Below are 59810 nucleotides of genomic sequence, written 5' to 3'. Positions count from 1 at the left end.
CAAAATGATATGAAAAATGTTTTGAGGAAAATTAATTTAATTTTGACTGATGCTTTCATAACTCAGCTAATTCTACCAACCACAGACATGAGATATTTTTAGAGGAAAGTTTGCATCAAAATATCAAAAATGATATTATCCAAAGAAATCTTCCAGTTTTATATTAGATTTGTATTGAATCAGAACTTCTATCTCGCAAAGTGAAATTTAATTTTACCTCCCATAAATTACATTTTATTTAAATGTTTTTATCGTTTGTTAATTGACTTTCACTTTGATTCGTTTTTGCATTCCACAGGTACAAATCATTAATTGTATTCTTAAACATTAAGTTAGTAAGCCCAAGACACATTTGTACAGGAAATCTATAGGGTGTTGTTAAATGTTACTGACATGTTTTGAGATGAAATTAGATAACATAATTTCCCTGACATGTCTTTCAGTTTTTGACGTGATAGATATTAGAGGTGATAAAGAGATATGTGATATGACGAGTCCAGACTCAAAGGAGTCCACAGGGCATGCAGCTGGTAGCCTTGCATCTCTCTCTCTCTCTCTCTCTCACTCTCTCTCTCTTTCTCCCCCATACACACACATGCACACACACATACACACAATCTTACTTAATTTGCTATATAATACATTTACATCTGCATCAATTCCTCCTACATGAAAAATATATAGGTTAATGTGTGTGTGAAAGAATGAACTGTTCCCAGCCACCACACCACTGAATACTGATATTCCATTAATGTTCATATCCCAGGAGTGTGATCATGCTGATGAACTAAATGGCTCCAATGGGACGCACAGGCAGATTTTCACCACCAGATGCCCAAACACATCAGCTCCATTACTGACCAGATAAATGATACCAATCACATCAGTACTGCACAACACAGAAACGATCCAGCAATGAGCGTTAATGACCAGGACTAACTGGTGGTTTTCTTTCTGTCTCTACAGCATTGAGGGGATCTATTCATCTGTTCACTAGTTTCAAGTAGGACAGACAGCGTGCATGTGACACTCTGGGATGTCATCCTGTTCCATGTTTTCTTAGGCTCAAGCACTCCGTCCAGTGAACATGAGCTCTTAGAGCACATGAGGTGTCACATGCATTTTTAAAGAAGCTCTAAAACACCAATAAAAACCCATCTCTAACAGGTTTCACTTGCATCCCTGCCACTTGCACCTTTCAACCACAAACACTTCTGTCCACTGTCATAAGAAATCTAGAGCCGTAATCACATATGGACTCTGGACAATGTCTAGAGAATCAAGTCCAGACATTGTCCGGAGTTGTGCCCTTTCACACTCGATCACACAACTAGGCTACATTTTCCATTTTTAAATCACATCATTTGAAGTTACGCTGTCGATACATTTGTTCCTGTGGAGGGGCTGAACGAGGACTAAATGCAAAGGGTGACAACTATCTCTTTTGGAGTGATCTCATTGATCTGCCTATACAGTTACAGACACACATTACATCACTGCTTACTGAACTTTCCCTCACCCTCTGCTAGGCTCTTGTAAGACTTCAACTCCAAGAAAAAAAATACACAGATGTGCAAGTGTCTGTTTGAGGGAACTGGAAAGGACAGGTTTCTGGAGCTGTGCCTCCCTGAAACAAAAGATTGCTGTAGTAGGGCACGCTCTTGTATTTTGACGACCGTGGTCAGAATAGGCAGCATCAGGTCTGGTGTGTGGTGCGGTGATACAACAATGCTTTTGGTAAAATAAAGAGTGTCCATGCAACAAACAAGACTTTTATGACTTCTGTGTACTTAGAGTAGACTAGCTTGAGATGATACATAGGTAAGCCTGGAGAGGTAAGCAGAGTAGACTCGTTCCACCCTGCAGCAATGGTATATGATACAGTTTGCTGTTAATTTCGGTAATAAATAACATCCCCTCTCTGACAAATGATGCTAATAACCCACACCTCTCTGTCAATCACCCACTCAGACTTTATAACCCAAGGGAGAAAGATAAATCAAAGCATACTGACTCCAAAGCTTCACAGAAGCCCAGGGGCTGATGGTTGTGCTTCAAGACCCTGTAGCTAGACCACACACACACACGCACACACATTTAACTGCAAAGTAGTTGGTCCTTAAACCCATGCTAACTATAGTGGTTACAATCATGCTCAGTTTTTTATGTCTATTTTCCATCCCTAGGGGGGAATGTTCATAGGCACTCAAAAGGGCAGATTCAGTAAAGCAGTCGGTGCTGTATCACTGGGCTAATCTGGGGAGGAGGGAGAAGCTTGCATTTCAGTCCAACAGTTCTCCTTGGCTTTGTAAAGTAATTCCAAAAGTCGTGTTCCCCTTCTGAGTCGGCACACGGTGGGCGCGATTATCCCAGGCAGAATCGCCACCCTGTGAAATCACACAGGCGAGGCTGCACTCCCCTGGGCGCCTGCCTGTCGCTCGCCAGTAAGCCAATCCCTGGAGTCTTAAGAAGTGCACAGATACACATCTTTGTCTTTCTGACACACACACTTTACCCCGCACTCGGCTGACTGTGTCTCCCATTCCCCATCACACCAAGCGTACAACAAAGAGGTACCTGTTCAGGCTTCTCCTCTGCCTGATTTTCACCGTAATGTGTCAGTATCCACCACTCAGAAAGGAAGTTTGGAAACCATCTTGCATGTTACTGATGTGAATGTGCTCTACACTTCAGTCAAATGTCTTGTGACCACTGGGGCATGGTTACACGAGATATAGGTTAGAAATCAGAGTTTGGTTGCAGACAGATTCATTTAATTATTGAGAATACTGGGCATGACATTTTGTACATAAAAAAATTCTAACTGACTAAACTTTGGCCACAGCCACATAAAATGCAGATTAGTATAAAATGGTAACGTTGTCAATATGAACATGTTTTACAGTAGGCTACAGTCATATAATTTAGTTTATAGCTCAAAAACACATTTAAATGTACAGTGCCTCTTTATTAGAGGCAAAAAGGAATGCATAAAGCATGTTTGTGACACTCTCCCAGATTAAAATGTTTCATGAAAAACAAAATTACTAAAGTGAAAGAGTGATTTGTCTGCCCAATATTCAACGTTAGGCATATTTCAAAATTGGCATAAGGCTACAATTAACAGTAAAATAGAGATGCAAAAATCTGCATGATGCCACTCAGTTACCAGCATGGCCTAAACAATGCACCCCGTTACATTTTTAATTTTATAAATGTTGATGAAATTGAACATTGAATTATTGCATTACACATTTGCAAAAAACATATTTCTCGAATTGACCGCAACCCGGAAACGCTTTCTCTTTGGCGCAAATGTTAACCCGGAAGTATACATTTGCACACGGTCTGCGTTGAATGAACGTGAAGGAGTACAATTAACTGAAATACTTCAGCCGCTAACGCTAAGAAAGCACCGTGAAACTTTGTTATTTTCAAATTACTGAAGAGAGTAACGACAAAATGTAAGTTATCTGCATGGCTTCGTAAAACATGTATTTACGGTGTAACAGTATTGAAGGTGAAACATATAACATACCGAATGGCGAGTGCAGCTAGCAAGCTAAAGCTACACGATAGTCAGTGTAACTACCAGGCCCCTTTATGTCTCAAAGACATTCTGAGCGTGTGGGTTTCCCAATACACTAACTCTCTCTCCCGTTCAGTGTGTATACAATCGTTGTTTCTGTAATTTGTTCTGTGTGGTAGCCATGGGTTAATTGTGTTCTTTGTATAGATGGCTAATTTCATCCTTAAAAAGCGCTGTTAATGTGGTTAGCTATTTGCCAATGTTACTGTGGGTTTTCGAGCTAGTTTACTGAGCTGCTCAGTACCAATCTGCCCATAGTGATGTCTTTTTGTAAGAATCTATCTTAACTTACCAAGAGCTAACTCATGCTGACGTGTAGAGTATGTAATACATCTAGTTAACCATCTTAGTGGTTAAATACTTGTGATATGCTTTAAAGGTACTACTTTCTAACCAAGTTACCTACGATAGCTTGCTAGTTAGATCGTTAAAAATGGTTAGGGTTTATATGCAAGTACCTTATCGGACGTTACATAGTACAAAAAAATACCGTATAATACCGAGCGTGCCCACAAGGTTAACATTTGTAGGGTTTGTTCAGGTTGTTCAACTGTTCAGACTTGTTGAGTTAAAGGTGGTAGCCATCAGTGAACACGTCTTTATGGTAGCATGTTTATATAAGTATTAACAACCCGCACAGGTTTCTCGCGCTTTAGTCACAGATACCTTAAAAGCAGAGACAATATTTTGTTCTTTGTTTATTTTATGTGAAAGTAGAGAAATATTTCAGCATTGTGTCGCATTTATTTTGCTCAGGAGTCTTCTAAACAAGCCCAAGTCGGAGATGACTCCGGAGGAGCTCCAGAAACGTGAGGAGGAGGAATTCAACACTGGGCCCCTGTCTGTGCTTACACAGTCAGTGAAGAACAACACTCAGGTCCTTATTAATTGTAGAAACAACAAGAAGCTTCTTGGGCGAGTCAAGGCATTTGACAGGTATGTTCACCAGAAGGACTTCATAAACTGAAGCTGATGTCACATGTATTTTGAAGTTCACTTTTATAAGTGAAATGTATAGCCTTTATTGGCAGGCTGACTGTTATGGACAATTATGGTCCACACACCAATTACTTGATGTCTGCTCCACACTTTGGAATGAAAGTGGTCAATGTCTACCGTGCAATAAATATCTGTCAGAACTTAACAAAATATTAGCATCTATAAATGTCTCAAAAATCCTATGCCTTGATATCAAAAAGTGATTTCTGCTATTTGTGTTTGAACAGGCATTGTAACATGGTTCTGGAAAATGTGAAGGAGATGTGGACAGAGGTACCAAAGAGTGGGAAGGGCAAGAAAAAGTCAAAGCCTGTGAATAAGGATCGTTATATCTCCAAAATGTTCCTGAGAGGTGATTCTGTCATCGTTGTGCTGAGGAATCCTCTCATCACAGGCAAATAGACTGTCAGAGCAACATGCCAATTTTGGCCGTATGAGTGCAAGTCTTGGTCTGGACAGCGGCACCAACCAGCTGTTCTAGAGAATCATTGTATCTGTTGATGTATTTGATTGGGATTGGGGTTTTTGTTCTTATTGATTTACTTTAGAAGCAACTTTAGTTTACTACTTTTATAAAATAAACATTGTGACCATAGACTTGACTGCTTCTTTTTTCAGAGAATTAGCTTTTAGTTTTCATCTTCTATTTGGATAATATTTCTTTATAAAGGAATTGAGCAGAAACATGTTCACTTGTCCTTTTTACTGGTACCCCTTTTCCTTCCTCCTTCCCTTTCTCCTTCTTTCTCTCTCCCTCCCTCCTTCCCTGCCTAAGCTCCACAGGCTGTTTCCCCTGGCAGAGGTTTAGGTGTCAGTGTTGATTTCAGCAGGCGGTGCTCAATCTGTGACAAACTGCCGTTTAAATGGCCCTGCATTATTAATTAGACCAGATGTGCTGACTGTCACTTCACACCCTCTGTTCTCCTCTACATAAACACACACACACACACACACACATACATAGTCACTCAACATTGTTCATCAAAGATGGGATATTTTTGCATCTTATGCGTTCCTAGTCATCAGGCGGGGGTTTAGAAGAGCATGGTTATGACCAAGATTTCTTTCCTTCAAGATTTCAGTAGATGGTGGTGGCTTAAAATATCAGTGTTTTACTCCTATACAATGTCAAGTTAGACACCTCTGAAATTGTATTAGGTTTTGAAGGGTGCAGTGCACACGGTGCGTCTTGCATCAAGGTACTTAATCGTACTTGACCTCTGGAGCTCTTTTCCAACCACCACAACCCTACACCTCACTTAAAGTCACTTAACTTTTATGTGAAGCTCAATTCCACAACCAAACTAAACACATATTCTAAGTGATAATCCAGTCCCACATTTGTGCACAACATTTTTTTTTTCTCAGTTAAACTGATACAATTTGAAATTAGTGGAGATGCTTTGGGGAGCACTGCAACGAATGAACTTTAAGCAGAACCCTCCATTTTTAGTTCCCCTCAAGACTAAGACCTACCTCTCCAACAAGAATGTTCATGCAGGAGAATGAGGGGAGAAAAAAAAACTGCTCCATCCTACATATACTCTCAAACCTCTTCCCAGGATTCTGCACCTGTGGGGTCTGCAGTCCTGAGGGGCCTGCAAACCTATGATTTATGTTCCAGGTGAGGCACTGCAAGAGAGGTGCTGCATTCAAGTTTCAAGGCCTACTGCAGAAGTGTTAACGTATGTTTGAGATGATCAGTGAGATCATGTCTGACCTCTTCCACTGTTTCACCTGTTTGCTGCAGAGTTGTATCGGAGTTTGTTTCCTACTGGTCAGAGTTAATCTGTGAAGTGTGCTATCAGATAGATAGATGGATACTTTATTAATCCAGAGGGAAAGTTTAGGACATCCAGTAGTTTATACAATTTACACAACTCACAGACACATAGGGATAACATGTTCAAAAGGAGTGGGGTGATCACCACATCACTTATCTAAATGTCACATCACTCACCTTGCCTATTGTAAATCTAAGCCAGTGCTGTTTCAGTTGCCAAGAAACCGGTTCCTTAATCCTAGTGGTAAAATCCAAAACAGAGGCCTGTGTTATTAGTAATAATCTCATTTTTGCTTACTCTGTTGGCATACAAACAGGATTAGCCGGCGTCCTTTCATTTCATGCCTCATCTGTATAGGCCTATGCTTTGTTTATTAAAGCAGACAGAAAATAATATTTGGTCCACAATCCTGGAAGGGTTTATCAGAGGCAGGATGAGGGTATATTTAATTCAAAAGGCAGTCGGGCACGGTGGTGCGATAAGAGGGGAAGTGTGATTATGATAGCGATCGGTCATGCGTCAATTCTCTGCTTTCCTCGCGCAACCAAACACCATCGCCCCTTGCGAGGCTGCACCCGCCATCGATCGTCCGAAGAAATCCGAGCTGCCGCAGTTTGTTTCCAAGCAGGTTCGCAATTGGGGTGTCAGCGCCGCTAGGGTATGTGCGGAGAGAATGACAGAGGGCATGGATAACAGCTTTGTACCGTACACACACACACACACACACCGAAAGAGAGTGGTTCTGGCGCACACATACACAATTGGGAGGTTACCTTATTGTTGCTATCGTTGCCATTGCCATCAGAGAACAGTGCAAGTGGAATGGTGCTAAAAACATTCATTCACATGACAGATAAATGTTACATTATACCATTCTTTAAAGAAATAAAGTCTACAACCTCTTAAACTATTCATACATATTCTATTTTTAAAGTAAGTTTCCACAATAACATTATGATTCGTTTTGTTAATTAGATATATCCAAGAGCATCACAGTGTACGGCAGAAAAATATGAAAACACATATGACTTCGAAATTAGATTCGATTAAAATGCAACATTCCATAAACTAATAATACATAAACTATAATCACTTTTCTTGAATTTCTGGAAATTCTAGGCATAAGATAATGCTTAAAAAATGTAACATTAATGTCCTATTGACCAGAGGCATGACCTAAGAATGCTGTTGCCAGAAGTCCCTGATGTGGCGTTTGTGTTTGCTTTTTCTCTCCCTTTATTTGGTAAGTTGGTAAATTGTGTGTCTCACACCAGAACAGGGAGACCAACATTAAAACATGGAATTGTGTGTTTCTTCATCAGTAATACTAATTTAATTTTTTGCAGCGGTCTTATCTCTTCTCTCATCATCCTGTTGTCTTTTTTCTGTATATCTTCTCTCTCCCCCACCTTATGCCCTCTGCAGGTTTTCTGTAATTCTTTTATTTCAGTTTAGGGTAGAGGCCTAATGATCGGTAAATGATTGGGGAAAGCACAAATAATGTTCTGATTATTTTCACATGGTCATTATATTCACATTGTCTTTGTACTTTATTCAGGCCTCTTATAGTTAGTCCATTAGCAGGTAAATTTTATCCATCGTAGGTATTGGATCACACACATCGCTTCCTTTTTTTAACCTTAAAAAACCTTGCTTTCAACAAATTAAGGATTGAAGAAGAAGAATTAAACATTTGGTTGAGTGAGAAAAATAAATAGGCTACATGGTAACAGCTCTGCTGCTGAGTCTTAAACTCAGAAATCAAATCATGCATCAGATGGTAGTGAACTCAAGAATAGATCCCAACCTAATCTGACTACTCCTCTCAGCATCAAGTCTAGATCCATAGAATCAACATCAATGAGGGTGAGGTCAAAATGTGTGTCTTTTAACAGTCTCTTACCTGCTTCTTTTGAATATTTTGAGTGGTATAGTGCTTGCATGAGAGTAATGGTAGAACGATTGCATAGGGTACATTCTAATGTGTGATTTAAGCCTATTGGTCAAAGATTTGACTCAAAAAGAGGTATTACTCAGCAGACGCAAAAACATTCAAAGGACACATGGGCACAAGATCAACAAATTAATAATTAAAACTATTATGTGAACACATAAGGCCCGCCCTTATGTGCCGTGGTTCTGCTTAAGGTTCTGCTTAAGGTTTTCCTTAATCCTGTCGCCATTGTGCATGCTCTAAGGGGTTTCAGGCCCTGGGCTCTGTTGGGCGCTTTGAGCCTATTTTATTGTTTTGCCGCTAAATAAATAAAATTGAATCGAATGCTGCTTGTTCCAATACCTACCGCTTGTTCATGGGTTCTTTGTGGGGCAAAGTCTGAAGAACCATTTTTAATTAAATTTATTTAATATTGACAGGGTTCTCAGACATTTCAAAAGAACTAAGAAAGTGTTCTAAACTCTTTTTTCTTTCTTTCTTTCTTTCTTTTGCTGCTAGATTCCCTGTAGAACAACTGTTTTGGATGTCTATAGGGTTTTGGAACTGGAGGAGTGCATGGGTATTTATCCTCATTTTCTTTGTCAGATTCTCTTATCCTTGACAAGGTAAGCTACATTTTCTCTGTCAGTGTTGTCTTTTTATATGATTATAAATGCCTGAGAAATAATTGAAGTTAGTTTAATTGATTTACATCAATTTATGAGTTGTCCGCTGTTAAATATTTTGGAAAGATGATATAGATATAAGGGTTGTCCTTATTGTTATTGATCCTGTTCTTAATTCCTATAATGAATATGAATAAAATGAAAATATAGGAAGAAAATTCTGAGAACTTTATTGTGATCATTGGACGCCATCTTGTGGTGAGCAAAGCATGTGCATGCCCTTCAGAAGGCCAGTAGAGGGCAGACTTTCATAATGCACAGGATTTATCCCCTTTGCACTGTCACTCAAAAACGGTGTAGTATCTTTGTTTTTTATTTGTCCACGACTACTAATATTTTCAGAAATCATAAAGATATCTCAGTTCTGCATTGCTTGTTGAACTGTTAATAAACTAACTTGTCTCAATGCCCTGGCATGAGATCGCCCCTCTCATTTTGCTTCAAAAGGGGTCAGGGAGCCACGGTCCCTGTGAGCTCCTTTGGGCTCTATTCAAAATTCCTTGAAGATTCTCCAGTGTTGGCGACCAGCCCAGAACTATCTGAACTGCATCCTCTCTTCCTTTCTCCCTGGTTCATTCTCCCATACAGTCAGATTCTCTCTCTCGCCCTCTCAGTATTCCCACTCCATTTCCAATTCCATCTTCCTCTCACCTCATGTTAACTCTTTCACAAAAATACTCCCCAAAAGAATGAACCACGGATTGACCACATAACTAAGATGAATGAATAAACACAACTTTCCTGTCAACCCGTTTCTCACACAACAAGACCCATAAATCTCCCCGAGGTCTCTCCTCAGAATAACTCAATGCCATCTCAACAGGTCCTGTCTGAGAAAAGTGTGCCAATCGCACACAGACAAGACAGGAGTGGAGGCCTCACTCTGATTTGCTTTAAGCACAGCCATTTTTTCCCAACTATTTACTTCAGAAGATTAAGCAGTGTGTTTAATGAACACACAGTAGGCCTACAAACAAGCAGAAATAAACTGGTGCCCTTTGCATCTAATCCCATTCGCCCTCTAATTTGTCTTGATATGATATGTTTGGTTGAGAGAAAATCTGATTATATAATTAACATTATATAATTGCTACAAATTGTTTACCTTTGTTTTAACAGTTGAATGCTGCAGTAGCCTACTCATATCTGGTCAGCGTGGTGGTAGTGTGTGAGGAGATAATTTTTCTCTTATGAAATAAATGTAGGCCTGATTTAGCCTATTAGCCTGTTTCTGTAAGATGTGTTTTATTCTGATATTGCATTGTGATAGCTATATATCCAATGAAGAAATAAAACTACAGTTGTATGAATGGGGAAATTGCTAGCCTATGGGCTAGTCTGCTTAGTTTAAACAGGCCCCAAAGGGCTTTTCTATATCCATCACCATTGACCAAAACCACAAAAACTTTAAAGATTAAATATCTTACGAGACGTTTTTTTATAAAATATTGTAGACTACAAATGGACCAATAAGGACTAGCAACATTCCAAATAGTTAAAAGTATACACTTCAAATGCTCCTATTCAATAGATTGTACCATTCATTGCCGTTTTAAATACGTCCCCACCGCCATGGCGTTACCGTTTTAAACAAGGATAGGAATTATGGCCTTCAGCCGCTAGGGAAAGGCTGAGTGGATTTTTTTTCTTCGTCCAGGGAGGGAGGGGAGAGCTGGTTGAATTGAAAGCTTGAGTTAGAGGAGCAGGTTGGGCTACAGTCGCGAACGAAAATTAGACCGGCGACCGACGGCTGTTCCTTTGGAAATTTGTCGGGAATCAACCGTTTAACAATGTTAATGTGAAGGAAAAAAGATGAAGTAGTCAGGCCTAGACATTTTGTCGGCTTCTCTCTCGTTTAGGGTATTTAGAAAGGAGAGAGTTGAGTCCGGGATACTGATTGGAGTTGACAAGCCCGCTCCACTACTAGATCCACTCTTCTTCCACCCCCCCACCTCTTTCCCAAACCAGGAAATCGCCGAGGTGTGCTTCGCTCCTTCTCCCTAGATAATAATTACCCCTTAGTGGGTAGATAGATGTGTATCTTCTCAATATCGTCGTTTTTATTTTCTTTTTTGCTTTGTAACTCCGTGCTCTCATCTGAAGCCAAAACCCCAGCGGCCGAGAGGATCTCCATTCTCGCCTAACAATGAGGTAAAGCAGGTCAAATCTGATTTGTCTACGCTTTGTGTTCATTTTGTTTTTGGACTTGGCTACAGTAGCACACGTTCACCCGTAGCCTATTTGTTAAGTTGTATTATGCCCAAAGCAGACTACTTTGTTCCAACTGAAAACGTCTGTTATAGTACAGGGAAAGTTTCTCCTATTCAAGTTGTCGTTCAGGTTTGCACATGCTTTGTGTGGTTGTATTATGGCTGCTTCTTGACTCATTTGGCTACTGTATTTGGGGCTGTAAATCGACTGGGTGCCAAAATCGGCCGCCCTACTGCAGTGATGGCAGCACAGGACCCTGTGAAGTGTTTTAATCGCGCCGGGAAGCTCTTTCAGGGAATAGAAACGAAGTCTGTAGTCCGCGCTGTCTGGCTGTAGGCAGTTACTGTCAGTCCTTAACTTTTCTCGCCCTACTGTTGCTCCTGCTGCTCACATCACCAGTCGGCCTCTGCAGGGGAGGGGGTCGCCTGTCTCATCGTTTGTTCTTTATTGGTGCTGTCTATGTGCGACTAACTTGGACACCTTGATGGCAACTTTCCCTCGCAATTTATGCTTAATTTGTTTTTTTAGTAGGACCTCCCATAAGCTTCCACGAATTGACCTCCACGGGACAATTGAGGGAGTAGCCTAAGATATCCATGTGCTTGAGTGAAGTTGACGATATCTATCGATGGTTGCAGCGATTAGGCCTCCCTTTTATTTGTAACTATGCCACCTGCCTATGGGATTTATTTTGTTAGTTTATTTGACCTGGTAGGTTAGCTACCTGTGCATAGCCTTGTGTGTAATGCATTTCGCGTTAGGCAAGCTGTCATTTCATGGCAGGTCTAGCCTACCTGGCACTTTGCACCACGTAGCCTCCCTCTTTTAGATCCCTCCTCTTTTCTTTCTTCTCTGGGAGTTGGCAGAGGCTGTTCCCGGAACCAAAATGCCCCTTGTATGGAACTCGCGCCGTCGAATTCCACATCCTGTTGCAGCCTGTATTTGGCAATTACACGCTTTGAAATCACCGCTGTTCGAACGGACTTTTCTGGAATGTTATTTTTCTCATATTCCAACATAATGGCCGCGGTGGCTTCACATTTAAAGCACAGTCTACGGTTATAGAGCTGAGATGGGAATTCAGTTTAGCAACCAGTCCTGTCCTCTTGCGCCTTTGAGCCTTAAACAACCAGTGCAACAAGTTTTTCTTTATCTATTGTTTATCTTTCGGTGCAATTCTGGACGAAAATCAAATCAAGTTGGTGCCATTCAAAGTGTCTAGTATCTGACCAGACTGGCCCAGTGCTTTTTCAAACGATCTTAGGCCTATAACAAACAAACAAACCGGTTATTTCCTCAAATAGAAATGAATGGGTAAATAGTTTTTTATGTAGAGAGAAAAACTGTCATTCAGTCAGTAACTCAGTCAGTGACCCCCCTCTCCCCAGAGAGGGTTCACCCCATTTGTCGTGCCTACATAATGGGTGAGGGATGGAATGTTGTCACATTTACAAGTTCATTGTCCCAGGGTGTTTGTGAAATGTCAACGTGGGAGCGTGGTCGATTGGTCAGAAGTTCAGTTTGATTTGGGCTTACCAACCCAATACAACAATGGCATACTGAACTAACCTGTTCGCATAGGAAGTTTAGCTACTACGTTCTGTAATGTAAGTACATTTGATCTTGAGTGACATTACAGTTCAGGGGAAAAAAAATTAGGCAAAGATCCAGCACAGCGTGGCACACATTCGGCCCATGTCGTTAACTAGCTGTGTCTACTAAGTTAAGCCTTGTTTATGAATATCTGTCTGACTCAGCTTAATGAATTGTAGCCAAATCATGATTCAGTGTTAGTGGGCTACCCCTCCACACTGTCTGAGGCCAAATGTACGCTTGTGGAGTGACCATAAGAAGCATTATTACACCACAGGGGTAATGACTTAACAAAAGAACATCAGCTTTTAAGATGTATTCTGTCGATATAAAGAGAGCAAGGACATCAGCAATGTTTTTTTTTTATCCTGGAGTTTGATAAGTGAAGAAACAACGCTGTGTATCTCATTCACTCATTCCTTAATTTCTTCACTCATTCATTAATTTAAGCCAGTGGCCAGTTTTGTAGTGAGAAATCCCCCAGCAGTGGCTCATTTCTTGAAATAAATAGAGGAAGTGTGCTCGCTTGGTTGGACTGATGATACCCTGGGTGGAAAACAGGCATCCCACCATGACAGTTTGTTGGTGATTCACAGATTCTCTGCGTAGCTTTGAGGCCAGGCCCATCTGACTGGACACCCACAAACCCACAAGAAATGCTTGCTAGCCTTGTTACCCATTTGTCATACCTTAGGTTTGGGTTTAGAGCCAGGTCTCAGCTGACCAAGTTTCAGCTGGGTATGGGATGTTGGTGTTTATGATATGGTATTAGTTCACAGTGTTGTGGGTGTTGCGTGTTTGTTAGAGGAGACTCATGATTCATTCATGAGTATCCCTCTTAATATGGCCACTGAATTTGAATTAGGTTGTTGTAAGGTCATGTTAAATTTCCTGGAATTGCTTAATGATTGCTTCATTGCCATGTGGAAAATGAACCGTCGCACAAAACAGGAAGAAGGAAAAACAAAAATCCCCTTTGATACACCTATTGAGTGACATATATGAAGTGTTACTACCAAACTTCTTGTGTTCCTTCATTTCACATACATCTTCGATTCAACTTGAAACATGATTATATTAGTGGTACTAAGCACACAGATGGAAGGAAAAACATCTAAATCCCAAAAATGTGGGATGAGCAATTTTGAAACAATTTGTTTACATTTGTGGTAAACACATTTCTTTTGAATATGGAAGATTTTTTTTAAGCATCCGTACCTGGATGAAAAAAAGGTGTTGGGCAGGATTTAAAAACTTGTGGGATTGTATGGGAGATACGTACAGCAATGTCTGATTTTCCTCAAATTGAATCATTTCAGCCTTAAGGGCAGAGTTGCATTTGTACCCTTTCATATGATCTTAAGTGATCTAAAAAGATGGATCATGCTAGTCATTTCTATTCACTTTTCTCTGGAAAACAGCAAGGTCACCTCCAGACATTCAGATTGTGTGACAGATCTGACAGTTATCAAATGTGGATCAGCCTGTGCTTGCGCAGTCATGTCTTATGTGATCTATAGTGCCTCATGGACTTGCAAACATGGCATTACATCAATCCCGAAGCAGCAAAACATGCTTTCATACCTTCATCCTTTCACATTTAAACGCACAAATTGCTTTATGTCTGACAGTGCAGTATTTTCATTGTGCTCTCACTAGTGGCGAGTCCGTGATCATTCCTCGTGCATTTGATCTCCGTGGTTGTTGATGCTTGTGAGCAGGAAGCTGCTCCGTTGAATATGATGATGTCATTGTAAAGAAAACTGTTGCATGTCCCTCTCTGATTCTCGAGCAGATGGCATCTTAGGACTGGAGATATTAAGCACCAGCCGTGTTCGCCTTCATCCTGACAGGGTGGGAGGGGGAGTGGAGGACTCTAACATTCGAATCCCTCATCCTGTTTCTGCACCAAATCCAGTGCGCCCGTGTGTACTGGGTACCGAAATGAGACTAGCTACAAGTTCAATATCCATGGTCATACTAAAGCCATGGTTATGGGTTCAGTTATCTAAGCCAAGATCCCTTTACAAATGTCTACCATCTCTGTACTGTGAGCAGACATTGAATGAAAGTCTCTGCTGTTTGTTTGTTTGTTGCTTAAAGACTTTGTCAGTTTGGATCTACAAATGGAAGTAACATGTGTAGTAGTACAGTCTGATGCAAACTTGACCAGACCTGTGCAAAGTCTGTGACCAGCTCATCTGCTATCTCAAAACTGCACAGCACAGAAGAGCTGACCTGTCGTGTCATCTTACAGGTGACGTGAGTGAGTGTGTGTGTGTGTGTATGAATGTACCACACCTTTCTGTGGTGGTCTACGGCCCATGAATAGACCTTACCACAGGCCTGCAGAGGATTAGAAATGATGGCACTAAAGTTGCTCAGTCTGCTAAACCCCCCATTGCATAAGTCCTCTGAAATCCAGTTGGGCGAGTTTTTTTGTTGTTGTTGTTGTTATCAAATATCCTTGGATTTATTTAACATGATGATGTGACTAGTCTTTCAAGTATCTGTTTTGAGGCATTGTTGGCCATGGAACGCAGATGCATTTTGAATCGGCACACACTGAAGCTGTGTTGTTGGCTATGCAGATTTTTACAGTGGTTCTGGAAGATTCCTATGGAATGGGTCCCTATAGTTGGCATTCCAGAATGGTAGTGATAAACAGGAAGCTGCACTGGCGTATGTGGGCACTGACCAACCAGTCACACCCAGAGCCCCCCCCCCCCCCCCTAATAAATAACCGCTTTTAAATCTTCATCCGTTTTCCAACCCAATACACATGCACACTCAGAACATAGGAAGTGAACCCGATACAAACATGAACGCACTACATAAAAAGTTCTAAATCCATGTTGAAAGCATAAGCAAAACTACACTTAAATGTAGCTAGTGACTGTCAAGGCCCGTCTTTCGGACCAACATTAGACACATTCCCTTTTAGGTATGCCTTTTCAGTAATTAGACGTCATTAAGCAATTAGTAACCGCCTCCGTCAAATCAAATTCCCCCCAGTCTGCTCAGTGTAGCACGTTAGCGGGAGGCCAGCAAGAGACGCAGCAGGTATGTCTGAAAAAAGAGCTGAGTAAGCGGTGACTCAGCCCAGCTGAGCTAATGGCAGCAAAACCTCCCTCCTCCAAGGCAGCCGACTGAAAGGCTCACGCCACTGTAGACCATGGGGACGGCACTTGGTCGGGCCATTACCTAGGTTAATGGAGCCGCCGGTAAAGGCCTGGGATAAATCTGGCCGCCATGAGAGGACTTTCCCCGCGGAGCCCCTGCCCAGGCCAGGATAAAGAGCATCGATCTGCATTAGACGCCACATGACCACGCAGAAGCTTAGTCAATACAGACGAGGGCCGAGGCTAGCGTGCTGTGCACCTAGACAAGACAAGTGATCTCAGAACGGCACAGCTGGGAATTGAGTTCATCTTTAAGTGCAAGGCTTGATGTGAATGATCAGCTGTGATTACAATCCAAGTTTTATGACACAGATTCATCAGATGTCTGTTTTGTCTGTTTTTAGTGTGGGGTTTGTGGGCTCTGAGGGGAGTCATAGAGACCCTCTATGCTGCATGTTCAAAAGTGAAAACTCTCAGGTCTGTGTTCGCAGGCCTTGATGCTGGCACCAGAGGAAGCAGATCTGCTGGTGATCTTCTCTGTGTGTTCCTGCCAGAGGCTGCTCAGTTGGAGACATGGGCTTCTCATAAAGAGAAGCATTAGGCCAATTTAGAGCTGCAGAGGAATTTTCATATTTCATTTTTATTACACACCCCAGCCCCAAACCCCTCTTTGATGAAACCAAGGTGCCCCTGGTGAAAACTTTTTTTTTCAGAGAGAGCTGGAGAACATGAAGTAAAAAGCAAGAGGAAAAGAATGAACATGAAGGGAAAGAGTGGGCAAGGCAGACAGAAAAGCAACACGTTAAGGCAGAGATCCGGGAGATCCGCTGTGTCATCATTGCTATCCCACCTACCCCCTTGGCTCTGCCCCCCCCTTTCCCCCCACCCCCTACCCTCCATCCAGGAGAGCTCAGTGCAGAGGCTCAGTCTGTGGGGATGGGCTCTAGCCTGTAAAAGGAATTAAAACCAGAAAGAAGCGGTTTGAATCCACCGGCCAAATAAGGCCCTGGTGGGTACCGTTCCAGCCACATTCACAGAAGAACGTGGAATGCTCCCTGTGTTCGCGCTTCGTCTTAAGTGATCAGGCCTGCTGAGAAGGAAGGTCATGCTCCCAAGCTTGGGTAGTAGCCAGCATTGTGGAGATATTCAGAAATGATGTCACCTAAAAAAATCTTGGGAATGGTCGGCCACGGTCAGCAGAGAACTTGGCTGTGAGAGAGAGTGTGTGTGTGTGTAAGGGAGGGAGGCAGCAGGTGAGAGAATGTGTAGAACAGAGAGAGGTTTAACAGTCCTTTATTAAACCATTGCCTTTCTTTGTCACATGCTTACACCAATAAAACATATAAAACCTTAAAAATCCCCCCACACAAAACCCACATACTTGTATAAAAATAAAAAATACTACCCTCCCTGTAGTGCACGCGCACCAGACGGTAAGAAAAGTCACCAGAGAGAAAGAGTGTGTGTTGAAAATAGAGAAGAGATGCAGACTGAGAGCAGCTGACTGCCAGCATGCCTGGTGTTGTCCCTCTGACAGCGAGAGATTGAAAGCAGTAGCCCCAAGCAGGTCCCACTGCATGCCATGGCCTGTGTGTGTGTGTGTGTGTGTGTGTGTGTGTGTGTGTGTTTATGTGTTTGCGTTTGAGTGAGTGTGAGTGAGTGAAGACAGGAAAGGAAGGAAAGTTACCAGCACCAGTGATGAAGCTCACTGCTTCTCTTTTTGTCGGTTCTTCAAGCCAAACACCACCGGCTGCAGTACATACTTGAAATACTTGACTTGCTGATTGTGGAAATTTCGGGGTAAAACATTTCCCCCGGCTGAAAGTCAATGATGTTGTACGCTGACATGTTTATATTAACATTCTTCCGTCGCTCGGGCATTGTGGTTGCGTTTAACCTTGACAGCGGCTCGAGTGTGTTTCTGTTTCTGATATGTCAGCCCTTATTTAGGCTAATCTTATTTCCACACTGATGTTATTTTTTTATGAACTTTGTTACTATTCCCAGTGTGGATGCCTGCTGTTTATCCCCTCCCTCTACTCTGTAGCAAATAAGAAATAAAGGAACAGATTTAGTTAAAAGGCTAAAATAAAAGAACACGCTCCTGCTCCTCCCCGGGGCGTGCGGCCACCATGTAAGAAGCCGGTCTCCCTGTCAGCCATGCTTCCTGGAGGGATGTCAGAGTGCTAGTTTTCGTTCCAGTGCCTTTCCATAATACCAGTTTGTGTTCACCGCAAAGCCACTCCGATCTGGAGCAGGGAGGGACGGAGAGCATATGTGCAGCCCTCCAGGAATTTAGGCTAAACCTCACACCGCTGATATAGAATAGCAGACTGTTTTTTTACGTAATGGGTGAGAGTGTTGGTTACATCACTTCCTTTATTACTCTAACCATGCTGTTAACAGCCAACCAGAGTGCCATTTCAGATCCTCTCGTGTATTATGGAAGAACACCACCACCACTGCTACTACACCCTGCCCCCAACCCTGCATTTCATGGCATGGCATGAGGAATTGAAAAGAAAATGGAACTTTGCTTTCTGAAATAGCATTTCTGCAGTCAAGGGGCCTAGTGCCATAAAGCTGTATTGCAGCTCAGTGTAAGCATGGAATGACTGGATGTAAATTTGGAAAACTCAGTTTCAGGGCATGTATGGTTTACAGACCCAGAGGCCCCTTGTCTGAAGTTCGACATTCTTTATGTCCCGTTTCCACATGTTGTATCCGCCTGCGTTGTCTCACATCAGTACCTTTGGAAAAACTACTTAGTTGAATAGAAACTTGCTACTAACTGAAGCGAGAGTCTGTTTACGTCATGAGGGAGAAACTCGTTTCAGTGTAAGCTGTTTGTGAGTGTCCAGTGGGCAGTAGCCTTTACACAAGGAGAGTTGGGCAAGGGGAGTTTGAGAAGAAGAAAAAGACAATTAGCGTGCGTAAGAGGGAGAGATTACTGGGCCTGACTCTACTTGTCAGTGCATTTGAGGCAGCTGTGTGCACACAGCCTTATACAGACATTTCTTCAAGCGTGCCTCGGCCCCACACGGCAGTTTCCTGTTAACCCCTCCTTGGCTGTGAAACTGGACTACCATTCTGGCTCTCGAGGACTAATCTCACGCAGGTCTACTTGGATAGCTGAATGCCCTGTTTTTTTTTGTTTTTTTTTGCGATCAGACTGGTTTCGGTTCCTGTGCTTGTTTACTCTCTCTAAGGCGTTAACCTCCTGATAATGAACATCAGTTATCAGCTGCTATAACAAAAGTATCCACAGACGTGATTTGTCACAGTGTTAGCATACAGCCTTATCAGAAACCTAACTAGGTGACAAACAGAAAAAGGCTCTGGAGTTCAGTCATAAAGCTCAAGCTAAGCGCTCAGCATAGAGTGGTCATCTTAGCACACATCATGGAGACTGTGCTATGGTACTGACCAGTATAGTTTGCTATTTATGATGCCAGTGCATCGTCTGGCCATAGGACATACTTCGCACAGTTGTTATTGGGTAGAGGAGAGTGATCCTCTGGCCTACCAGCAGACCATGTCAGTGTAGGATGTCACTCAGAGTTTTTGACATCTCAATCAGTGGGGCGCGCGGAGTCAATCGTGTTGGCTGCTATTTATGTGGGATCTATTGTTGTATTGGCCCTGAGCTCTTGTGTATATGAGTTGATTGTATGTTTGTGTGTGTGTGTGTGTGTGTGTGTGTGTGTGGTCCATGTTGGTCGAGTCATTAATTATTCACCATCCACTCTGGGTTCCCCTCCCAGGCTCAGCTCTCAGTCTCACCATTAAAAATACATCTGAATCCCAGTAACACTCCCCTTGTCCTGCGCCACAACACTCTTCATCTCTCTCTCTCTCTCTCCTCCTCCTCCTCCATACCGGCTCTCTGCCCCTCTCTTTCCTCTTCCAGTCTTCCTACCTCCCCACATCTGCATCCATCTCCTCTTTCATAAATCGTCACTCACTGCCCTATTTCCTCTTTCCAAAGTCTCAAACATGTGGGCCAGCGTACTTAAGTAATGAGTAAGTGTGTGTGTTTGTGCATCTGTGAGTGTGCGCGCTTGTGGTTCTATCCATGAGCAGACAGAAAGCGAATGGCACAGCCAGCCCTTATTAGGCATTGCTGAGAGCAGGAAGAAGGTTGGAGTCTCTATGCAGTGTCACAGGAAGTGGGAGATCGTATCACCGTCTAGGCTGGAGGAGGGTGGGAGAGAGTGATGAGGAGGAGAAAGAGACGAGGAGGTGGAGCAGGAGAGAAGAAGGATGAACGGAACGAGAAGTGGAGGAGTAAAGGATGTGACGGGGCAGGCTCTTTTTCCTTCATAGTTTGAATCTTTCTTTTTTTCCTTTTCTTTTTTTTTTTTTTCCTTCTCTCAACATTCCAACTCTCCGGCTCCTTCGTGTTTCTGGCCTCTTCGGGCTGGTTTTGTGACAGACCGGCTGAGCGTTGAGTGTTAAGAAACCATGAACGCCATAAGTGGATATAAAACAAATCTTATCCTGCTTTTTTATGGGTCAGGAATGTAAACATTATCTGAGTGCAGGATGGATTTGTTGTTTGGTTATGTAAGCGCCTCTTGTTTCGAATGCCATTCTCTAGAGATGCCTAATGCCAATCTGGCCAAAAACGTTGAGACACATGGCACCTTAAGACGCCAAGATGACATCTTTGCCTGTGTTTGTGTCTCTGTTTATCCGCACAAATACAGATAAAAAAGTGTTTGCGTCCTTATTGTTGTGTACATCATTATTAAAAATTCAGGTTTAAAGATTAGGATTTGTGTGTGGGTGTTGTGTGTGTGTGTGTGTGTGTGTGTGTGTGATGTTGACAAGATGTGTGTGTGTTTAGGGGCAGAAAGGGAACAGTTATTTACATTTGCTTTGGTGTTGATGAAGAGAATGCAGGTGGAAGCTTTATAGAAGCTGCAGTCTCGCCAGCTTGTTTTTCTCTAAGTGATGGAACGCATGAGAGCTTCCTGTCTTTGTGTGGCTCCATTGTTCTTGCGTGTTGACTTGGCGTCAGATTAAACTCCTTTCTACTCCTCCGATTCCACTTTTCCTCTTCTTTCACGCCAGACAGCCGTCCCCCTGTCAACTACCTGCTACTTCTCACCCCCTGGAGACACTGGCGATTTTTATTTGGCCATTTGGTCAGCAGGAGAAAGCTGACTTTGGTGTGAATCCAACACCATTATAGGTAGTCTGGGTGAAGAAGACAAAGTGAAAAAGAAGGTGACGATGAAGGCACGTTTAGCTAGTCTGCTCTTTGCAGTGTATTGGGAATCATTATGTGAACTCCAAGGAGTAAACTTGCGAGTGCCTCACAGATGCATGAGGTAATGCTGGCATGTAATCATTCGGTGAGAGGGGGGATGGGGAGGGGGGTCTGTATGGTCTAATGTGGCTGCTGGAAGCCATCCTGCCGGGGTTACTCAGACTCTCAGCTATGTCATGTTTATACTATGCCACTAATTTTTGTCTCCCTTTTCCCCCTCTTATGCCCTACCATCCTTTTCCATCTCCCTCTCTCTCTGTCTTTCTTTCTGTCTGTCGTTGTTTCTTCATTTTCTCTCCCTCTCCCTCTCCCTCTCCCTCTCCCTCTCCCTCTCTCTCTCTCTCTCTCTCTCTCTCTCTCTCTCAGTGAGTCGAGCATCTGTCAGGCGAGGGCCACGGTGATGATCTATGACGAAGCCAATAAGAAGTGGATCCCGGCCGGCACGGGGCCCCAGGTCTTCAGCCGGGTCCAGATCTACCACAACCCCACCACTAACGCCTTCAGAGTGGTAGGCCGCAAGATGCAGACAGACCAGCAGGTAGAGCCTTTGTGTATGTGTGTGTAACTGTATCCATGTTGTGTGCCTGTGTGCTCTGTTCATGTCTGTATGTTGGTATCACTGTAGTGTACCTGTGTGTGTGTGTGTGTGTGTGTGTGTGTGTGTTTCAAGTGACTAATGAAGATCACAGACTTACTGTACTTTCCACAACTCTACCGGTTCCTCTTTGAGGCAGCTACTCCCATTTGCTCCATCAGTTGGTGCTCTGGCCCATCTGTTCGCACCAGTGGTGTCTTTCACATGTCACCATGGTTAATCTGCAAACAAAGGAGCATCGCACCTCCCCAGTTAACAACCTTTCACTGTCTCCTTTCACCTGTGGAAAAGCATATATAGGTATTTTTAATTCATGTCAGTTGTTTACACCATATACCACATACCGTATATATACCATATACCACATACCATATATATATATATCCAGGTTCTTTATTTAGCCTGGCTCTCCATCTTTCTCCTTCTCCTTCTGCCTCACTCCCTCCCCTCCCCTTTTTCCAAAAAGTGCACAAACGTACAAACACACATTCTCTCTCTCTCTCTCTCTCTCTCTCTCAGACACATAAAGTGCTCCCCAGAGATGCACCCTAAAGTGGATGATATTTCCTGAGAGATAGTTGAAAAGCTCAACCATTTCCTGTAACAATTGGAGGTGGCTTTCCCTTCCTCTGTCCATATCTCTCCTTCGCCAGCATCCCTCTGCTCCGTCATCCCGTCATCATCTCCCCCCTCCCTCTCCCTCTGTCAATCCATCACACTGACACGTCTGTTGCTTCATCTTTCACTTTTCTCCCTCCATTTCTGTCTCTTTCTTTCTTTCTTTCTTTACCAACCTTGCTCTCTTTCATTCCCTTTTCATATTTTCTCAGTCTTTCTCTGATTTTTCTATGCAGTTATTCTCTCCTGCAGTCCAGTCTGTTTTGTCAGTTCTGGTTTGTTGCTCTTTGCCCCTTGCCCCATGAGGGACCTTCTCTTGAGCTTTTACTGCCCTTCATCTCTCTCTCTGTCTGTCATTTTTTTCTTTGTGTTTAGGCTCCCTGTATACCCTCTCCCCTAGCTCACTCTGTCTGGCTGCCTTAGGTCCATGTGACAGCATGTGCGTATGTATGTGTGTGTGTGTGTGTGTGTGTCTTTGGTCCAATGGCAGTGCTGTGGCAGTATGGCTGGCCAGCCTCAATTGAACTGTTGATCTGTTTTCGGCCGTGCCGTTTTAGACGTCGGGCCGCCGAGTCTCTCCACTGCCCTCTGGAATTCAGAGCTGTAAAACAAACACAGAAGTGAGGCGTCAGCACATTCAGCATGCTTGCTCGCTCCCCCCCCCCTCTCTCACACACACATACACGCACACACACAGTAACAGCAGCTGGGAGTATGTACTGGCCAGCTGCAACAGGAGCGCCACCTACTGGACAATCCCTTCTGTGTCCTCTGTAAACTTGAGCCGGTGTCCTAATAGTGCCTGTCACCACTTCAGCGCTGAGGTCAATTCAGCAGAAGGGTTTAATCCTTCATACTGCCATAGCAAGAACATGCACTGTACTGTACCACAGGCAACAGTTAACTTGACAAAGCCAATAAAGCTATGAGGACAACTTTGAGGAAGTGTTTAAATATATGATGTCAGCTAATGACGGGCAGACACTTCCTTTTTGTGCGGGCAAAGGTCAAATAAGCCTGTGACTTTCCTTAAAAGCTGTCGGCAACTCAATGAAAAAATATCTCTCTTTATATCTTTGTGTTGTGCAGACTTCCAAAGAAAAACCATTGCTTGTTTGATTAGCCCATAATATTTACAGAGACATGGTTTTGTGATTTGTACACCGTGGCTAACCTTTGCACTGGGTGTTGTCTCTCCTCAGGTGGTGATAAACTGTCCGATAGTGAAGGGGCTGAAATACAACCAGGCCACGCCTAACTTCCATCAGTGGCGGGATAACCGGCAGGTGTGGGGACTCAACTTCGGCAGCAAGGAGGACGCTACACTCTTCGCAAACGGGATGATGCACGCACTGGAGATGCTCAATGCCATGGCAGAACCAGGTATGACACACACACACACGCACACTCTTATGCTCACCCAGACCCATAGATGCAAAAACACCCATATGGAGTATGAAACATTCACTATTATTTACTGTGAATTAAAAAAAAAATTGGAAAATATCCCAAAATAATGGAAAATTATTTTGTAATTATACTTGTAATTTAAATAAATATACATTCTTGTCTGACGTGATTTAGGTTACTCTCCCCCCCTCCGTCGACTGTCAAATGGACCATCCCCAGAGGAAATTGAACAGCAGCGGAGGTACCAAGAGATCCTTTTTGGGGGGAGGGGGAAGGGTATGAAGTCTTAAAATGGGAAGATGATTACTTGTTTGTGTTCTGCTTGCTGGAGACTAGAGGGCGGGAGTTAGATTAGAGGGATTACCATAGGTGTCCAGACGTCCAAGACTTTCGCTGCTTTTCGCGAGGCTTCAACCTTACTTAGGGTCACTCTTTCTCACTGTTTCACACACACACACACACACACACACACACACACACACACACGGACGGAGGGAGGGAGGGAGGGAGGGAGAGAGAGAGAGAGCTGAACAAGCGCACGCATGCTCATGCTCACAGACACAGGGTTGTGCATGAACACACTCTTAAAGGATTTGGCGGCATTAGCTTTGCAGTCTTTAGCCCTGTGTCAGCCCCTAGGGTCAGGGGTCGAAGGCAGGAGTCAGTGCTTACCCTTATCCCTCCTTCCTGATTCCTCTCCTCCCTCCATCCCCCTCCTCCCTCTCTTTCTTCATCCCTCTCTCATTTAGTCCCTCCCCTCGTCTGTCATGCCTCTTACAGCTTTTCTACTAATCCCATTCACTCAGGGTCATTTTAAGTACATCCAGGGCAGCTTTAGGATTGGTTGACACAGCCGTCAAACAAATGACACACACACATGCTAGCCATGTACAGTGATTGGCTCTGTGAGAGCTTGGACTCTTGTGTATTTCCCTCCCTCCCCAGATGCCCTCGTCCTCCTTTGGGTGGCATGGCCAGGGGCGGAGGGGATTGAGATGGGGGCGCATTCGGGCAGGATTAACCCATGGTGGCCAGATGTGTAATTTCATTCCACCCCAGGGCTAATCAGGGCTGTGAAGTGCCCCCTCAGGAGCTGGGGGGGGGACTAATCGACTGAATGCTGCCAAGGAAAAAACAGCGCTATGCCAAAGGGCACGTGACCTCACAGTGAACCTCTCTGACACTGGCCTACATACACAGCAGCATATGCAGCTCAGCCCCATGTTTTTGCCTTGCTCAGTCGCATACATGGACATGCCCAGTGAGAGAGGAAGTCAGGGATGATTGTGGAGCACAACTTACTGTAGAAAAGGGAGTTTTCAAAAGGGGAGAGGAGCAGTGAAATTCCACTGATCAATCACGGCTGTGTTCCAAAGCAGTGCTCTACATTTAAAGTTTAAATTCAATTCTAATTAAGTGAATCCGTTGCAGCCGACCTAACAGACTGCTATAGAATCCATACTTGTCTGTGTATTTCAACAGTAGAAATGTTTGATGTCTAATGTAACTTGTATATATTTTATATATGACTTTCATATTCTAGATATTGTCACATGAATGTAATGTGAAGTAAAACGTCTATAATGTGGTTTTAATAATTGCTTTTTTTCCCCTACTGTTTGTGTTGGCCTCTAGGTTGGAACAGCAGAAACTTGAGCAGCAGGAAAGAGAGAGACAAGAGAGAGAGAGACTGGACAGAGAACGACAAGCAGTGGCAGGTACACCATATGACACCATATGAAGTCTTTCATTGCCTTCCTCGCCTTACCCTAGATGACTTCATAAAATATTACCCTAGGACTATTTGTCTTTATGCGATGGTTGAGTAATGGGAGTTCTTTATATCACTGGAACTATGAATATTTTACATAGGTAATACGTAATTTAAATAGTCAAATTAAATCAATAACATCCAGAATCACTATAATCCACAGCGATCATAATTCTTCTTTTTTTTCAGTCTCTTACTTGCATTCCTATTACAGTCACTTGCTTTCATTGCAATTTACATTGTAGTTTTTAAGATCTCTGTTAGATCAAATTGAACCTTTTCTAATTAATCTAATCTCCTGTTTCTCATCAGCTCCCCCTGCTCCTCTATTGGCTCCCGGAGGCCCACCGGCACCACCCGCTCCTCCTCCCCCCCCAGGACCCCCTCCTCCAGCTGGGCCGCCACCTCCCCCAGGGCCCCCACCAATGGGTGGGCCTCCACCATCGGGAGGGCCCCCTCCAGCCCCACCACTGCCAGCCTCTGGAGGTGGGGGAGGAGGAGGTGGACTAGGAGGGGGCCTGGCAGCAGCCCTGGCCGGAGCTAAACTCCGCAAAGTGCCCAAGGTACGGAGGAGTGTTGGCCTGAGGGAGAGGCTGCAAAGATGGACAGAGTTAGGACCAGGACAGGGTGGAGGGAGATGAAGTAGAGAACAGGACTGGAAGACGTGGTGGAAGATGGAGGGAGGGGAAACATGTAGCCAAGTAGAGGATGAAGTTGAAATATTTAACAACAGGAATCCAAACCCAGAGAGATGCAGGCGAAGGACATGAAAAATGACTTACATTAGAAATGAAACAGAGGCAATGTCCAGATGCTAAATTTAAACTATCATAGCGATTTTATGGCTACGGGCATCTGTATATGCTAAAATGTTAAAATGTACATTTTGAGATCTTCAAATAAATATGGGAACATTTTCCAAGAGGACACATGAAGTATAGAAAATAGGGCAAAGAAGAGATATTAGAGAGAGAGAGAGAGAGAGAGAGAGAGAGAGAGAGAGAGACTGACAGACACTGAGACACTGAGACACTGAGACACTGAGACACTATAAGCATGCATGAAAGAGAGGGAATAGATGGCAAATAGATAAGGGCAGAATCCTGTGCCTGGTCATGCTGCTGCTGATTGGATATGCTAACATTTGTCTCTCTACTGCCCCCCGCAGGATGACGGTGGTGGTGGTGCTGCTGGTGCTGGTGCTGTTGCCAAGCCTGATGCCAGCCGTAGCAGTGCCTCTCTGCCTTCCGGGGGAGGTGGCCTGATGGGGGAGATGAGCGCCATATTGGCACGAAGGTCAGAATTACTGGAGACTAATTCTTGAAAAGATCTGGCCCTGATTTGGGTCTGATATTACACAGGTCCACCACGTCACTGCCAGCTCTGTTGGAAAGTGCCTCACGTAGTTGACGTTAATGTAGTTGATGTAGTCATAGTATCCCACCTACTATGCTCACGGTCTCATTAAAACATATTTTGGGATATTTTGAGGACATCCAGAGCTGCCTTTTGGGTCGAGGCATTCAGTGATGGTAGCCCAGTGAAATCTGGATTATCAGGCGGCATATAAAACGCTAATAGTATAAAAGCATCTGCCAGATGAATAAGCGTGCTCATAATGTAAAAGTAATCTGTAATGCCTGGACTTAGATGAGTAATTCTCAACATTTTGTGCCATTTTAGGCGAAAAGCAGCAGACAAGGGAGAGAAGGTCTCCGCAAGGCAAGATGAGCCCAGTAATGTAAGTGTTCTGCCACTATTGGGATTTTAAGATTACAAAGGGAGTGAGGGCATTCCTACGGTTTTAAATGGGCATCCTGTCTTTATATACCTTTATTTATTACCTTATACCTTCACACTCATTTTACTTTGATGTTTACATTCTCTTTCATCCTCCCAACATCACTGACAATCTCATAGGATGACTCTGAATTACCAGGCAACAGTGGTGAGTGTTTGTGTTTTAAAATTGAATAGAAAAGGTTTCTGTGAATTAGAACAGAGATCATATGATCTTGTACATCTCCATCAGAGAGCTTCAGCTGATGTTTAATCTCTTGTCTTTGTGTGATACAGAACCCGTGAGAAGGCCTTGGGAGAAATCTGCCACTATGCCCAGGTAAGGCTTCCTGGTTTTGGTGTGTGTATGTGCCAATGTGTGTGTGTACTCTTAACACTTCTTGCATTGATTACAATCTAGGACAGGTTTCTGTGTTAATGTGTGCAGAATCTTAAGGTTTGTGTGTGTGTGTGTGTGTGTGTGTGTGTGTGTGTGTGTGTGTGTGTGTGTGTGTGTGAGTGAGAGAGAATGTGAGTGAATAAAACATGGCAGACTGTTGTTTTAGAGAATGTCATAAGACCACATCTCCACCGTCCAAAACATTTGGCTGGTTTGTTTTTACTTATTCTTTCGTCAAATGGTAAGCACTGACTGGGTGTGTACACAGGCCACACTGTGCGCGTCAATATGATTCCCTGCCCACATGTTCCAAGCAGAGTATACTCTATGTGTCTTGAACAGGACTAGCACTACGCCTGTGGGGAATGCGGACAATGCCTCCTCCTCTGCCAGTATGCCCAGGTATAGACCACCACTGAACTCTCCCCTGGACTGGGTTGAACATTTCCAGTCTTGCATTGGCTTACACACACAGCAACACACACTGTTACCCTCCAAGCTTTCAACTCATTTATTGACCGACCTGGTGCTGCTGAGGGTGCTTGGTGAGGGCATACAATGAGGCTCTGTCTTATCACTATCCCTTATGTGATCGACATGAGAAGATTGTAACCCACATGAATGTATGTGAAGACTGCAACCCTATATAGAAGATTTTTTTTCATCAGGTGTCCTTTTCACCCAAGAGCTTCACATGTGTTCTAACCAGGTGGTGGTGGTGTGGTGTGTTGGCGGTGCAATGGTGTGGGGTTGAATAACACCCATTCTCTTGATTGACCACAGGAGGGCTCTATCTGTCTCAACAGTCTTTAATTCCCCACTTCTTCCTCAGAAAAACTTGCTGTAAAACACAGGGTTACGGTCTTGCTCTTTCAACTCCTGTATTGCAGTTCATTTCAGAATAGTTCACATGGACACAGTCAAGTGGCTGGCAAAGAAATATTTCACCCCTGCCCCCCATCCTTAAGAAAAATATACAGTATGTTGAATGTAATGAGATGTTCAGTGCTGGAGGCAGAGCCTTGAATAAAGGCGCACCCCCCTCTCTCACACTCACACACCCGCGAGAGGAGATTTGGCTGGTAGAAGGGGGGTTGGGTGGTGAAATACTTTGGTGCTCTTTGAATGCTTTTGGCATCACCATGGCAATGGGCTGGGCGGTTGCCATGGCGATGGATTTGCAGTGCCACGGCAGGAATTTCTGACAGCCTTTGTTGGGTTGTGCCCGATTCTCATTGTTGGGACATTTTCTTTCCAAACATTTTTCTTTTTGTCTCTTTTTCTGTTTTTCTTACTCAATTCCTCCTGCAGAATGAAGGCAGCAAACAACACAAATGAGTCAGAGGGTGGTGAAGAGTCTGACATGGAAAAACTTAAACAGGTGATTTTTCTCTTTCACCACCCTAGTTTGTGTCCTAATGAAGCCTATTCATAGATATGAATAACTCAAATGATACAAAAGAGATGATTTAAAGACCAGTGTAGATTGTAATCACAGCAGTTGACACGGTCAGAGCTTTCTTTTAGTCTGTTTTTCTTAGTCTTCAGGCATGTATGAGCACAGAGGTGCTAATGTGTGTGTGTCTTTGCAGGAGTTACTGGAAGAGGTGAGAAAGGAGCTGCAGAAAGTAAAGGATGAGATAATTGGCGGTAAGAGCTTATGCAGAACTGTACTATAGGGAGACCGAAGTTTGGAAATTGCAAAAGTAATTTGTAAATGCAGTCACTCAGTAACACCATTACAATAACCGTATTTTATTCTGAGGGATATCAGGATAGATCTTCTGGGAAAGTCTTCCTGATCAACCACACAATGTGATTTAAGAATTTAATTGAATTCAATTTTATTTATATAGCGCCAAAACAATACAATTGTCTCAAGGTGCTTTACAGAGCCCAGGGCCTGAACCCCCTTAGAGCAAGCACAATGGCGAGAGGGGCAATGAAAAACTCCCTGGTATTCAGGAAGAAACCTTAGCAGAACCGTGGCACATTGGGGGGGGGGGGGGTCCCATTGGCTTGAAGCCGGCCGGGTAGAGATGGAAAAAGGAAGGGGGGGAGGGCTTGTGGCAGAAGGGGAGGGGAAACTCTCAGAGACATGGCAGATGAAATGCATGTATCAGGATGAGCATGCTAGCATACATGTGGTAAATGTACACAACACATACAAACATAACATGACATATACATGATGCATACAAAATTGATAGAGGATAAGGTGAGGAGAGAGCATTCAAGTATTGTAGAACAGCTTAGTGGGTATACAGTATGCTCGTAAGGTTACTATTACAAGGGTAAGTAGAGTAATGGAACAGAAAACTGTGTCGATGGTGACAATTACTTACATTGCAGGAAAATGCCAACACAGAATATGGGGTAAGTGTATGACAGTGTGGTGGGGGTGGGTAGGTGTAGGCAGAGAGTTTCTAAAAGCAGATCAGGTGGAGAGACTACAGCAGCATCCCACAGCGAAGATAGTCTAGACTAGGAGTGGAAGAAAGGACAAAGTGAGTGGGTAGAGTTAAGCTGCCAATACGGTGTATGTACTTAATGGATATTAGGATTAGGAACAGTGTTTCCACATTCATCAGCATTTGTGTGCAAATCAATCACTAGAATCAGCCACTAAATGCTTTCTGTATAGATGCAACAAAATAAACGTATTCATTCATCTTTTTTTGTCTTCACAGCGTTCATTCAGGAGTTACAGAAGAGAGGGTCCACATAGACTGTTTGCACAGTCACTCTTGTCTGAATGAATGGGAGAGAACATCTTTCCCTCCTGTGTAGCCCAGGGATTACTCTATCTCTTACTTACACATGTTCCGAGTCATACAGGCTTACACACACACACACACACACACACACACACACACGCATGCATACATACACACACACACACACACACACACACACACACACACACACACACACACACACACACACACACACACACACACACACACACACACACACACACACACACACACACACACACACACACACACACACAGATGTTAAATACCCAGGGAACCTGCCCACAATAATTACACCTTAACCCAGGAATAGGTAATATAATACCCATCTGATGTGCTACCACGACTTTTGTATCAACTCCTGGTCCATCTCCACCTAAACCCATTTGTTCTCCTTCACTCTGCTCTACCTGTGCACCAATTGTAAAGAACCACTGCTGAGAACACGGGGCTAAATCCTCTCTCTCTCTCTCTCTCTCTCTCTCTCTCTCTCTCTCTCTCTCTCTCTCTCTCTCCCCCCCCATAGTTTCCTATTATTATTTCTCTCATTATACCAGCCCCTTCCCATTGTACTATGTACACGCTTCCATTCCATGTGTCCCTCCAACCACTTACGACCAGGTCTCCCAAGAGGCCAAGGTGTTCAGGGAATCTTGCATATCATTCATCCCAGTTACTGTAATCACACCGTGCTGGCATGTGCATCTGTCTCAAGCATCTCTGTCCCAGACGGATGCAACCTTAGCGCTCCGCCTCTCCGCGAGTCGTCTCACAGTCAGTCTGTGGGTCGTTTTCTGACATTACTGCGCAGCAGGCTACTCTGGAAGAGGCCTCTTTTCCCTCAGGATGGCCCCCTTCAATGTGATGGCGTTCCCAGCACTCTGAGCAAGGATGCCAGGAGCACTCACCTCCTTCGTCTGGACAGGCAGTGTTGCTCTCGCTTTCCCTCTCTGTGTCCCTCACCATGTTTGACAGTGATGCCCCTCCAGGAAAGGAGACGCCGTAGAGCGCATCAGATTAGGGACAGGAGAGACTGCATAGAGAAAAGGGAATGGTGATAGACAGCTCTAAGTGAGGCCCTCTGGACCGGAGCTTGCACAGTGACTGCCGCACTCCACCCTCTTCACGCACACACACACACACACACACACACACACACACACACGTGTAAACACAAACACAAACACACTCACATGCACCTTTCCTGCATTGCTTGCAGGCAGAGAGGCAAGATGTCAGTGAGTGTACCTGTACACCTGTCTGCTCAGTGAGCTCAACCGCATTTCTCCCCCCCCCCCCCCCCCCCCACTCTCCAAATCCCCTGCAACACGCATTCACACACACACACACACACACACACACACCTCCACCCACCTCACTCATTACACCTGTCCCTAACTGTCCTTCACATAGTTCTATCCATCATTTGAGGTATGTTTTCTTGACTATATATTAAGATATGAATACCACATTGGCCATGAACCTGTCTGTCTTTTGGCCATGACAAACTGCCTTGGAAAATACATATAAATAAATATATATATATATGAGGTATATATATATATTTTTTGTTTTGAGGGAAATTGTTAGATGAATTGAGATAATGTTTCTATTTTAATTGAACTGATTGGTGAATGGGGATATTTTTGGATGATTTTTTTTCCGTTTGTTTAATTTTCTTTTAAGAGATTGTTATTTTGGGTTTCCTGTTACCTTTTTGTTTCTTTTTTTCAATAGAGTATAGGCTTTTTACACTGAAATATAAAGAAAATGGCGTAGAGACACTGGATTAGAATTGCCTTTATAGTCAAATACAGCTGCTTCTTTACTGCATATGAACGTGTCTGCTGTCTTTTTTTTGTATGCACAGATTTCATTGTTGCTTGATGATCATATTTAATTTACTTACTTCTGATACATATACACAGATAAGAGCACTTCAATATTTACTATTTTGGCCAGATTGTCCTGCTGAACTACACAGAATTAAAATGTGTTGTCCCTTCACTACAATGTGTTGGGATGAGTGGTGGATGGCAAACAAATACAATTCATCATAAGCCTCTGATAGTTATTGTAAGGTTTTACATTTTTGTCTTTAAAACAATGTAATTACATAATTATTAGGCCTATACAGTTATGCTGATCTTAAAAGCGCTGTAATTGTGTGCATGTCTTAGTCTTAATATTATAGTATTAAAGGAGTAGCCTACTCTTATTCCATGGCAGTGAAGCCTGCAAGGTGGCTCCTAAAAATAAGTATCACTAGAACAGTATACCTATGTCCTGGTAACTGCTCAGGTAGGGCATGTCTGAGACAATATATAGCCCTACATTGTGTTATTCTGTATCTTAAATTGATGCATCAGCTAGGCCTACAACAATAGGGCTGAGAAGTGGATAACTGAAGCTACCATCTGCTATCATTTTACATTTAGTCATTTAGCAGACGCTTTTGTCCAAAGCGAAGTACAAGGGAGAGAATAGTCAAGCTACGAGCAATAGAACCTGGTGTAACAATAAATACTACTTTATTGTATCGTGAACCTTACATGTCACTGTCATGAGTTCACCTGCAGATGTTTGTATCTGGTTTAATCATGTTATCAACCATATCTGATGGCCCATATGTTGACGTGTGGGCTATTTTTCGATGTGAAGTACGTCGGTGTCCGAGGATTCAATTGGAATACCCCACCATCACCAGCGGAGGCATATCAGGTGCATGTTAGCTGGATAGACGACTGCATTTATTGAAATATGCAATACACTATCTTACTTTATAAAGCATGTCAGAAAACCAAATGGCGTAACTAGCCAACTAATGTGATACAATATGTGAGATTTTGAGTGTTCACAGACTTGGCCAAGATCAAAACGAAAGATGCCTTTTCTTTGTTGAAAATATCGGCAAAAATAAAGGGCATTCTGTAGTAATCCTGCAATTGTAATGCAATAACGAGTGGATGTTAGTTGTGACAGACCACTGCCCAATGTTGCTAACAACGGATTCTAAGGAATGGATTATTTGACTATCTGTGCCTGTGAATGTCTTTTGGTAAACATACTCCTACGTCAACAGACTGTATTTATTGAAATATGTAATAGACGATCTTACTTTATAAAGCATGTCAGAAAACCAAATGGCGTAACTAGCCAACTAATGTGATACAATATGTGAGAATTTTAGTGTACAAAGACTTGGCCTAGATCAAAACGAAAGATGCATTTGCTTTGTTGAAAATATCGGCAAAAATAAAGGGCCTTCTGTAGTAATCCTGCACTTATATTACAATAACGAGTGGATGTTAGTTGTGACAGACCACAGCCCAATGTTGCTAACAACGGATTCTAAGGAATGGGTTATTTGACTATCTGTGCTCTAGCCTGTGAATGTCTTTTGGTAAACATACTCCCACGTCAACAGACTGAATTGGCAGCATTGTGGTAAACGTATGACTGGTCCGACAACACTAATCGGACCAACTAGTAGACTTATAAACATAGATAAATGGTAAATGCGTCAGTTTCACGGGACCTCTGTTATTCTGCTTATGTATCTTGATTCTTGATGACTGCATATCAACCATAGACAGTAAAATATTTCAACACTCTTCTACGAGGAAGGCCTTGATTTGCGTAAACGTCATTTCCTGTTTGTGCTCATGTCGAGTAACGTTAGTTGTTCTGCCATGAACGAGGCCTGTTGTAAGCTGCAGGTTATTGACACAGATAACAAGGTGTAAGGAGAAGCAATAGCGATCGAGATTCCTCATTCCCAAGGGTAACTCGTCGACAACAATTAGTTGAATATATTCATTACCTGGCAAATACAAAATAGCCATTTTCTTCTATGCTGACTCGTTAGCAAGCTAGTCTTTAAAGCGCCGCCTGGAGCAGCCAGTGTGGGCAGCAAAACAGGCTTAGCGGGCACTCGGTTGTTATTTTTTTGGGAGGCTGTGTGATCATTGGCAGAGTTCAATACACCAGCTTGCAGAATAATAACTAGCTTCGCCGCGGAGGACTTTGCATTCAACCTGTATGAACATCGGCTCCCAGTACTCAACACTTTGCCAACAAGCTTAAGGAGTCGAGGTAAGGAGGGCGCTTTAGTTGACGCAGAACTTGGAATAATGATTGATAGCTTGCTAGCTATTGCTAGTCACCTCGCGGGCTACTCGGCTGACTTTTTACATCAACACTGGCATGTTCATGAGTGCAGTGCGTTACTAGGATTAATCGCACTAGAAACTTAGTAATCGTTATTTTAAAAGAAAGAAGTGTAGCATCGATGATCGTGGCTACTGTCAGTAAATACATGGGTTAATCGGTTGTTAGCTCATCCCGTGTTAGCTAGATGGCTAGCCTGTTAACCTAGGTCATCGATTGCATTGTGGCAAGTCCTGCTTGTTGTCCCGAGCGTCAGATTCCACTGTTCTTGCATGTTCAATTAATTATTGGCTGACAGGTTATACCTGCTCACATTAGGTTGCTACAAACCAATTATGATGTATGTTCTGTTATTGTTCTGTGAATCATCCAGTCAACCCTGATCATTTGCATAGTGAAGTAGCTGGCTAGCTCGTTGGAAATGTTTTTCTCTGTAGCAGCTAACGTTAGCTAACTGACTACGATTGTCGTTAATGTATCTCATGTGGAAATGGTGCATGTAGTCAGGTTAGTCCCAAGGATCAGTTTTGGTTTATCAGCTAAACCAGACGGAGTTCATTGTATCGTTATACATTTCTGCAACAAGACTGGCTTTGGACGAAGTTACTTGTCGGGCCACTGGTTCGGGTCAGTTTTAGTCAGATTTTGCATGGCCACCCAAGTAGCGCTGCAAAACAAAGTCGTTAAACTTACTTATTGTTGTAATCAGCTGATTCTAACTTTATGACCCCCCTTAGTAAATTGGTATATGTGATAGATAACAAGTATGTTGTGCTTGTTTTCATCCCTTACAAGCATGCCGCATCGACCGGCGCAAAACTTTAAAGGGATTGGTTTCTTATTGCGTTGTTATAAGTGTCATGAGTCACTGAAAACAGGGATATTGAGACCACTGACTTTCATTGGACAGGCCGATACAGCTAGTGTAAAAATAGATGTGGAATTGACCATGTGAGGAACCTATCGATTTTTATCTCTGCAAACAATACTGTGTAAACAGATGTAAAAGTCGCTGTAGAACTACATCGTAAACCCGAACATGTTTGTCACGTAGCTCAGGTTTTCGTTACATATGATGTCTTAATATCGTTAATTTAATTGTATCTTTACTTACTATGAGGCTGTTTTGCTCAGCGGTGTGGAGTACACAGATTTGTACACATAAAAAAAGACGAGTCATCAGTGTGTTTGACAGCTGCTACGCCTAATGTGATGGACTGATAAAGTAGGCCCACAAAAGGGTAAACATACGACACTGTGGCTTGGGATAACCCTTTAAATCATGTATCCCGATGGAAAACTTTGGCATGCAGTCGTTCAGCCATGTTATTGTGTAACCACCAAGGCGAGCATCATAAAATGGGGATTTTAGTTTGGTAATCCAGACTTGTGCTCACGCTGACAAGGAGCAGTCCCAGACCTCAATCAGGGGTTAACAACAGTTTGAAATAGCTTGACAGTGTGTATAAATTGGTTATTAATGCCGGGTGCTTCATAACAGTGCATCCATATTTATTTAAAGTGCCCTTATTGCCCTAAATATTGACCCCCTAAGGCTCTTGCTTCACCAAAGGATTATTTATTTGCAATAAATTTAATCCCATACTGTTTTTTTAGACAGCGTATATAAGCCTTTACATTATCCCTTGCAGCTGTAGAAGGTGTTGTTTATCAGGCCAATTTAACACCGTTCTGTTAGTGTGGTTTTGAGTAATTTTCAGATTGTTTATTTGGTTTATTATGTTTCACCAGCAGTGAACTCTTTTTTTTTTTTTAATAAACCAGCAGTTTAATTGTTTATTTTTATCATGTTGATTTACCCAAGACTCTGTTGTCAATTAGTGATGAATGTCCTTATTGCGTAAGACAAGCAATTTAAATGTGTGCATGCATAGACCCATGTTAAACTCAGTCCCTTAATTTGGAATCGAGCCAAGAGTTGCAAGTTTGAGCCACACTAGGTGCTGAGGTGATTAGCAGAAATAGTTGGGGTGCCTCATTTCTCTTGTTTCCTTGCACTCTGTGGGTGTTCACCTGGTGATGAAAGAGCCTAATGGTGATCTCCATGGTTACAAGATGATCTCAATCTGTGACCTCCTGCTGATGTAATGAAACAGACCACAGTGGCAATTAGAATGCCCCCTGGAGCAGGAAGGAGACCTGGTAGCGTTCCTGTTTTTAACTGAAATGAGCGACTGCCACGGCCTTATTCAAGGTATAGTATTGGCAATGTTTCTTCGCTCACCTTGAACCCCTAGAGGGGCAGGTGAGATGAAACACATGTTCTGCCACTGCTTTTACGCTGTATAACAGCTCGGTTGGTGTTGTGGCCAGGTGTTCAGTAGCGCTTTAATGTCAAATTTACATATGAAACATCCTCAAGACACTTTGCTCCCGGGGACATTGTGGTAGTCAGGTGATTCTGTACATCTGGCAGGAGAAGCGTCAGTTTTCACATGAGCGGGCAAAATAGGCTTATGCCAGCATTGCCATGTGTAACTAATTACCTCAGCGCATTCTCACAGGTTGTTTTTTTTTTTTTTTTTTTTAAGGTGAGGAGGCCTGATCTATTCTACCGTTCGCTCCAGGTTCTGAGGAGTGGCTGCCGTCTCCCCTTTGTCAGACATCCTCGTTTGTCGTCAACGCCGTTTCCCTCCCCCGACCTCCCTGTCTGCCCCACCCTGAACCCCAACAAACACACCCCCCCAGCATGAACGAGGTCAGTGTGGTCCGAGAGGGATGGCTCCATAAGCGAGGTAAGGAGGAGTTTGTGTGGAGGTTGACGTATTTTGGTGTTGTTGTTGTTGGTTTGTTTGTTTTTTCTTTAAATGAGGAATTAAAAATGCTAGCTCTCTCACTTCCATTGGTTTTCTGTGTCCTTGACTTGTCTGCCTTGTTGCCTGCGGCACAGGTGAGTACATCAAGACGTGGAGACCCCGCTATTTCATCCTGAAGAGTGATGGCTCCTTCATTGGCTACAAGGAGAAGCCAGAGATATCTGACCCCAACCTACCACCCCTCAACAACTTCTCAGTGGGAGGTGAGAGGTGCACAACAGTGTCGTCGGAAATACATTATAGAAGATGATGTGCACTTAAAAGGCATGCAGGATACAAACAACAACGTGAGAATGAAAGTGAAAGGCGTACCACAAATGATACACATACAACCTCAGTACGTGCCTTTTTGCATGAACCTGATATTTTTTTTTAACCAGGCAGTAATCAGTTATTCTTTATACTCTTTAAACTTCATACACAGTGTGCACCCATGTTGGGCTTTGCATTAGTGTAAGCCACATGTACCACCCTAATACCAATGCGGTTTGCTATTGTCACTGTTGTTCCTAGTTCGCATGATTAGTTCCTCAGTGTACATATCATCTTTTGTTTATCTACAAAATTCTATAGCGTTGTGTCCTTTCAGTAGTTCTGTCCTTTGAACCTGTTATTCATGACGTTGACCTCATGGCACACAGCTGTGTCAATCAGTTTTATTTTACATGCTCTCAATCAGTTGTCATATTTTGCAGTAAACATCTAGCTCTGAATATGACCACTAATTGGGAATGTTCTTGCACTCCCATCCCTATTTGGCCCTTGTGCTCTCTGAAATTTCACAGAATGCCAGTTGATGAAGACAGAGAGGCCCAGGCCCAACACGTTTGTCATCCGCTGTCTGCAGTGGACCACGGTCATCGAGCGCACTTTTCACGTGGACAGCAACGCTGAGAGGTAAAAAAACAAAAAACAGGAGAGGAACAACAACAACTATTTCTTGGTTTTGCTGCCAAACATATGAACGTGCCTAATATGAGGAAGTACGTGAGCAATGAAGTGTACTTATGATCCTGTTTTGTTGAAGAAGTTTTTAAAGAATATTGTTTCAATTGTTAAATGTTCAGGGAGGAATGGATACGATCGATTCAGGCTGTAGCCAATGGGCTTAAGACACGGGATGAGGAGGAGCCAATGGACATCAATTTTGGCTCCCCCGGTGACAACAGCCTGGAGGGCATGGAGGCCGCCATAGCCAGGTCCCGCACCAGAGTGGTCAGTGTGTAATATGTCCCTTACCTGCTCTGTTATGGTGCACTGACTTCAGATATCCATTCATAATGTATGGATACACATGTAACACTTATTTGTGGATAGTCTGTCTACAGAGGCGTTAGAGATGGTTGGTTGAAATTCAGGTTCTTATTGTTCACTGAACATCACCTTAACCTGACCTTAACCATTTTCAACAGATAGTTTGTTTATAATCTGAGCATCTGTAGATGGTCTATAGGGGACCATCCAACTACGATATGACCATTTTATTTTTAATGCTTAATACAGTACTTTATCCCTTCATTTTGCACCTGTTCCATGATTGAAAAATGCCATATCGTTTTCTCTTTCAGAACATGAGTGACTTTGACTACCTAAAGCTGCTGGGCAAGGGCACATTCGGCAAGGTGATCCTCGTAAAGGAGAAGGCCACCGGCATGTACTACGCCATGAAAATCCTGCGCAAGGAAGTCATCATCGCTAAGGTATGTTGATACAGGGCTGGCCCAATAAGAGAATACTGAATGCAAGAGTCATTGGATGGAATATTAATGCTGCCTTTGCCTTTATTTACTTCTTACATTTTTGTTTGCCTGTTTATTCAAGGATGAGGTGGCACACACGGTTACAGAAAGCAGAGTCTTACAGAACACAAGGCATCCCTTCCTCACGGTCAGTTCCCTGCTATATACTGGTGGTGATTACTATGTACTAACTGTGAAATAATGTTATATTTTCTCTGAGGTTTGAAACTTTGAAGGTTGTCCCAGTCTAACCGACTCTCGCTGTCTTTCAGACACTGAAGTATGCCTTCCAAACTCACGACCGCCTGTGTTTTGTGATGGAATATGCGAATGGTGGAGAGGTACTCTTTTTATTACACAATTTTTCCCAGCAGCACTTTAGTTGTTTTTTTTAGTAGTTTTGTAGTTGCAGGCAGTATGATGTTATAATACACTTTTATTATAGGAAATTATAGAGTCAAGGAAACGCACATGATGTAATATTTCCCAAGCAACTTCTGCCTCACATGCTGAATGACACTATGATGTGCATATTTACGTCAGAGAAGCAGTACAGGCTTATGTCAGCAGGTTTGCAGTATTGAAAGATCCAAATGTCACGACAATAGATATACTGGCATGAAGAGGCTTCCCCCTGGTTACATTAGCCTGTTCCTCTGTGGTCCCTCAGCTGTTCTTTCACTTGTCTCGGGAAAGAGTTTTCACGGAGGACAGAGCCCGGTTCTATGGTGCTGAGATAGTATCTGCACTGGAATACCTACATTCATGCGATGTCGTCTACAGGGACCTTAAGGTGAGATCTCTGAAACAAAGCCAGCCCTAGTGTTGGTTCACCTGGCTTTTGATATGTATGGCAGCTTTGACTACCCACCCATAATATATAACTCTGTAGCGTTCAATTAAAAAAATAAATAGTAGAAACACAAATATTTATTTGTGGGTTGTGTGTTTTTTTTCCATTCTCTTTCAAGAGTGCAGCTTTTGCTTATGACGTCTGCTTTGCTCTTTCCTTTTCATCTGTGCCCTCTATAGCTGGAGAATCTCATGCTGGATAAAGATGGACACATCAAAATAACAGACTTTGGGTTGTGCAAAGAGGGCATTACCAATGAGGCCACAATGAAGACCTTCTGCGGAACTCCAGAATACCTTGCTCCAGAGGTAAGGGGAAGACCCAGTGCGTTGTTTTACTGCAAGCACCACTGCTAGTACTTTGCCATTGTGAGTCCCTCCTGTTTTTAATTCCATTTTCACTGTGAGATTCAGACATTTCCGCTTAAAAAAAAAAACATCTACTCATACTGAACTTTTTTTCACGAATGTAAAATATTCACCAGAGTCAGACGAGCAGGAGGTCTCTGCTCTGCCTTGACCTGGCAATCAAGTAACGTCATCAGGGCTAGTAGTTGAAAGTTGAAAGCTTTCCCTGCTTTGCGTGTAAAGGCCTATTTGTGGTCACCAAGAGTTTGTGCACATAAGCAAGCTAAAAAGAGCGTTGCTATCCCGATGTTGCCCAGTTTACTACTTCTGTGACTGAAGATTCTCTCCCAGGTTAGATTGTCACCTTTCACTAGTTATGTGAGGTTAAAAATCATCAGTGGAAAGTAAACCATTAGCTTCAGCTGAGCTGCGGAAAGAGAAGCAATGTTTATTTGACTCAGACAGACGGCAAATAAGTCACTGTTGACATTGCAACACAGATAGGAACGCTGTGCCTTCTCCTAAAAAATTGCCTCTTCCCTTAGCAAAGGTTACCCCCTCTTTTTCTCTTAAAGCTTCAGTATCTCTGTCGGTCTAGACATTGTAGACTGTTACCATCTCTGGTCTTACTTTTAACTTAATTTGTTCCATTCTCCCCCTTGCACAGGTGCTGGAGGACAATGACTATGGCCGCGCTGTGGACTGGTGGGGTCTAGGCGTGGTCATGTACGAGATGATGTGCGGCCGGCTGCCCTTCTACAACCAGGACCACGAGCGCCTCTTCGAGCTCATCCTGATGGAAGAGATTCGCTTTCCCAGGAATCTCTCACCCGAGGCCAAGGCTCTGCTGGCCGGCCTGCTCAAAAAGGACCCCAAGCAGCGGTGGGCATTGAGGCTGGGAATCCAGTGTTTTCACCAGGGGGGAGGGGAGGATGGGGGGGGGGTCGCCCAGGGCACAGGACCTGACAGACAGAACTACGGGCACAGAATGTGACCCGGACAGAAAGATGGGTATTCAAGCCAAGTATTTAACCAGGCAAAAGTTTGTCATCCAAGGCACAAGACCTGACCGTTGCAAAGAGAGAGAGAGATACTGTGAGTATGGTGTAGTGTACAGTCCAGTGCTTAAACCAGGAGAAAGTTTGTCATCCAAGGCATAAACCTGATGGATGCAAAGAGAACTATAGGCAAAGTACATGACTCCAAACGATGGGAAGGGACATTGTGAGCTCGATAGAATGTATGGATTGGTTTCTCTTAGCAGCTGCTTTAAGTCAACAAAAAGTCAACTGTAATACAACCCATGTATGTAGAGATTTGTACAAATTTGTCATGATGTTGTTTATCATTCTAAAGGCTTGGAGGAAGCCCGGAAGACGCCAAAGAGGTGATGACCCACAAGTTCTTTGTCTCCATCAACTGGACAGATGTGCTTCAGAAGAAGGTGTGTGTGTTTGCATGTGTCCTTACATCATTCTTTTATACTTTTATAATGCTTTTATTGTATACAAATTTCAATTTCAGGCAGACATCTGACATATTTATTCCCTCTCACTCTTCTATCTTCCCCGTCCATCAGCTCATTCCACCGTTCAAGCCGCAGGTGACCTCTGAAACGGACACGCGCTACTTTGATGACGAGTTCACGGCACAGACCATCACAGTCACACCTCCGGACCAGTGTAAGTAATCAAGGTCTACCATCTACTGCTTTGAGTTTGCAGTGCCGTTAGTTGCAATATTTTAGTGTGGTCTACAATACAATGCATGATATTGGTCAGGGAGTTGGCTGATGTCCTTGCATTAATTTAATTAATTAAGTTTGAACACTTCTCTTAGAGGATGGCTCTGGTCTGAATAGGCTGTGAAAGTCCTTCAGATCAGAACAGCGGCCATTAATATTTAGTTGAGTTTAGCTTGTAACCACCTCAACAATAGATTACCAAGGAATTGTCCTTTCTCCTCTTTACCTTCAACTGTTCTGTTTAGCAAAGGGTTAGGGCATGTCACACTGACTGCGCTGCGTGTGCCTGGCAGCTGTGTTGCCGTACTGCTGCGTCTCGGTCGCATGTGTTTATTCACACTGCCGGCGATTCTGCTGTGGCGCTGCTACTGCCAGCCCTATCTTTCTGCATTGAGTTTGCCTTTGACAATGGCCGTCAATACGCAATCGGTTTGGCATCATCCATTGTTGATGAGTGGTCAGAAAAGTGAAGATCATAAAGTTCTAACCAGAAACCAGTCACGTGATTTACATTTTTTTGTAAGCTTTGTGTAGCGGTATACTGGCCGACATGTAGTCTTGCTTCCTTGAATGAGTCAAAGTAACTTGGTTAGGGTCAGTACTAGTGTTAGACATGACTTCAGCGCTATGTGGTGAGCATTCACAGTCTGAACACATTGCGTGGAAATTGAGGACTACAAGCACATCCAAAACAATAATCACAGCGTATCTACAGGACTTTTCTTGGAGACTCACCCCTGACATCTGCATTTTCCTGTACTTTTAGCCACAGATTTTCAGTCTTTCTTCAAGCCCTTCCTTGTGGCTCAATTTGAATCGGATTTAGAATGCTTATAACACTAATAATTCTCACCAACATTTAAACATTTCACAATGGTTCAGGCAGAAGTACTGTCTGTATGTAATGAGTTGCATGGCAATGCAATGACCATCTTCGACCACACAATGGAGCCTCTGTCTTCCCCTCTGCAGATGACAGTTTGGACTCGGAGGACCCGGACACACGCACGCACTTCCCACAGTTCTCCTACTCTGCCAGCATAAGGGAGTGAGCCGCCCTCGTCCTCCCCACTCTCTCGCCCCAACCAGCAGAAAGGATGCAACAACGACACGTATACTAACTCTTGGACACACGAACGCCGACAGACTCACACACACATACACACACACACCGACAAAATGTACATACGTATACTCGAACATCCATGCACCAGCAGATACTGTAAAAGAAGCGGGTCTCTTCACGGATTAGATATCATTGCAGTGACGGACTTAACCTCGACAGGGAAGGGGGAGTGGGTGGGCTGTTTCAGAGTCGGCCTCTGAACGGGCCCCTTGCCTTGCCTTGCCCGACACTACACACAGTGCACCATGACAGCCATAACAGCGCTTCACCACCAGTCAGGTAAAGAGGAGAAAACAAACTTGAGCACCAGCGGATTGCATGACGCGCACTGGGACATACACACTGAAGCACACTCACAATAAATACATACATACACACACACACACACACACACACACACACACACACACACACACACACACACACACACACACACACACACACACACACACACACACACACACACACACACAGTCCTCCTCTGGACTATCTGAAATCCCCCCAGCCAATCAGGTGAAGTTTAGATGATGTGCATACATGTCTGGGGTTGGAGGACATGAGCAAATACTTAAAAACATTTTCCCCCACTGATTGTTACAGTTTTTTTGTCCTTCTTTTTCTTTTTCTTTTTTAAAAGCCATAATTTTTACAAGTGCTCTTTCTGGAATTAGCTGTTACCAATAGTGATGAACTGTTCCTACAGAGGGTGAAAGAGAAAGAGAAAGAGGTGGCGGGGCTAAGGAGAGGGACGTGTGGAGGAAAGAATATTAGTGAGGGTAGTCACAGCTCTATATGATCGTGTATGAAACAGTGTGCGTGTGTGTCCGGATGTGTGTGTATATATATATGTGTGTGTGTGTGTGTGTGTGTGTGTGTGTGTGTGTGTGTGTGTGTGTGTGTGTGTGTGTGTGTGTGTGTATGTGTCGGTGTATATGTACTTCTGTATGTTCTTCATTTGAAAAGAATGTGTGAAAGTATGTTGTGCTCTATCTTAAAGAGAGTGTAAGAGAGAATGTGATAGATCAGTGTGAGACTGTGCGCATGCGAGCGTGCATGTGTATGAGAGTGTGAGGGAGAATGAGTGCAAAACATTTGTCACAGATCCACATCTTAAAGTGTGTCTTCATCTTTTGATTTTGTATATGGGCATAACAGTACAAGATGGGATGAGGGTGGGGGTGGGGGGAAGACACGGAGTAGATGTGACGTTAGCGCTTTAAAGGGAAGAGAGAGTTGCGGCTCTTTTAGGGGGGTTGAGAGAGCCCTCAAAAGCAGGAGCCTGGGTCCCTATGTTTAGGGGGGTGGCCATGTCGACCCATGTCCAGAACATCCACTCCCAAGTGTTAGATAGCATTTGTCCTTTAGCTACTGGCCCATGGAAAATAATTAGTATTAAATACGACATGAATTATTTAATCATCTGTATAATTTTGGAGACATTGCTGTAAAGATATTTCAAAAATGGACGAAAAATAATGATAACGATCTCAATGCCCCCAATCCCCATTATTTAATGACGAAAGCTGACTGGTAAAGCCTGTTATTGTGTAATGTGGCCAAGTTTGATTGATGCAGAGAAATAGGTGGAATAGGCACTTAAAATTCTGAGACACCATCTTTGGAAATGCCTTTATTTTTGTCTTTTTCTTTTTCTTTTTGAGGTCTAGTAGTTAGCATAAACCCTCAAACAGGAAGTGAGGAGAGAGGGAGTCAAGTGCTTCCTGCTTCTGGTGTGTATCTAAGTGTGTACTTGCCTTTTTTGAAAGATGATTTTCAGGTGAGTCACAGTTGGTACACACTGTTAGGTAGTGTGATGTGTTAATAAATGGTTTTGCCTTTTTTTCCAACAAGATGTTTCATTCAGGGAACATCATAAAGATTTTTTTTTTTTTGATTATTTTATTTTGATCTGATTTTGTTTTTGCCCATCGTTTTGTCTACCCGCTCCCTCAAAAAAATGTCTTGTTAAAATATATAAATATATATATAAAATATATATATATATTAAAATGGTGAAAAAAATGTCTGTCCTCCATTGTCTTTTTCTTTCATTTCATTCATGATTTAAGTTTGTGTGTGTGTGGGGGGGGGGTGGGGGCGAGTGCGCTTCAGAGAACAAGAATGCTTGTTTGTGGACTAGTTGGGTGGAGGTTTATTTATAGGTCTAATCTCAGATCTACTCTAGCACAGACCCAACGTGTCTCTTATAAGTGTCCCCTCGTTACTTTACCAAGCTCTGAGGTGATGTACTGGAAGAAATGGCTTCTTCAGAAACGCTTATATTATGTCAATGGTTATGTTGTCAGATTTTCACAGGTGGGCACAGGCATTGACGTTCGAGTATCATTTTTAAGGACCTGTTTTTCTCCACAATGCCTTTAGTTAGCCACTAGATGCCGCTACACACGTAGAAGTGTTGGATCCAGCCTTCACGCTGCTAAATGCAAAGACACTGGCCCACACCAAAGTCAAGCACCCATCCAAAATGCGCATCATTGTAGAAACAGTGCATAGTTTAGAGTATTTCCTGTCTTTCCACAATACTTTGAACACATCAAACGAAGACCGTTCGAGTTGGCTGAGGTTATTTTTACTTTAACAGCCTCTTTCCCCTTTTCTAAAAAAAAGGCAGCTGAACCTGGATAGCCTATATATTTATTCCCAAGTCATGTTACTACACGTTTTTATCACATCTTCAAGGAAGAACAACCACGGCAGCTTTGAAGAAAAATGATTTCGCAGCTTAGTGTTATGCTCCTCATTTGAATGTGATGAACAATCACGAATGTCACATCTCATTGCTGGTGTATTTATTCTGCTTCAATCAAAATTCGGGAAATGGAGAGATTACGCCTGAAAAGGATTTCAGTTTTTAGACATCTGTTGCGACTTTGCTATTGTAACAGGTGTTATCTGCTACAGTATAAAGTAGCTTGTAATATTTGCTATTATGTTAGTAAACTCTTTACTTGACAAATTAAGTCTGTGTTTCTTCATTATGGTGTGTCATTGTTTACAGAAATGCATGGGCTCCGTGGTCTATTTCACTGCAGTTTCAAGTATGAGCTCAAGTGCAAGCAAACATGTAGCATTTCGATTCCTGTCAGGCAGTGGACGGACTAATAGCAATTCGGTCTCCGCCCCTCAATTAACCAATTAGTGGAAATCAACCAACCTTTCTAAGCTTTTAAAAGGTCCATCTCAGGAACGTTGTCATGGAATTTAGGTAGCTGCAGGGAGGTGAATTCGCTTTCTCCGGTTGTAGTCATGGCTCAAACCGGATTCTGCGATTCCAGGCCTCTGTTGGACCTACACAAAAAGGTAAGGCCAGCCAACTGGGATCATGTGCTAAGGAATTTTAATAGAAAGGGTTAAGTGCATAACGTCTTGTTTTAATTTGTTCATAGCCTGTTTTTAATATGCCATAAGGTTAAGGTAATGCTGACTTCAAACTTGTATTGGTTTGGTATGTCTTACCTTCCTCCAAAGTTATGACTTCTCTCTTTCACGACTTTCTCGTTAAGAAGTTATTGTTTGATGACTATTGTAACTGGAGAATGACACGAATCGTATGAATGTGTGAACCCCGCAGGCAGAGGAAACGCGTGTACCTTTGAGGACTTGGGCTAACGCTTGCTCACCGAAAGAGCGTTGGACTCAAGTCGAGGATTTTGCTACTAGGGGAGCTTTTATGACTGCAGAGCAAGACCACAGATGGGTAGCCGACACGTCTCTGTTCATCTTTACTAACGGGTAATGGTTGTAGGCTTTGTAGACCAATGCAAGTTGAAATTATTTTCGGTTTCAGGTGTTGCATGGGTTGCACATGTCTACAGAAGATGGTTTTATGGGCTACTCTGTACCCAATGCCCGAAGAAGTTCAGGTAGGCCCGCTGTATTTTGTGAACTTGGCACCTGTGTGTTTTAACACTGAAGCTTGAGTGTTCTGGAGTTCTTGAGTCGGAGCTGTTGTAACATTCCCTGCATTGGCGATGCAGATTGCTGGGAGGAGCCACTACTGTGGCGTATTTCAGGGCTTCAGCATATGCTGGTGCCGGGCCTCTTGCGGCATGAGATGGAGCTGGCGATGAGCAAGCTTGGGCTCATCTATGACCGAACGTACGCCTGGGATATTTTCACGACCATGATGGTGGGAAACTAATAAGATTTGTTAGTATTTTGTTTGTTTTGTTTTTAACTCTGACATTGACCTTAGTTTGGACCTCTTTATGCATCATTAATGCACATAAAACGGCCAGTCTTCGATCGCAACACTTAACCAGGCTTTTGAGCTACGCCACACAGTTGTGTGTGTGTGGTAATGGGCTCTGCTTTCTTGTAACCTTTCCCCACTCTCCCTCAGAGGAGTCAGTTGCATCACACGTTTTCTAGTGCAGAGCTACCAGGGGCTTATTCAGAGAAGATGCTGGCGATCCTGATCGATTGGCTCATCCAAGTCCATGTAAGAGACAGAGGTCCATGTGTAATTAATAAAAACGTAATTACTTGACAGTTTGTGTTACTATTACCTATTGTGTGTTAGCTGAGTGACAACATTGCAAAAAATGACTGGCTGTGTGTAACAGAAAGCCTAAAAGCTTTACGTTTATGGACTCTATTTGTAGTAATATCTGACTATACCCCACCCTTCAGGAGGTCCTTCACTTCTCTGAGGAGACTCTGTACCTGACTGTGTACCTGCTGAACCGAGCTGTGCGCCTTCTTAAAGTGTCCATCTCCAACTTGCAGCTCCTGGGTGTGGTCTGTCTCTTCCTTGCAGGCAAGAAGGAAGAGTGTTTACTTCCAGAGGTATGCCTAATTTGTTTGATCTGTGAAGGTGCCTGGGCCAGCAGTTCTGTCTAGAAAACCTGATTTCTTTGTGGAACCATAACCCTCCCCACACAGGTGTCAGAGCTGTGTCACCTGATGGAGAACACCTACACCCCACACCAGCTGCTCAGGATGGAGCGGCGGGTTCTCTGTGGCCTGGAGTTTGAGCTCTCCTACACCCCGCCCCTGCACTTCCTGCTTCTCTCTACGTGCATCGCCCAATGCAGCAACCAGGTCTGAATCCAATCATTCGCCCGACAGCCGAGTCAAATTTCTGTTTTGCATATTGAAGTTTACACTTCTCTGTGCTTGGCCATAATTTGAGTCAGTGGAGCAGATGGTGTTTTCACTTGATCAATGTTCCATAGTGCTCCATTTCTACAGCTGTTGACTTTGCCTACTAATTGTAGTTGATCCACTCCTCCAGGTCCATGTATGTATGTCCGTGTGTGACTGTAGCATAGACTGTGTAGTGGTGGAGGATGAGGCAATGAAATTAGAGATTGGATGACCGCTATCATCTCTAATCCCATGACCTACTTGACTTTGCCTAGATGGTGTGGATGGCCCGGTACCTGTTAGAGCTGTCCCTGCTGGAGGTCCAGTGTGTGGTGTTCCAGCCCATCCACCTGGCTGGTGCCGCCCTACAGCTGGCCCGGTGTGTCCTGCAGGAGCCCCCGACACCCGAGGGCGAGACGGCCTGGTGCGTCAGCTCCAGTATCTTTGTGGGCAGGTGAGCTGCCGGTGTATCCTCTTGGATCACTGGAGATGGGTCATAGGACCTGATGTTAGCATGGCGGTTTGTGTACACCGTGAACATCTAGGATCACATTGTGAGAATCTTGCTAGAGAATCACAGGGTGGCCATCACAATGTAAATCGTAGTAAAATGTAATCAATTTTCGTCTATTTTCGAATTATTTTATTTGCTGGGGACCTCTGACTCATTGCTAGGGTCACTAGCTGGTCCATGAATGCATCTCAGACTTGTGTTCAACTCAATATTAGATCGTTCCATTACATCACGGATACCTGCCAGTGTCAATATGCATCCTCCTCCATGTTGGATGGGGAACATGGTGCTGCTGAGAATAGACATGAGAATTATATTTCCATGGCTCACTACTCTTCCAAAGTCCACACACAAAATACCCTAAACATTCCAATCCTTCTGATTATTATTATTATTATTATTATTATTATTATGATCTCTATAATGTCCCATCAAGATACAGATGAATTCATATGTGCACAATTTTAACACAAAGTAACACAACAAAGGAAATTATTCTGCAATTCTGGTGTGCCTGGTATGCCTTCTCATAGCATTACTAGTGTAGGTATGACTTGGTTGTTTGCTTTGTAAGAGTGTTCTTTTCTTTTATCTATGTTGTCATGCAGTGAGGCCACTCTCCTGGCCATCATGAGGATTCTAGCTCTGGCTGCTGCCAGGGCACCCATTGGAAGCACGAGGGCCTCCTTTCTCAAGTTTCGCACCGAAGACACCATGTATGTCAGCAAGCACCCGGCCTTGATGACTGCCCCAAGCCTGCTCAAGGTGCCTGGTCTGCAGACCTAGGGATTTGGAAGGCCCTCCTTTGGCTGTGGTGCGGAGTACAGCACTTTCCCCCAAAGATGAGAATGAGGAGCAAAGCGCCCATGCAGTCATCCCATGCACATGTGTTGCTGAGATGGTTAGAATGTAACGAGGAACCAAATTTGTCAGTGCACTGTGTTTTATGTATACAAAAAAAATGTCTAGTTTTAAATGTTGCACTGTAGTCTGGTTCTACTCAACCACTGTTAAGGGAATATATGCAAAGATGACTTGATCCCAGCACTTTAAAATGTTCATTGCTAGTGGTTTGTACGTGAATGCGTTTTTTTTTATGTGAAAAATAAATATACATGCTTCAAAATATGTACATGAGACCTGTATGATCTTGGTTGGAAACGCGTCTTATCATGGGAGTACCTCACATGACCATACCAGTGTATGCCTCGTGTGCATGAGTGTACTACTCTGGGTGAAGGGAATGATGCGAACACGGAAAATGTATTGCTTGGCGTGTAGGTTCTTTTTTTTTTCTGAAATCCTTGACGTCTCCAAACATTACCCGATTTGAGAAGTACTTGTGTGCGTATACACGGCTCCTACATGTGCGCCTGTTATCCTAGGCACGCCCCTGACGAAGTGCGCTCACATGTCGATGCACACCCGAGCAGCGGATTGGTGCCTTTGCGCTTAATGCGTCATTTTCCCCTGCGAGAACCACGTGGCAGAGTTGTAGACCAGCTGACGGCCGAATGACCGCACATTTTCAAGGCGCGTGTATTGGTGCCGTCCCTCCTACAGACTTTGACGCTTCCGTTTTTTCCCAGCCCTGTGCCGTTGTGACATGGCTTTTTTGTGAACACTGTTGTCAGACTCTGTTTGTTGAGCACTCATTCGCTTTTTGTTTCACCTCATATTCTAGTCTGTCAGATCTGTTCAAATAATATCTAATAATATCCAAGTGTCTTGATGGATTTTACAAGTATGAGAATTTCAGCCAAACACTTAATATTTATTCTTATTCAAGCACCCAGGCTCAACTGGTAGAGAACCATGGTTTCGTAATTGGACTTCTCACAGACCAGGCTATTAATTCACTCCCAAGGCACATCGTGAAGGAACAGGCTTACATAGAACGGTCAACATGTGTGTTCAAATCTGGTTAAACACATTTCGCAGTCTGTGTTGTCGCCCCACCTATCGCTTATGAATCGAGGTCCCAGCTGTCTGTGGCAGCGAGTCGCGGGTGTCTTGTCCCACCCCTACACGTGCCTTCTCATAGGATTGGCCGAGCTGTCGACTGTCTTGCGTCACTTGCTTTTGGGCTGGTATTGGAATGAATCCCATCGTCATTATCGGGAAGAGAGGATGTCAATCAGGCGGAGGGGCAGTGAAAGAGGCGGGGCTTGATTCAGGTGGAGTGCCCACCCGAGCAAACCGCTAACTTGCCTCTTTGGTAGACCATCGCTACAGGTATCAATTCGATGAAGAGGCTAGGTAGACCTGGCCCTTCTTCAGTGTTATCAAGATGATACGGCACAAGAAAAACAGTGAAAGAGGGAGCTAGTTGGGTGTCGAAAAGGGCTGTAGCGGAGGACATTGTAGTAAGACACTCTTTGGGTGCAAAGTGAGTTGTTTCCCTTTTTAAAGGTAAGTTGGCTGTGATGATTTGACAATGACAATTTTCCTAGTGCACTCATCTTTTCGCTGTCGACAAGTTACTTTTGTTATAGGATAAACAAACCAATATGAATCTGTTAGCACACTCTTTCCGCACCGCTGTCTCTCGCATGCGGGGTCGGAAAACAGCCGCGGTTTTCCTATGCTACGGCCAGTCATTCTACCATCTGTTTGCCTAAATGTCTTAAAGCATGGGGTGTCCGAAATGGTATCTTATTTACGACTGAGGAAAATTGAAGTATAGACCGTGAGAGTGTCGGCACTCTGAGCCAAGTTGTAGTATTACATAACACTCGTTGAGGGCGGGGCGACATCGTGGGGGACTGAGCGCAAATATAAAGGTGTACGAGTGAAAAGTCTACTTTTAAAACAACACGTGTGTACAGTCAAATTGTAACGACCCTAGTGTCAATATAACACTTGAGAAGACATTTGAATGTTTTGTTTATTGAAGGCCAATTCTCTGTACAGATGTTAAATCTAATGTCACCTCTTGGTAAACCTTGTCAATGTGTGCTCAGGTGATTTAAAGTCAATTCTGACATAGAGATGTGGGACTTAACAAAGTCTAAGAAGGTGCCCAGTGAGAGAAGTTGTCTTCATTTTAGTAATACTTCAGACATCCTTGACAGTTATCTTATTGATCGCAAGAACTGATAGACAGACTGATGTATTGAATTGAGGTATTTGTGCTGTTTCCAGTCCTCAGTTTCATATGTTTCACATTAGGATCTATTTAACTGACAGCTGAAATGCAAATGATTCGGCATGATTTGGCCAGAAGCTTTCATTGTTTTCGTGTGTATTACCATCTCTTGTTTCCTCTTGTTTGCGAGACTCTTTGTATTGTGCTTTTGTGTCATTTCTGTTTTTCTCACTGCACCTCTCCCTCCCTCCCTCTCTCGCTCCTCTTTCTCTCTACTTTCCATCTCTTATGTAACTTTCTAAATTGATTTGTGTGCAGTCAGATGTGATGCAGCCATGCATCCTCCTCATCTGTCAATGCGTTTCTGTGTAAACTCACAGCATATATCATATTTGCATACATGTGACTGCATATGTGGGCTTGTTCTGAGCTCTTTAATCTGACCTGGCATTGTTGTGTGCCGCTTCCAGGGCCCAGGATGCCCAAGGAGAAAGAGCAAGGGGAGCGGGTGCCGCGCATGGCCAGCAAAAATGCCAAAGAAAAGAGTAACAGTGCCACGCTGCTGGCCGTCCGCGCCAAAGCCCAGGCTGAGCAGGAGGCCCGAGGCCGCAGCTCACACTGCAGCTCCGAAAAGGACTCCGGGTACTCAGGTATGGGGCAGAGATAGAGCACCTTTCTCTCTCTGACACACACACACACATTCAGACTGACTACCTAACTGTTTTCTGTGGGAAGTCACATATACACTCACACACATACTTCCTCACTCACACACACACACACACACACACAAACACACATAAACATGCCATCTGCTACTGTGACGTTGGAGCTCAGTCATCCCCAGCAACTCCATGTGAATGGGTGCATGCCATTGATTCTTGAAATATGCACGTGGAAGGCTGAGCAGCCTGAAAGCAGTCTCACACAGACTGGCTTCTTGATCGGGCCTCATACCACCTGCTGCTTGCTTACACCCTATCTTAAGTGTAAGTTATTAAGCCTGTTATGAGCTGTTCATGAACTCAGATCTCATGCTGACATGAAAGAAGACACACATTCTCTAAAAAGAGGGTGCAGTCTAGATCCATTAAGGGTCCTTTGGCTTGTTAAGACAGAAAAACATTACAGGGTTCTACTCAAGTACTTTGACTGTTACCCTTCTAGCATTTGTCACTTTAGAATCATGGCGTTCTATAAGTGAAAATGGGTTTTTGGAAGATGTTCTGTCAAGAACATCTAGCATTATTCACAAATTTTGATTTATTATCGACAATCTTTGTTTCTGACATTTCTGAGGGGTATAACATGACAAAAGAGACATTTCTGAGGGGTATAACTTGAAAAAAGAGTTGCTATAAAGGCTCTTTGTCAATTGTCTGCAACCGATGATTTTGTTTCTCTCTTATCAAACGTAGATAGCCACCCCTTCTGTTATCATTGCACTCTCTCTATTTTTCTCCCTATTTCTGTTTGTCTCTCTTCTTTTTCTTTCGCTCATTTTCTCTCTCTCTGTCTCTATCAACGCTTCCTTTATTGAACCAACCTGTCTCCACCGTTCCTCACTTGTCCTTCGTTCTGCCTGTCTCATTCTCTTTTCTGTTTCCGTTTTGCAGACACCGGCTCAGATTCCTTGCACGGGTACCAACGCAGCAGGCAGTCCAAAGCCAGGGACAGTCACCAAGTCTCCCATCAAGGCAATGCCATGTTGATGCCTGGGACGTCAGAGCTTACACCCATCTTCATAATCAAGAATGTGGTTCTCAAACAGGTGAGGGAAATGTTCAAAAATGATTTGACATTTTTTAGAGTGAAGACCCTTTTTGATGCTCAGTGAAAGCATTGGCTTAGTCTATTCAGAACTTGGGAATGTTTAGTGTCTTGTTTGATTATAACTGAGGAATATTATAGCTCCCTAAAAGCCTGTGTTCACTTGCACTGTGTGCTTAATGAAGATAGGGGCCTGTTGGTAATCAGACATGATGCATCTTCTGTAGTTTCTGTAACTTATGTATGTATTCAGAAACTAATGAATAAAATAATGTATTGTGTGATGGACATTTTCTCAACCTTTTTACGGACAACAGAAAAGATGCACAGTCACAGGTAGTTCGTTAATGTCCCTGCATATCTGTTTTGTTATATGAAAAGTCCTTAAGGAAATGTCCATTCTACAAGTTATTAATCTTGAGAAAAGAGGACCAAATGTCTTTGCAAGAGTGAATTCTGTCTCTCTCTTCCTTTTTTCTCTCCAGCCAGTACCGGTGGGTCAGGAGCAGCTCCTCCAGGCTCCTTTGCCCTGGGGCGGTGCAGGGACCAATGACCAGGGCTCGACCCACGTGCTCCTCCTGCAGCAGCCCGAGGTGACCTCTCAGGCCCCCATGCACATCCTAAAGCCCCAGCCCAGGAGGGCCGACGGCGGGGGCAAGAAGAGCAAAGCCACCTACCTCCCTATTCTCAACTCCTACCCCCGCATCGCCCCCCATCCCAGCAAGAAGACAGATAAGACCACAGGGGCAGGTGGCGGTGCTAATAGCAGAAGCAGCAGCTTGGGTGGTGGTGGTGGTGGTGGCACAGCTGAGGGTCACGGTCAGAGCAAAAGGGTGTGCACAGAGGAGAAGCGCGAGGAGGTGTCCACCACCTCCCAGCTGCAGAAGAAACACGTCCACAAGCAGCCAGAAAGAAGGGCCCACTCCCATGCCTCCCACTTCCGCTCCCACTCCTCCTCCCAGGATCACTTTCTCCCTGGAAAGAACCGCGAGATCCCCTCCCACATGAGACGTAGCCCGCACCCTCCCTCCAGCCCCTCCACCTCCGCTAGCCTGGGCTCACCATCGGTGTCCAGCACAGAGACGGCCTCTCCGCCTTCGTCCCATGAACTGGCTGCACCTCTCCTCCGGTCCTCCAAGGGGCAGCATCGGCAGAATCAGCAGCAGCACAAGCACAACTCGGCTCACGGATCGCTGTCGTTCGGCTCGGGGCACCATCGGCGCTTCCTCAACACGGTGCAGATCCTGTGCCAGTCGGGGCTGCTGGACCTCACGCTGCGCACACAAGAGCTGCTGCGGCAGAGCTCGGCCAACGAGCGTGACATTGCCCAGCTGCGCCAACACACCCAGCTGCTGTGCCAGGCTGCCCAGACATACCCAGCCTCACCCGATGCCTGGGTTCTGGTCCACCAGTCCATGGTGGAGTCCGGCCACTACCCCAGCCTGGGGCTGGATAGCTGTGGCGGCAAAAATAGCCACTGCAGCCCACCGGCACAGGTCCAGGCCGAGGCGGACACCAGCAGCGGTGGCAACAAGGCGGACGTGGTTGTCTCCCTGGCGCTCAGTCACAACCGCCACGAGGAGATGGCACCACCGTCGCCGCTCCTGGCTCCCATGGATGACATTTCCCTGGACCTGCCCGCTCTGGACCAGAATGGGCACACCGCCTTGTTCATGGGGCAGAGTATGGGGCAGGGCACCATCGCTAGATCACTGGATGATCTCCTCATGCCCCCAGACAGTTCCACCCACAGTCACCTGCTTTAGACGGCATCCCGTGTGCGTAGGACTAAGCTTACCGCTCAGCCTCATGTGAGGGCAGAGCAAAGAGAATGGGGCCAATTGATTCTTCATTTTTTCTTCTTTTTAATAAAGCCCTACTTTCTGATTTGGTATGAGCACCTGGCTGTGGTTTTCATGTTGCCGTTCCTATAGTGACTCAATTTCCCTCTAGCTGGACTCAATGGTTCCCGTGCCATCTTTCCTGCTTTCACTTTCACTCCTGGAATCTCGTCAGATGCGTCTGACCTGATCTACCAGTGTAAAGGCAGAACATAATGCCATGGGATCATGATCTCCATTTTGCAGATGAGAACCTCACGAGTCATGAGTGAATGGTTGGGAATGGAATCCCTGTGCCGACATGTTTTTTTTATTTATTTTTTTATCCATAATATGCATGCCAGTTGCTGGACTGGAGCAATCTCTAGTACAGTCAGATGTCCTCTCATATAGAGGCAGACTTTGCTGCTGACTGGTCTTCTACAGCACAACCCATGTTAAAGAACATCCTACTGATAAAAAGAGAAATATCACTTTTTCCATTGATATTAACTGTGAGGCCTTGCAACTGCAAATGGAGGCAGGCAGCTAGTGACCTTGTCTCCTGCCATGTGTTAATGAAGGACACTTAGAGTATGCCTGTTAAAGAGGTTTTATTTCTTCTTTTTTACTTTCTTTGTGTGTGAAATCTGTTTAGGGATTTGAAAGACAAAAAGTGGGACTATTTACCATTAAACAATAACTATTTTGGTTTTCAATCAAATGCTGACCATTTTGTCTATCCTGAGCTCACCATGCAGATAGCTTGTGTGTGTGAACAGCCTGACTCAAAAACTCCCCATCGAGGCTCTCCCGGTTGGAAGACAACGTGTTTTTATTCCTCCGTCTTTACCAAACGCCCGATTTGAGGAAAGTGTCAGTGACAGCCTTATTTAACCTATCAATATCTGCACCCTCCTCTCTACTCTTTCTCTTTATAAGGACTCTTTGAAAGCAAATTTTGATACACTTGGCTTAATCTCAAAAGTAATAGATTTATGTGGATGTGGTTATATTGATATATTTGTATATCCTGATTGAAGAAGTCCGTGAGGGGACTCCATTTCATTGCTCTGTAGCATTGTCATTCATCTTGCCTTTGCCACCTCGGATATGTTGAGATGATGTATCACATCCTTGGGGGAGAAAGAGAAATTTGCAGATTTTCTTGTGATTCTCTTTTCATTGTATTTTTTTCATGTAGGCCTGTCAGTTTGGCTTCAAGTGTGTAGATTATAGATTAAAATAACACAAGGCCTTGAACTTTACTCTGGTAAATCCATGCAGTAATGTAGACTCGTCGGAGCTAAGCTTTTATTATTTTTATTAATAATTTTTTATTTTATTTTTATTCTTGCCAGTGAATGAAAAGTTCGACCTCCTTCAGAAAAATAGCCACACTTGTGATCTTAGCATAGCACATGGCCAGGGATGGATTAACCAACGGGCCTACCGGGCCCAGGCCCAGGGGCCCATGAGCTCAGGGGGCCCCTAAGCCAGAGCCTCTGCGTGAAGTCGCTGTTATGTATCTCTTATTTGTGGTTGAAAAAGATGTATTTTGTTCATTTGATAATGGCTTTAATTTAGTGTACCTGTGCTGTGTTAGGAAATGTGCACGTGCGCCAGGGGCGTAACTATAGACAATACAGCCAGCGTGGAAGGTTCGCAGTCAAAGCAGACCCGGCTTTCTTAATTTTTCCGAACATATGGATGTCAAAGTGTCGCTAGTTTAGTGCGACAGTGATCAAGGATGATATTTTTATGGACCATCAAAGATCCCTTATGCTATTCCCTCAAAATGGCAAACCTGTCTCTGTCACGGTTTTCATAATTTTTAGGGGGAAATCGTCAGTAGCAATCTATAACACAATAATATGATTATCGTACATACACCATAGAAACTATTAAAAAGCCGATTCAATTAAATTAATAATTTCTTATTTTTGTCATATACAGATATGCAATGATGATTGCTAGGTAATATGTATCTTGTTCGCCAATGTCAAGTCTCTATTTGATCATGTGACGAGACGATACGGTATAGCTAGTTTAGGCGCAGAATCTGAACGTCAATACCTACAAGCTGACTGAGCACACTTGCCGAACAACGCCTTTCAAACATAAGTGGTAATGCATGATTTGCTCTTTCAATGGACAGGATAGCCAGCCCATTCAGCCTCTCCTGCCCCATGCTGCTCAGGTAGGTCTTAATCAGTTCCAATTTGGAAAATAATCACTCGGCTGTTGCCCTGTCACATGTAATGTCAGAAACAATAGCAGGGCATTGCACTGAAAGTGGATGTTACGGAGTAAACTTTGACCTGTTTACTTTCCCAATACAATAGCCAAAGTATCTAATTCGACCGTTAAATCCAACACATTGTTGGTGTATATATATATATATATATATATATATATATATATGCCTAATGGTGTTTGTGTGTGCGTGCGTGTTTTGCATGCGTGATTGGACAAATTGAGTGTGTTACGAGCCAGCTCACGACACGAAACAAGAAGGGGAGGCCACGCAGAATTTAGGATATTTATAATAATAATAATATATTTATTAATGATTTACAAGTTTATATAGTTATCTAATAATTATAGCAAACGTGTGGGGAAGATCAGTGTTGTGAAGAGAAACAAAAGATGTAATGTAAAGTCAGGTAAATGGTAATATAAACAAACGACGATCCCAAATCCAATTCACTATCCAAATCCAACGACCAATCCAACGCTCTCCCGACTTCCATCTGACCAGGGCTTTTGTAGCCCAAACAATCACCCATACACCTGGATCCAATTACCTGTTGTAACGACAGATAGAGAACAGGCATGCAAATCTCATGGGGCGGGGCCTAGACCCGCCAGGGTCGTAACAAGTGCTTTACATGAACACATGACCAAATGTGCTTGAGCAGATGTGGCCTTTACTTTACCACCACATTTATTTTAGTGATTTTAACAGTTATTAAAAATGAACTATCATTAACTGCATTGATGAAAATTTATAATCTTATCATTAAAGTGTAAAAATAACATTCTAAATCATTTGGATTCCTAAAGGTTGCATTTCTTAACAGTAGTTGTAATAATATTGCAATCTTAAAAAAAGGCCCTAAAATATGAACAAATGCAACACACTTCCGAAACACAAAAAATAAACAGAATGTCCTGTCTAATAACAAAAAGTATTTTAGTCTTAGCTTTAGTCATAGAAGTTCTACAAAAGGTTTCGGTCTTGGACAACAAAAACTAAAGAGCACTTGTAATGTACACATCACTCCCCAGTGTATGCTCGAGTCTAGTCAACATAAATATTCAAAAACACGGGACTGGGGTGCATTTTTAAATACTATTTTTCGTCAGTGCTCCTCTCTATTTTCCATGACCAGAACGTCAGGCTCGTCATTTGATGTCATATTCGAAGCTGACTCCTCTGTTTCCTTGTCAAAGGTAAATCATCTGCTGGGCGACACCAGTGAACCTAGCACTGTTGTGAAGTGCAGAAATGTCAGTGTGGTACAACATTATACCAGTCAAAACCTTAATATTCTACGAATTATTTGATTTGAACTATGTGCAAATATATTACAGGCACTGTATAAATCCTGCACATCCATCAGTACAATGCACTCTGACATTTATAACGCCTGTGGATTCCTGCTTGTTCAGCACTATCATAAGTTGAGGTGATATGATTGTAATTTGTTATGCAGTATCTTTTTTTTATTATAAAAGAATTGCTGTCTATTACATTCCTGCACATATCTTTCCTGATAGCCAGGACGCTCACCTGCTTAAGATTTCCTTTCCTAGTCCCCAGCAAGAACAGAGCCACCACAGGAGCCATTAGAATCGAGAGGAAGGCCATCACCCAGCCCAGCACGTGCACCCAGCCTGGGGACACATACGTGCGGTTGTAGGTCAGGGGTTCGTACTTCACCATGGAGCCAACGAAGGCCGTCTGAGGGAGAGAGAGACATAATATCAGGATGTCCTTGCTTGCACAAAGACTTGATCACTGTGTGAGGTCACATGTGCTCAAAGTCCATGATATCGCCATCTGCTGGTACATGTTGAGCATATGGTGAGGCATGAGGTAGTCACAGTTCTAAGGGTCAGGCGTTAACTTTTGAAAATATTATAAATGCTTTAATTTAGATACGTAA

The 59810-nt window shown here is 43.6% G+C and overlaps 6 protein-coding genes across 11 annotated transcripts in view; 5 read left to right on the top strand and 1 right to left on the bottom strand.

Moving 5' to 3' along the window:
- Positions 1-3316: 3316 nt before the first annotated feature.
- snrpd2 (small nuclear ribonucleoprotein D2 polypeptide) lies at positions 3317-5183 on the top strand. The gene is made up of 3 exons (XM_031573547.2): positions 3317-3464; positions 4346-4525; positions 4816-5183. Coding segments are annotated over exons 1-3 (357 nt in total). The 5' UTR covers positions 3317-3462; the 3' UTR covers positions 4991-5183.
- Positions 5184-10634: 5451 nt separating this feature from the next.
- Positions 10635-30645, top strand: vaspb (vasodilator stimulated phosphoprotein b). 2 transcript variants are annotated; one of them, XM_012826701.2, is made up of 14 exons: positions 10635-11142; positions 21559-21730; positions 23608-23788; positions 23990-24056; positions 25451-25533; positions 25899-26149; positions 26755-26882; positions 27270-27327; positions 27507-27534; positions 27663-27705; positions 28108-28167; positions 29077-29146; positions 29358-29415; positions 30456-30645. In XM_012826701.2, exons 1-14 carry the CDS (start codon positions 11138-11140, stop codon positions 30491-30493), a joined length of 1242 nt encoding a protein of 413 aa, XP_012682155.2. In that variant the 5' UTR covers positions 10635-11137; the 3' UTR covers positions 30494-30645. The 2 variants fall into 2 exon arrangements, with proteins under 2 accessions (XP_012682155.2, XP_031429406.1); XM_031573546.1 differs by lacking the exon at positions 28108-28167 and having other exon boundaries at positions 10636-11142.
- Positions 30646-34174: 3529 nt separating this feature from the next.
- Positions 34175-46314, top strand: akt2 (v-akt murine thymoma viral oncogene homolog 2). Of its 3 annotated transcripts, none has more exons than XM_031573542.2 (14): positions 34175-34616; positions 37280-37447; positions 37603-37731; positions 38314-38425; positions 38596-38743; positions 39097-39228; positions 39350-39415; positions 39540-39608; positions 39938-40060; positions 40300-40428; positions 41135-41349; positions 41824-41911; positions 42047-42149; positions 43184-46314. In XM_031573542.2, the coding sequence occupies exons 2-14, from the start codon at positions 37402-37404 to the stop codon at positions 43261-43263; spliced, it is 1440 nt and encodes a 479-aa protein (XP_031429402.1). In that variant the 5' UTR covers positions 34175-34616; positions 37280-37401; the 3' UTR covers positions 43264-46314. The 3 variants fall into 3 exon arrangements, with proteins under 3 accessions (XP_031429402.1, XP_031429403.1, XP_031429401.1); XM_031573543.2 differs by having other exon boundaries at positions 34176-34305; positions 37244-37447; XM_031573541.2 differs by having other exon boundaries at positions 34176-34616; positions 37244-37447.
- Positions 46315-46543: 229 nt separating this feature from the next.
- On the top strand, positions 46544-50088 carry ccnp (cyclin P). 3 transcript variants are annotated; one of them, XM_031573545.1, is made up of 9 exons: positions 46544-46658; positions 46930-47055; positions 47146-47221; positions 47336-47487; positions 47701-47799; positions 48087-48146; positions 48243-48401; positions 48722-48900; positions 49569-50088. In XM_031573545.1, the coding sequence occupies exons 1-9, from the start codon at positions 46605-46607 to the stop codon at positions 49744-49746; spliced, it is 1083 nt and encodes a 360-aa protein (XP_031429405.1). In that variant the 5' UTR covers positions 46544-46604; the 3' UTR covers positions 49747-50088. The 3 variants fall into 3 exon arrangements, with proteins under 3 accessions (XP_031429405.1, XP_031429404.1, XP_012682145.2); XM_031573544.1 differs by having other exon boundaries at positions 47991-48146; positions 48722-48870; XM_012826691.2 differs by having other exon boundaries at positions 46545-46658; positions 47991-48146.
- A 979-nt stretch (positions 50089-51067) lies between these two features.
- Positions 51068-56362, top strand: si:ch211-132b12.7 (uncharacterized protein LOC564531 homolog). Its single transcript, XM_012826696.3, has 4 exons — positions 51068-51372; positions 52519-52698; positions 53665-53819; positions 54304-56362. The coding sequence occupies exons 2-4, from the start codon at positions 52527-52529 to the stop codon at positions 55582-55584; spliced, it is 1608 nt and encodes a 535-aa protein (XP_012682150.2). The 5' UTR covers positions 51068-51372; positions 52519-52526; the 3' UTR covers positions 55585-56362.
- A 2189-nt stretch (positions 56363-58551) lies between these two features.
- Positions 58552-59810, bottom strand: part of LOC116217884 (sodium- and chloride-dependent GABA transporter 2-like) — a 2057-nt gene continuing 798 nt past the window's right edge. Inside the window, exons 2-3 of the mRNA XM_042708721.1 lie at positions 59435-59605; positions 58552-59131 (exon numbers count right to left, since the gene is read on the bottom strand). Coding sequence (XP_042564655.1) covers positions 59126-59131; positions 59435-59605 — 177 coding nt within the window. The 3' untranslated portion in view covers positions 58552-59125. The remainder of the gene's footprint in view (positions 59132-59434; positions 59606-59810) is intronic.

This window comes from Clupea harengus, chromosome 9 (assembly GCF_900700415.2).
Source record: "Clupea harengus chromosome 9, Ch_v2.0.2, whole genome shotgun sequence".
Classification (NCBI taxonomy): Eukaryota; Metazoa; Chordata; class Actinopteri; order Clupeiformes; family Clupeidae; genus Clupea; species Clupea harengus.
The sequence above is the reverse complement of the archived record's forward strand: the minus strand, read 5'-3'. Positions and strand labels throughout refer to the sequence as shown.

Excerpts from the sequence above, each read along its gene's own strand:
- snrpd2 (XM_031573547.2), top strand. Across the intron at positions 4,526-4,815 it reads CGAGTCAAGGCATTTGACAG|GCATTGTAACATGGTTCTGG; the intron begins GTATGTTCACCA and ends GTGTTTGAACAG.
- vaspb (XM_012826701.2), top strand. Across the intron at positions 23,789-23,989 it reads CAATGCCATGGCAGAACCAG|GTTACTCTCCCCCCCTCCGT; the intron begins GTATGACACACA and ends GACGTGATTTAG. Across the intron at positions 26,150-26,754 it reads AACTCCGCAAAGTGCCCAAG|GATGACGGTGGTGGTGGTGC; the intron begins GTACGGAGGAGT and ends TGCCCCCCGCAG.
- akt2 (XM_031573542.2), top strand. The coding sequence starts at position 37,402 with ATGAACGAGGTCAGTGTGGTCCGAGAGGGATGGCTCCATAAGCGAG. Across the intron at positions 39,229-39,349 it reads AGGAAGTCATCATCGCTAAG|GATGAGGTGGCACACACGGT; the intron begins GTATGTTGATAC and ends TGTTTATTCAAG. Across the intron at positions 39,416-39,539 it reads CAAGGCATCCCTTCCTCACG|ACACTGAAGTATGCCTTCCA; the intron begins GTCAGTTCCCTG and ends GCTGTCTTTCAG.
- ccnp (XM_012826691.2), top strand. The coding sequence starts at position 46,605 with ATGGCTCAAACCGGATTCTGCGATTCCAGGCCTCTGTTGGACCTACAC. Across the intron at positions 47,056-47,145 it reads CAGAGCAAGACCACAGATGG|GTGTTGCATGGGTTGCACAT; the intron begins GTAGCCGACACG and ends TTTCGGTTTCAG. Across the intron at positions 47,800-47,990 it reads ATTGGCTCATCCAAGTCCAT|GAGGTCCTTCACTTCTCTGA; the intron begins GTAAGAGACAGA and ends CCCACCCTTCAG.
- si:ch211-132b12.7 (XM_012826696.3), top strand. The coding sequence starts at position 52,527 with ATGCCCAAGGAGAAAGAGCAAGGGGAGCGGGTGCCGCGCATGGCCAGC. Across the intron at positions 52,699-53,664 it reads AAAGGACTCCGGGTACTCAG|ACACCGGCTCAGATTCCTTG; the intron begins GTATGGGGCAGA and ends TCCGTTTTGCAG. Across the intron at positions 53,820-54,303 it reads AGAATGTGGTTCTCAAACAG|CCAGTACCGGTGGGTCAGGA; the intron begins GTGAGGGAAATG and ends TTTTCTCTCCAG.